This window comes from Somniosus microcephalus, chromosome 19 (assembly GCF_052327205.1).
Source record: "Somniosus microcephalus isolate GS21.2 chromosome 19, FLI_Smic_1.0, whole genome shotgun sequence".
In the NCBI taxonomy this organism is placed as follows: Eukaryota; Metazoa; Chordata; class Chondrichthyes; order Squaliformes; family Somniosidae; genus Somniosus; species Somniosus microcephalus.
Window position 1 is genome coordinate 13,212,992 of NC_141005.1, and position 72,089 is coordinate 13,285,080.

A 72,089-nucleotide genomic window follows, 5' to 3' on the forward strand; every position below is an offset into this window, starting at 1 on the left:
TGACTCAGGCGAAGAGTGCTACCCACTGAGCCACGGCTGACTAGATTATTACTCTAGATGTGATGGAATTAGTGAAGTGTTGCCCATCAACTAGTCATTGCTAAATACTGTTGGTATAATAGCCATCACCGTTTTATGTCCATACTTCTGAAATATCGATTTAAAAAATAACGATTGAAGTAATTTAGATCACAGATGTTGAAGGATACAGCAACTGGCCCACAGCAGTGAGCGATGGGACAACCTGCCTGTGGGATTAGTCGGACAAGCGCCATTGTGTTGTGTGAATGTTTATAATTGTGACGTAATTCCACGTTATTTCACTAAAGATTTAAAAAGCGAGAGCAAAATCGTGCTAGAAAACGCCTCGTGGCAACAGGAGACGCAAATAAATGCAAGAGGGTAAAATTGGGAGGTGGTCAGGGATTATTTTATCCTCTTGAAAATAGTGATATAATTAAAATGTTTTCTAAGCAACCGCACTTAAACAAAAGGCAATTTATAAGCTTTCTTCTCGAGCACAGCTAGGGCTGAGGTTGTTGATTAAAATCTTGCTGTAGTTTCAGTATTGAAGGTCGCGGCCACGCCTAAGGCAATGATATGTCGCTTGCGTTTAATTTATTGAGCTCTTACCTATTCTAATTACTTTTAGTTCATATCTTCGAGCGGTAAAGCGAGGTTCAAAGAGGCCAACAACAAAAAAAAACAGGGCAAGCGCAATTGGAAAACAATTATATTGGGGAGCGAATGCCAGCACTTGCCTTTTTAACAGGTCTGACAATGACTTTGCAAAGTGACAGCCAAATTTCACTATTGTAAATCTGCATTATAAACTTCCCAACACATCATTCTAAAAGCACTGTTACAAGTAAAATGTATTATCAAAAATCTTCTAAGTATGGATTGAATTATTTCAAAATTCTCAATTATCCAATGTTCTCTGAGACATTAATATGCATAAATTATTGTAAGAATCGCCGTATTTACTATCAGAGCTTTCTTTTATTTGGGTCGTTGGATCGGCGAAATACCTACAGCTTTCCAACCAGTGAATGTAATTCAAAGCAGAATTTTGTCTTTCGGTACAGTGAGATTAAATGGGTGGTTGGAACAGATATCATTTTTATCTGAATTACCAAAGATAAGCCCCCACGCCGTTTATAAAACTTTGCACAGTTCGATAATAATGGTACCCGGACTTCAAGGTGCAATTGATAAAATCTCACTTACTCTTGGTTGATTTTTTTAACACACACATCTCTCAGCCACACCTTGCTTTAGCGGTGATTGTTTTTGAACCCAGTGCTATCTACGTTCAATGTGTTTTTGTCCCTCTTACAGGCTGTGTTCGGACCGGCACAGCTGAGAAATGAAAAGGAGAACAAACACAGCTGGACTTCAGGAGCGGAAGAGTTTATGCCGCTCAATGTGACCATCTTCCTGATGGGAGAAAATTGATTCCAACTCCATCTCACGCACAGGGAGCCCGATCCCAATCCCGGCTTTCCGTCTGCCTTTCCCTTTACAGGAAGGAGCTGGCAGGAGGACAAGAATTTTCCCACTATTCATCAGAACAGGGGGAGGGGGAGGGGGGGATGGAGAAGGCAGGAGCGGTGCTAAAGTTGCCTCAGCGCCTCACGGTGCAAGAACCCGCAGGAGGAGCAGGTCACCTTACACTTACTGTAAAAACAATCTTCGTTAGACAATGAAATCAGCTTTAATTTAAGAGATTGCAACTCAATAGCTCAGTAATAGTTTCCCGTTTCCATCATGGTACAGTTTCTTTATTTTTTCTCTCTTTACCTCCGACGCTGTCTGTCTCTGCGAGTCTCCGTTTCTATGTATCTGTCACTGTTGCTCTCTCTGTCTCTCCTGCACTCTGTCACTGTCTCTATCTCTGTCTCTCCTGCACTCTGTCTCTGTTGCTCTCTCTGTCTCTCCTGCACTCTGTCACTGTCTCTATCTCTGTCCCTGGCTATCATTCCCTCTCCCGCTCTCTCTTTCGGTCTCTCGCTGGCTCCTTTTCTGTCTGTCTCTCTAATCTGTCTCTCCTGCTCTCCCTGTATCCACATAATCTCTCCGCCTCTGTCTCTTTTTCACTCTGTCTCTCTCTCTCTCTCTCCGTGTCTTTCTGTCTCTCTTGTATTGTCACGCTTTCTCCCTCTCTATGCCCGTTTTTCCTCTCTCTCTCTCTCTCTCTCTCTCTCTGTGGTCAGTCTTTGGGAAAGTTTTTTTTAGAATGTAGGGGAAGAAAATCCAGATACTGCTCCACGTTTGTGTGCAGACAATGATTAATGCGGACAGGAGGGAAGATACTGCACATTGTATAATATATTTCCATTTCTCCTCGCCTTCCTCCCACAGTCTACAGAGTCTGAACCCAAACGTGGCTCCACAGATCGCAACTACCCGACCTTGCGATCTACTCTTACCCCCTCAGTAATGTCCTGTATCATTGGCCCTTCACCAAGGCTGGGCGTATATTTAGTTTAAAGTGTTTGGATTGCAACCAGTTTCAGATGCCCCGGGTATATCCTCGATTTTAAACAGCGAAAGGTGCGGATTTGCCTCTCTCACAGTCAAAGTCATGTTTGCAAACAGGGATCCGGTGTACGGCCCCGGGTTCGGGGCGATTTTGAAGACGGAATCACTGAATCGGACAGCAAACAGAATCTTTAAAATATGAATTAATCAAGGTCACATCACTGGCGATATTAAGTCGAAAGACTGAAGTATTTTTCATATCGATATCTTCAATAAGGCGAAAGGTCATCGACCTGAAACGTTAACTCTGTTTCTCTCTCCACAGACGCTGCCTGACCTGTTGAGTATTCCCAGCATTTTCTGTTTATATTTCAGATTTCCAGCATCACAGTATTTTGTTTTTGTCTTCAATACAGGCCTCTGAAAGGTGCAGAACGGAGACAGCGTGGACAGCACTGGGAGTCCTGTCTATATAATCCCACACACCAATAAACAGGCGGGTCCTGGGCTTGGAATTCAGTGTGAATGCTTTTTTTAAAAAAAACATTTAAATAACTCTTTAAGTGTATGTGACAGTGTTCAATAATTAATATGAAAATATCTTCTATTCAGATGTATTATATAGAACTACATAGCATTTACAGCACAGACACAGGCCATTCGGCCCAACAGCTCTGTGCCAGCGTCAATGCTCCACGGGAACCTCCTCCCACCCTCTTTATCTCACCCCATCACCATATCCTTCTATTCCTTTCTCCCTCATGTACTTATCCAGCTTCCCCTTAAATGCATCTGTGCTATTCACCTTAACCTTGTGGTAGTGAGTTCCACATTCTAACCGCTCCACGGGTAAAGAACCCTCCCAGATCTCTGCGCTCCTCTAACTCTGGCCTCTTGAACATCCCCGATTTTAATCGCTCCACCATTGGCGGCCGTGCCTTCAGCCACCTGAGGCCCTGAGCTCTGGAATTCCCTCCCTAAAGCTCTCCGCCTCACTACCCCTCTCTCCTCCTTTAATACGCTCCTTAACACCTGCCTCTTGCCCTAGCATCTGCTTAACTGGCTCGGTGTCAAATTTAGTTTGATAATTGCTCCTGTGAAGCATCTTGGGACATTTTACTGCGTTAAAGGCGCTATATAAATGCAAGTTATTGTTGATGTTTCTCCTGAATTCCCTACTGGGTTTATTAGTGACGATCTTATATTTATGGCCCCGCATGTATTACATTATGTATAATGTTTCTGCTAAATTCCCCTCAAAAAATGCGTCCACCACCACCCCCCCCTGTAATTGACCTCTCTCCCAACTCAGTTCAAGATGAGAACGCGGTTCATTGGAAAGGCTTGAAACCGCACAATTCAATTCCATAAAGGCAAGTTGAAATGATTAATATGTCGCGCGTGATTTCCCCCAGCCCTTTGTCACATCTAGGAGCGGCGATGTGTTTGTTGTGTTTACAATCCTGGATCCTGGTGAAATGACTGGAAGCAAAAAAAGGTGGAGAGTTGTGGCGACCCTTCCCAATTTTGGAGTGTGTGTTTGCACTTTCGGATTAGGTGGTGGGCGAGTTCTGGAGAGACTCAAAGGGTTTTTTGTTCAATTTAGGAATGTCGAAGCATTGGAGCTGATCGGTGGACTTGCTTGAGTTGAAATCGCTGGTTTGGGCTCTTACACAATAAGCTGAAATCCAATTGCTCAGAAACACCCGGATCCGCAGAGCCACAGAAACACCAGCAGAGCCTGCACTCACCTCACACAAACCACAAAACATCCGCGCACAGCGGCTCAGAATTGCGTTTTAGGCAGACAGGGAGAATGTCTCAACCGGCCTCGGTCCTTCGTGAACACATCTGATTATTTATGTATGAATTTGAGGCTGTAGATGAGAAGGATGAAGAGTGACACTGGGCCCATTTAATAAAAGCTACAATCTCCAGTGTAGGACCCAACTGTTCTTCAAAAAATTTTTTTTGCCTGATGCCCCTACCCGGGGGGTCCACTCCACGAGTCAATCACTCTTCATGTGAAAATGAACTCTTTGGTTCGAGACCTCCTTTTTGCTATTTAGAGGCTGCCTTTCTTGAGAGCTTTGCTGCATCTACCCTCGCTAAAGAGATTTGCTATCTCTGCCATGCCTCTGTACAAGGTCCCCTCCCCTTTCTCAAACTGCAAACACACCATATCAGGGCGACAGTAAATACTTTATTACGGTTACAGGGGCGAGGCCAGCAGAACTGGGTCCACTCTTGACATTGAGTGCTCCAGTACTTGTGGTCACCGTACACATTCCTGGCACAACTGATCGTTAATTCAGATCAGTAAAACAGGATGTATCTGAACAGAGCTGAAGAAAAATCAGGAACTGGATAGAGTAGATGTATTTGTGCGTTTTATTTATCCACGTCACTTATATGTGTTGCACATATATACATTAATTATTTCGTATAACTATTTAACTTGTCTAGTGTTTAATGAAAGATTACAATAAACTAACTGTTGAAACGAGGCATTAAATATTCTACATAAAACACAACATCGCTCTAACTGCAGGCACAAAAAACTGATTAACAGCCTGAAATATATTTTACCAAATGCTGTGTTGAAATTCATTGAACATCAATTAGTAACCATGTGAGGGCGAAAGTAATTGCCACGAAGGCTGGTTTAATAAAATTGGAACTAAACCTGATCATGTGAGTTTTCAGTGCAGTTTCTTTCTCTCTTCCAATAGCCATACCAATCCTGCTGAACTCGTTCCCTCATAGTCCACGACTCTCCCCTATTTATAAAAAGGTTGATTTTGCAGGGTTAGCAATATTTGTCAACATCGCCCCCCCCTCCCCCCGCCCGTCTCGTTTGCCGAGAAAACCCTATCACAGTTCAAGGAGGAATTTGAGGATTGAGCTACGTTTATCTACCTGCCGACCTGCAATAACCCACTATAGGCGTTTACCTCGGCATAATTCGTATGCAAATCGCTGTTGAGAATGATTTGCCCAATTGCGGTTAGCAATTTCGTACAATCATTGCATTTTGTTTTCTATTTAGACCGGGAAAGCGGGATTATGAATGGTCATTTGTGTATTGATATGTTTCAAGTGATGTTTTTATATGGTAATCTGGCCTACATTATTTTGTACTGTTCAATGTAGACGAAATCGATCGTATTCTGATCATTAATTTTGTAAAGAAAATTGTTTTTACATTTCAAAGGCACGATGGATCGAATTAATATTTTGCAAACCGTTTATTCGGCAACTATATTCATTTTGCAGTAAGAGAATGTGATCATTTATATCTAATGGGATTAGGGGATGACGGATCTGTAAAGATTGCGGGGTCGGGGAAGATAAGTCCTAACTAAATAATTCATTAATCAGATTTGTGTTAAGTGATAGAATGTTTTTTTCCCCTTCTCTTTCAGGGTGGCTGGTGTGAGTTAATGCCCAGTCACCCAGTGTCAGAAGGGATCTCAGCTATTTCCCCCTCTTTACATTCAAAATAAAGCGAGACCAACTCAGCCGTCCCACAGTGTGACAATGGGGAGAGACTCCGGCTCAATCCTCTCCTGCCTTTGAGCAGCTTGGATTCTTGTTAAAGCAACAGTGTATGACTCTGCAGTTTCCAGTCTCCTGGCCCCAACTACCTCCTTTTCACTAGTACGATAGCAAAATACTGCAGATGCTGGAAATCCGAATTAACAACAGAAAATGCTGGAAAAACTCAGCAGGCCAGGCAACATCCGTGGAGAGAGAAACAGAGTCAACCTTTCGACCTTGAAACGTCGACTCTGTTTCTCTCTCCACGGATGTTGCCTGGCCTGCTGAGTTTTTCCAGCATTTTCTGTTGTTAATTCGCCTCTTTTTCACTATGGACGTACAATGTATTAGTGTATGACTTTACAGCGGACCTCCAAGAGGGACACCGAAGGAGACCATTCAACCCCTCGGGCCTCTTACGCCATTCAATTAGATTCTGTATCTTAACTTCGTTTACCCGCCTTGGTTCCTGTAATCCTTTTCAAAAACGGGTTACACATTTCTAAAAGGACCAGCAAGTAAAGGATAGGCTTCCAATGGTACCTCCGGACATTCTGTCACGGCCACCGGGTCCAATTCGCAGACCATGGTGGAGCTGGTGGGCCATGTACTGGATCTCATTCCCAAGTATAAGTACACCCCTTCCTGGGGAACCTTAAGCAACACAACTATTCACACTGACTATCGAGATGATATACCCACCATAACAACTACCTTCTGGCCGGGTGAGAAAATATTTATCATTGCAGGAAGCAATTGTTTATATAAATCACTTCTTATTTCCGTAAACGGCATTCCTCGAGTCGGTAGTGGGTATTAAATAAAGGAAGGAGTTAATTTATTATGGGGCATCGGTTACTGAGAAATCAGCGGGGGGCTTTGTGATAAACTACTTCATGTTAGTCCCCAGTGTGTAGGTATCACTTTAAATCCGCGTTGGGTGTGAGACTGGGTATGGGGGTCAGTGTTGCTCAATCTTAGCTTCCAATCTTGTGTGGGTGATTATAAAAAATGCCAGTGCGGTTTTTGGAGTGGAGGATTCGTGTTGCAATACTATCCGATGTGGTGAAGCTTTTTAAAAAAAGTTTTTTTTAACCCTCAGCCAAGATTTCACATCAGTTCCAATATGCAACCCCTGCCCCTCGCCAATAAATGGGGCGTATTGCTAGTGCTGGTACCAGTAGTGTGGAGCACACTGAGCTGACTGCCGTGTCTATCACCAGCCCTGTACAATCACCTTCGACCGCCAGCACTCAGTAACTAACTCGCCGAGCTAACAGACTCGCCCGGCCGCATGCATGCTCAGTGCACCTGGAATCGTGCAACGCGCTTTGAGACGATTCCGAGAGGGTGCTGTCTAAATCCAGGCCTGCTAATATTAATGATCATTTTAGAGTCATAACGGCACAGAAGGAGGCCATTCGGCCCATCGAGTCCATGCCGGCTCTCTGTAGAGCAATCCAGTCAGTCCCATTCCCCCGCTCTATCCCCGTAGCCCTGCAAGTTTATTTCCCTCAAGTGCATATCCAGTCTCCCCTTGAAAACATTGAGTGTCTCCGCTTCCACCACTTCAGTCGGCAGCGAGTTCCAGGTCCTCGCCCCTCGCTGCGTAAAAAAGTTTTTTTTAGTTTTACAGTTGGTTCCAGACCCCGGAAAACTCTGAGGCTGAACATTGATACAGACCCGCGTCCCGCTCAAATTTCACTTCATTCGTTTGGCGCAGCACCGCCGGTTGCATTTTAGTGATAGTTCTCGAATGAGATCGAAAATTGGAAAGTAAAGCTGCATTTTTTTTAATTTTGCCTTCAAAGACCCCGGGGTGTAACGAGACGGAATATGTCGCTAAGATTGAACATCGGCCGGACTCCTTGACCCGCAGTCCGCCACAAGCTGGGTTATTATTTCTTATTAAAGTCGAGAACGGCCGACTGTTAAGGAAACAATCACTCGGGGTTAGAATTGATTTGTTTTCCTGAAAAATCTTTTATACTGCGGTTCAAGAGTCTGAAGGCTGCTTTAACACAACGAATTCTAAAGAACATTAGGAACAGGAGGAGGCCAGTCGGCTGATCTGTACCTCAAGTCTATTTACGCGTTTTGCTCCATATCCCTTGATATCCTTTCCCAACAAAAAATCCACTGATCCCGGTCTTGAAAGCTCCAATTGACCCGCAGCTTTTGGGGGAGAAAGTTCCTGATTTCCACTATCCTTTGTGTGAAGAAGTGCTTCCTGACTTTGCTTCGTTTTAATTTTTAAGGATTGAAAAGCAGAACTGCACTAAACATAATATTTATTTCTGCGAGATTATAATAGCCTATGATTACATTTTCACTAAATTATTCCGTGTCATTAAGTACTAGTCTAAGGGATTTTTTTTAAATGATGGAGCAATTCCATTGAATTCATTTCAGTTCTGGTGCCGTGTTCACACTCGGCAATGATTATGTCTTTTCGCTTTTGCCCTGACTGACTTGCTATAAATTTGCAGCATTTTCTGTTTTTAATCCATTAGATCTAACGCCATTAACAGTTATAATTTCTAACAATTTCCCAGCTCACATTTAAGTAGCCAGACCCTGCACATATTGCATTACATGAAACATGGGGTTGGTAAAATAAATAGTTATACGGTTGTTTTATGTTTTATAATCACAATGGAAGTCAGATAGGATTTTTAGCTGAATTGTTTTAATGGGCTTGAAGTATCTGTGCCATTTTCAAGTATCTCTGGGTCAGAGGCAGAGCCCTGGTATGACTTGCTACAGATAGTACAATACTGTGTGTCTATATCTCGAGCAACCTTTTCCAATGGGTTCAATTTACTGATTCCAGCGTTAATCCTGGGAATCTTTTTGGGCTATGTTTCTAAGGTCGGCTCTCCTGGACGTTATCTCCTAACCCCGGCGTTCAAAGCGGATGTCTCCTGTGGAAAGATAACGGCGCCTAACATTGTGCAGACTGTGAGTGGAACGAATAGAGAGGTGTGTGTGTGTGTGTGTGTGTTGGGGGGGGGGGGGGCGGTGGATGGAGGGGGAGCGGCACTTCAAGCGAGTTTATTTAGTTTCACGGATCCTGATGTCCCCATTTTTTTTGTATTAAAAGGTAGGTACAAATAGACTCAAACCAGAAAGAGGTATTTGCTCTCTGACAGGGTGGGTTTCTAAAACACTCATTTTATTAACGTGATTATGAACTTATTATTAAAGACGTCTCCGCTTCCATTCTATTTCTTAAAGCCTGGGATGGTGGCGACAAGGACCAAAGGTCGGTCCATGTGTACGCTTCCCAATTATTTTTCACACACTCTTGCCATCGAGATGCTAACCGAGCTCATCCACATCGCGCTTTGACTCCATCCAATATTCGTGACTGTCAAACGGTTGTCAGCTGCCGCGTTCGCACATTTACAGGGAGTTTACACTCGGCAAACGGGGCCGATCCATCACAGTGTCTTGAGTAGGTCTCAGTACAGGGGGGTAGCTGAAAAATTGTTGTAAACACACATTTTGGGATTTTCCCCCTTAAATGATAATAATTATGCTATTCACTAGAAGAGAAAACGGGACATTTAGTCTTTCTTTAAATTTACCAGTTTATATAGAAAATTACAACACACTGGTTCATTTAAAAAAGATACGAAAGCCATTTTACAACAAAGTTTTCACATTAAAACAATATCGACTACTAAAAAGTAACGGTTTACCATCTAAATATACAGTATCTACAGGTTAAATATCTACACTTATCTACACTATCCCTGTTCACGGGTGCCATCCTTTAGGTTACTGTTACTCCTCCACACAGTCCCTGCGTGTTTTTCTTAATATAATCATTTGCACCATCCATACTGTAAGGAACAATAAATACCAACTTCATTCCGCGATAAGATCAGCGTGACCAAACTTTGGCACTATAATTTGAATAGATAATATCCGTGTGTGTGTGTGTGTGTGTGTGTGTGTGTGTACACGGTTTAACATGTCACCAAACAACAACGACATGGCATATCGATAAATACCGACTATTTTTTTTGTCTTTCTTCCTGTTTCAGATCACATGCAGAAATTAAGGCATTCTTTGGTGGACATCGGAACAGACAAGAAATACAAGCGAATTAATATTCAGACATAAAAATAACGCAATGGAGCCTCGGTTAGGGCTGATTGTCTGTTCGCAACGTGTCTGTATTTTAAGAGTAACACAGTATGTGAAATACAGCCTCACATCCATTTTCCAAATATAATATTTAGTTGTAATCTGCACACAAAACTAGAGAAATATATATATTTTAAATTAGAATATTACAAATGCTTGGATCAGTAGATAGCTTTCAACTTGCATATCTTACAATAATTCATGGAGGGTTCTGAAATGATTTGTTATTTTTCGTTTTTAATGTAATACTTAATGCACCGGGAATGTGATGTGCTATTCTCACTTTATCTGTCTACATGCCCACCGGTATGAACACACAATCAAACGGCTGCATTGCCTGAATGATGCAGCCATTGCTAATACAATCGAAGCACACACTCGTTATAAAACACAAACGTGTTAAGCCTTTAACTATAGGTGGCCAATGGGATAAGTCCGTGCCATTGCGAAACTGTCGCCAGCGTCCTCGTAATAAACAACATATGGCTTTCTCTCAAAGCTGAAAGTGCAACTCGAATAACCTTTGCCGTACAAATAAAATAAAATTAAACTCCAGTTGCCGTTATTATCCAGTTATCAGTGCAGTCATGCTCTGAAGCCACTTTGCTCACTTGCCATGCTTTCCATCCAGCCACGTGGGACCACGCCGCCCTTGGGACCAATGGGAGGCGAGATGTCCCGCCCGCGTCGCTCCCCAATTGGTTGACCCGTAGCCGTCAATCTGCCGCCACGCAGCCGCCCATTGGCCGAATGCCGCGCCAGTCAATCAAGCAAAACAGAACAACCAATCACAACTCTAGGATTAAGAACAAACGCGCCTTGGACCCCCGCCCACTCACAAGCCAATCAGGACTCAAGCCCGCCTTCTCGCTGCACTGCGATTGGTCAGTGGGCTGTCAATCAACCTGCCGGACGGTGTCACTGACCCATCAAAGTGAAATGTCCACCAACATGGACCTCCCTTGAACTGCAAACCATGAGAACAGTTCAATTAAAGCAATGAGACAGATAATTCCCCCTTTTTTTGTGCATCTTCTTTAGTTTGCAGCATTAGTAGTTTTTTAAAAAGTACATAGCAGTATATCCTTGACGTTATCTGTGCCCATAGTCATAATTAGTGGGCGCTGCACTGGCAGGGTACATGTTTGCAGTTGGGTTCATGTGGTGGTAGCCATGGCTCGCTATGCCGGGCAGCGGGTAAGGGCTGGGCCGGGCTTTGGCACCGATGTAAGCATCGTGGTAGGAGCGGTACTTGTAGGTGTGGTGGAGGCTGTCCGGCGTCTGCGTGTGGGGGTCCAGTCGCAGTTCGTGAGGAGGGCTGGGCCGGGTGAGCGGGTGCAGTCCGCCGGGGAGAGCCGGGCTCAGCACCCGGGACATGAGCTGCTGCTGGTGTGGGTGTTCCCCGTGCATGGCTGTCCGGTTAGGATCCCGGTCATAGTCACCTCTGGCGTCTCCATCTGCAAATAAAACGTGCCAAGGTTTAGAGATGCACACACTGAATTTCGACTCACAGGACAACAACTTATCAAATCCTAGGAGCAGGAGTAGGCCATTCTGCCCCTTGAGCCTGTTCCACCATTCAATGAGATCAAGGCTGATCTGCGACCTAACTCCACATACATTGAAACATAGAAGATAGGAGCAGGAGTAGGCCATTCGGCCCCTCGAGCCTGCTCCGCCATTCAATGAGATCATGGCTGATCATACCCGCCACTGGCCCATATTCTTTAATATCTTTGTTTAACAAAAATCTATCAATCTCAGATTTAAAATTAACAATTGATCTAGCATTTGCAGACGAGAGTTCCAAAAGTCTACCACCCTTTGTGTGTAGAAGTGTTTCCTAATTTCATTCCTGAAAGGTCTGGCTCTAATTTTTAGACTATGCCCCCTAGTCCTAGACTCACCAACCAGCAGAAATAGTTTCTCTCTATCTACCCTATCTGTTCCCCTTAATATCCTGAAAAACTTCGATCAAATCACCCCTTAACCTTCTAAATTCCAGGGAATGCCACCCTAGTTTGTGTATATCATGAATTATCAAATTATGAAGGGGTTTGATAGGGTAGACTTGGAAAAGAAGTTTCCATTTGTGGGGAGTCCAAAACTAGGGGCTATAAATAATAGTCACTAATAAATCCAATAAGGAATTCAGGAGAAACATCTTTACCGAGAGAGTGGTCAGCATGTGGAACTCGCTACCACAGGGAGTGGTTGAAGCGAATGGCATTGATGCATTTAAAGGCGAAGCTAGTTAAACACATGAAGGAGAAAGGAACAGAAGGATATGTGGATAGGGTGTGATGAAGTGAGGTGGGAGGAGGCTCGTGTGGGTCATAAACACCTGCATAGCCCGATTGGGCCGAATGGCCTGACTCTGTGCTGTAAATTCTATGTAACCCGCTCCTGTCCTGAACAGTTGGGCAAAAGATTGGGAATGCTTTCCACACTGTCCCTCGCTTAATATATTGTGATGTAGGCTTAAATGCAAAGCAAAGTTAACACAGAATAGACTTAGCTATAATGCACGAACCCTGCATCGCTGGGTCAATGCTGAGACAGCCGACCGTCTGAAAGTTTGCTTCAATAAATCATGCACGTTTAAAAAAAAATCTAAAAACAACCATTACTTCTGTACGGCCAGTGTAAAAAGAAATGTAAATGCTTTTTAAATGTGAAGATAATTAATGATGGGACGGGGCTTTCAATGTGGCTCATTGTTGCGGTTGCTCGGTGGATTGACAAGGTTCCGATCCAGCAGAGCGAACTCAGCCTCTAACCCTTCCTGAGGTGAATAATACAAGGAGCCTATCTATGGGAGCGGGGTGAAAGCAGGGTATGTGTTGCATTGGCGCCGTATCTGTCCGGCACGCGCCCTGTTGTTGGTCAATACAAGTAGAGGCTGGGACCGCAAAAACCTTTCTCCCTGTGGTTTTTACTGCAACGAAAAGGCGCAAACAAAGGATCCGAAGAATTTTGCGATAGAATAATTTAGTTAAACTCGTCTTAACTCGAGGACTCCTTACAATCTCTCGGGGGGAGTGGAAGGTTGAGATATGCCGCTATGTAATCCTTTAGGTACAAAGGGTATCAATTATTTGACCATTGCATCATTTCTTTTTTGAATGCTGTGCTCTGGCAAAAAGTTTATTTCCTTTTTAATGTATGATTAGATATAACATTGCTTTGAAGTGGATGTAGGGTGTAAAAGAAAAAAGCTGTTATTGGAGTAACATCATTCACATGGGCGCCATCAAAAGATCGTGGAGAATCCGGAATTTGCTTTCGCTGCTCTGGTCAATTAGTAAAGAAGATAAAGAAATTATTATATATATAAATGAAAACACTTGCATTTCTATAGCGCCTTTCACGATCTCAGGTCATCCCAAAGCGCTGTACAGCCAATGAAGTACTTTTTGAAGGCTAGTCACTGCTGTAATGTAGGAAATGCGGCAGCCAATTTGCGCACAGCAAGCTCCCACAAACAGCAACGTGATGACCGATCAGATAATCTGTTTTTTCAGCGATGTTGGTTGAGGGATAAATATAGGACCAGGACACCCAGGGAGAACTCCCCTGCTCTTCTTCGAAATAGTGCCAGGGGATCTTTTACAACCACCTGGCAGAGCAGCTGGTTTAACGTCTCATCCAAAAGACAGCCCCTCCGACAGTGCAGCACTCCCTCAGCACTGCACTGGAGTGTCAGCCTAGATTTTTATGCTCAAGTCTCTGGAGTGAGACTTGAACCCACAACCTTCAGACTCAGAGGCGAGAGAGTGCGACCACTCTTGTTGAGTAGCGTATTCACTAAAGTGTGTGAGCAATTTAATTTGGGCAATCAGAAGTGGCCGTAGAACGGTCCACAGTGGATGTCGACACTTTCGGGTTTTTAGTTTGGCATGTATAATACAGATCTACACATTGTACTTAGAAGCAGGGTTGTTAAAAGTTATTCCATTATTCCTGTAGCCTTGAATTGAAAATTACTCTTTAATTTTTAGAACCCACTTCACCTTGCATTCTTTAGTCCAGATGCATTCTCTAAATTCACACTGAACAAGCCAATTGGAGGGGCTAGGAGTCCTTCAAAAATCAGGAGGGAAACGTTATATTTAATTCACATTAAACATGAAAGATCCCAGAAGAACAGAGAGAGTTTCCCAGTGTCCTGGCCCCTTAACCAACAACACAAAAACCTATTTAAGGGGTCATTTGTCTCACTTGCTGTTTGTGGGAGCTTGCTGTGCACAAACTGGTGGCCAGATTTGTCTACATTACTGCACTTGGAAAAAGTAATTCATTTGGCTGCATGAAGAGCTCGGGGATGTCCTCAGGACGTGCACGACACGATATATTCTTATATTTTAAATATATGCATTTAAAGAGTGCCCGAAGTTAGTTTGCCTGAAGGAAACTGCCGTGCTTGGCGGTGTTGCCTGGTGTATTTGAGACACAGATCGAGGGCCGCGACACTCTACCTTTCTCGCTGCCGTTCTGTTGCGGTGATGACACCGGGTTTCGATTTCTGGCGAAAGCGCTGATTAACTGTAAAGAGCCCGGTCTGTGATTCCTCGGCCTAAAATATGGTACAAAACTGTTCATTCGAGAACATTTATATCAATCCCAGGTACTGTGTGTTCTTTTTTTAATAAAATAAAAACATGATGACAATGCGTGCAAAAAATATTTTCTTTAACTTGTCAAATCTCAAACAAACGTTACAAATCTAGTCTAGTTATCAAATGAAGTTCGCCCGTCCCTTCCACTCAAGAAACAGGCTTACCAGTCTTCGGGATCACAGTCTCTAAATCCTTTTGCGAATGGATTGCTTGCGATTTTTAATTGTGTTATCTGAGGGGAATTAAAAATAAATACTTATTTTCAATTAGGTTTTGATGTGAAACTGAATGTTGTATACAATTCTGAAGAAAAGTTTGACGTCTGTAATTTTTTTTTGGATAAGTAAGCACCTCTCTCACGCTGCCTCTTAAATATCTTTTACTCCAAATACTAAAATGTCTTTAGTGGCATTCGAGGGCCGCGAACTCGGGTCTAAATAAAAGTGCACATGCACCCAGAGTGATTTTGCCTTTTTAAAAAATCTGCTAGATTGAGTTCCAAATAAAAGGTAAAATCTCAGGCCAGCCTTTTAAAAACAACACTATAAATAACTGGGTACTTTACAATATTCATTTATATACCGAGACCGCACGCTTAGCCTTTGTAAATCAGGCTGATAGATGTGAGTTTGTCACAGCTTATAAAACCTAGGTTGCTAACAATCGGTCACTTTTAATGGCCCCAATAGCCATTTTCTCCTTTGTTTAAATGCGCAGAGGAATCACATTACAGCGGCAGATACAGTTGCCTTAAACCTCTTGCATATATAGCAAACTATTAAATACTATCGCTCTCCGGCATAGTGTTGTCGCGCACAGAAATGATCAGGCGCGAAATTTTATGTTGTTGTTAATTCATGGCTAAAATATGCCCCTGTAAATGTCCGGAATGGTTGTAAAACAAACTTTAATCCGTTATTGACAGTTGCAGACGGAAAGGTCAACTGATGGAAACCAGGAGGCATGGCAGTCAGACTTGGGACAGCTGTTCACAGACATCAGGACCATGCCAACAGTGTTACACATCGGTATTTCATTAAAAAAACCAAACTGAAACAGATTTACAGACACAGCCAGTATTGAGAGATCTCTTCATATTCTAATTCTTTTACAGACTAATATTTCAGGGGTTTGGCAAAAAATCATATTGCCATTGAAAGTGGCATCTAGCCCAGTTGGTGTGTGTATGTAACTGAGCCGCACCACCTTTGATTGACACTTCTTGCTGTGATACTTTCCGTGGAAATAAAAAATCGCCGGGGCCTTGAATGTACACAGATAATTGGGTCCCAGTGGGTTTCAGGAAGTTTTCTATAGTCATAATTGCAGGTCGGCAGTCCTTGGGGTTGGCTGAATGTGCAACATTATGGATTTGGAGCCTGAGCTCCCTCAGCTATCAGGTTCCGCGCAGAGGTTTGGGGAATGAGTTGAGCAGATGCACTGGGATGAGGGTACACCTCTCCCCTGATACTCTCCGAAACAGACTTCAACTCAAAAACGGCAACCGGGAGCTGCCAGTTCAAATCTGCTTCATGCTCCAAGCTCTCTCTAATCAGGGTTCATGCATGCCAAGGAGAGATGTACAACAGATGACAAGATGATTTAGCGCGAACATCCAAAGGCATGGCACTGGTGACACACATACATACTTCAATTTTATATGCACATAGCGAGACGGAGCATATGAATCCCTTTTCTTTTTGTTTTAATGTTTTTTTTATAGCTGTTTCGACACGCCTTACGTTATTTCAATAAATGTAATTTTCCCCTCTGTGAATTTAACTCCTAAAGGGCACCACAGCAGATCTGTGCCTTTAAGTACTGCATCACAAAGCGATTACAAGTCCCTACTTCAGTCGATTCACTGCAGACGGCGCATGGCCTTTGTTTGGTTAAGATTACCGATTTATTTACAGCTATTAAGTCAGTGCCATGCATTACAACATCGCTTATTTAAACATTTATTTACAATTGAATGACCAATATTGCATCCCCTATTGCGCCTGATTCCCAGTATTTGTAAACCGTTCCCCTTATTACAAAGGTTAATAAATGTACTCAGTTTATCAAAAAAACAACAGTAATTATGATGAAGAGACCAACCCTTTCATCAATTTTCAAATAATTCCCCTACATTGTGCCCAAGCCTTGCCTGTAACTGCAGTAAATTAATGATAGTTTCAGGCTTAAAAAAAAATCTTTCCAGATCGCCATCGATCATTAACAACTTTGATGAATGAAGTATTGCAAATCCCCGTCAGTGCGAGGGCCCAGGATGATCCTGCAATGAATAATAATCTCCAGATACACCTACCCGGTGGTTCTGATACGCCGTGACCGCGGTAAATCTCGTCTCCTCAAAGAGAAACGTTTTAAAATTCTCCTCGGCGTACTTCTCACTGTCTTTTCTTGGGTCAACATATACGACGTGAAACCGCGGCTGGTATCTGTGCATCGAGTTTAGGATAATCTGCGTGAAGAAGAAAAAAAATAAAAGGAGATTATTTGAAAATTCATGGGTCTCAGAGCCTGACCTCACCCCACCACCAAAAAAATAAATAATTTGAACGCGGCGTAAATCTTCAGCCTACTTACATGGCCGTTATCGTCCAATAAATTATTGGTTAGTTTTAGCTTGTCGAAAGAGACAATTTGTTTCATCCATTGAGCACCCTTGGCTGGTGAGTCGGGATGATAATGTACTCTGCCGGGGGTGGCTGGATCTGCTTTCCCGGCCACCAGCCAGGAGGAGCTGTGGAAAGCATACCTGCAAAAGTAAATAAATCCAGTCAGTCAATAAATAAATAAACACGGGCAATTAATTAATTGAGTGGCCAAAAAAAATGAAAGGGACGCAATGAATAAATTGAATTAATTCATAAGGTGAACCAGGTTTCAATGTGTAAGCCAGTCAGAATTGCCACTGCTCTTGGTTTTTAAAAAAAATGAAAAGCACTTGTCCTGCAAAAAGCGGATTAAAATGCAAAAAAATGAAGCGTGGCTTCATACTCTCCACTTCATGTTTATGGTGCCATTGTTGAGCACAATTAAACGGTTAAACTGGACAAATTAAGGCGGTTTGGGAAGTGGAACCAACTTATTAGAATCAGAACCGTAGAGGAGACTCCCTTGGTGCATACAAATGATTTCCTATAAAAGGCGTGCCTAATCTAAATCACTTAAATAAATAAACATCTGAAATGTTCACTGTGCAGTCTCCTTTAGGCGCGTTCTTGAAATCAATCTTAAGAAACTTCAACACAACTCGGAGGCGGAACTCCCCAACCGCCCCCCTCGCCCCAACATACCTCTGACCAGCGACTAAAAACCGACAAAAGTCTTTTAATCACCCAGCACCCTATTCTGTTTCCACTAAACAAATCTTGGGATGAAATACCCATAAACTCGCGGGTTGCCGGACAGTGTAAGAAACTTCTAACCTGTTTCTAACAGACAGAATTATTTTTATGTTGTCACCGGCCAACTTTTACAAGAAAATGTGCCGAATCAGAGTGTTCTTTGAGAAAGCCAGCCTTCATTCAAATATTTTAATGTTTAAATCGTCAATTTGTAAATCTATTGAACACCTTAGAAGATGATGTAGATTTAATTTTTTGAGAAGCTTGTAACAGAGCCTAGGAGACTGGCACCCTCTCTTAAAAAAATGTAGCGACTTAGGAAAATAAGGGGTGCACTCAAAGCATAACTTGTAAAAATCCACAGCAACATTCCTGGTGGACACCGATGAACGGAGACTGGTATATGGAAGCTGGGGGGTGTCAGTGAAAGCGCCGTGAAAGTTAGCCTCCAACCCGCGTGTGGCCAAAGGACACTTGCCTTCCCTTCCATTATTTTGCATCTTAAAACACGGCCACAATAAGCAGTTGTCGCAACTGATCATTGAGACTTTTCAGCAGCTTTATAGAAGGTCGGTGGTGGACATAACGGAAGCTTTATTTTAACAGCGAAGAGATGGGGAGGGTTGCTAATTATTTTTACTTTGAACCCTTTTTCAGTGCAGAACTTTACAAGGATAAAATAACAATTGCCCTTTTGCACTATACATGTTCCATGTAGCGCCTTGAACTTATCCGCTCTGATCTTCAACTTGATACCAATTCAAGCACATTTCACGCGTCTATGTTGCCTATTTTATTTCGGATGAAAACTCAGCACCTTACATACAAGCCGCAACTAAAAGGACGCCATCCACAGCACACAGTGTTTAATCCACATAAATCCTCCGCTAATGTAGATCAGAACTAATCTGTGTCAATATTTACTGCAGTAGTTCTGACTGAATAACCACTCAACATTGTAACACATGAATTCAGGTTAGTACATGATGCGCCAAGGAATGTGAGCGAGGACGCGCTGTGTGATTAGATTTAGCAACAAAAAAATAAGGAGGGCAATTAATAAAGCAAAATTCTGCGTTATCCGGTCATTATCACATTGCTGTTTGTGGGAACTTGCTGCGTGAAAATTGGCTGCCGTGTTTCCTACATTACAACAGTGACCGCACTTCAAAAAAAAAGTATTTAATTGGCTGTAAAGCACTTTGAGGCGTCCTGAAGCCATGAAAGGCGCTATATAAATGCAAGTCATTCTTTCTTTAAATGGTGCATTTTAATAATGACTGCGATTATTATATAACTGCAGCTCTATGCTTCGGTTTAGGAACAATCTGAGATAAATACCATAAATCGAGAAGTTCATTTGCAATTTCATGACGAGACACAGTCTCCAAAACTTAAAGCTGTCTTTTGCAATAGCCCGTTGGTCATGTCCAGGTTAATGCTGATTTAGCTTCACTTGGACTGGTTAAAACCGAGGGGACAACAATTTAATTCACCCTTTAACTGTAAACCCCGCCCCCCCCCCCAGCTACATGTACAGAGTGGGGGAGTCCTGGGGTGGGTGGGGCAGTGTGACCTTGAAGATGAAAGAGTGTTTAAATAGGGCGATTGTTTTATATATATTAATAATACAAAAGCGGCATTAAAAGCAATTCTGGCAATGTTCTGAAGCGACGTGCATTCTGCGATGTCAGTGGGTATTTTTTTAAATCTCTCGGGTTGTTGTTGCCCTGAGGCACCGTCAGTCTAGAACTGCTCCGCCGCCCATGCTGACTGCAGTTGGGGCTTTTGTTTCTCGCTTTAAAAAAATGTTGACAAAGTTTGATTTTACTTGCCGGTATCTTTTGTCGTCGACAGGTACAAAATCCATGAGCAGCATGTAGTCAGCCATGGGATCCATGCCGAAAATCTTCACTTGAAAAGTCGGGAACATTCTCCTGTGAGTGGGGGAGGAAAAAGGAGTGAGGCGATTAAACCGCGCCGTCAATAGTTGGAGAGCATCCTTTAAAGAGAGACAGCACAGGCGGGCTGGTCCCCAGCTCTCCGACATTCAGCGGGGTCACAGAGGGGAACTTCAGCCCCTTCCCTCTCTTCCTATTCCTGATATCCCTCTCTCTGTAAAGGACCTGGGCAAGTTTTGATATAAGCTATAGTGCAAGTTGTTGTTCAAAATACTCAATTCCTACCTGGGGGAAATCCAACTACACATTTCATAAATAGCTGCTTCTATTCATTGCCTGGATTTCTGCCCCTATCCGGGCGAATCACAATCACCTTTAGAACCGTGTAAAGGGTTGTGCTTTGCTTAACCCTCGCCTCTCCCAAAATATGGGATCCAGCGGGATCGATGCAAACCCACCTATCTGGTTAGCTACCTCAGGGGCCTGCAGCCTGGCCCCTCTTCTGAAAATTAGGGCAATGCAAGGGATTGCCATAATAATCCCACTATTGTTGCTATTTTTCTCCCAAAAAAATGACGACGAAAAATTGTGGAAATCAGCTCCATTCAAATAGTCAGCAAGTTCAAATATAATTTTGCGCAGAAATGAGTTTCACTTTAGTCGGATCCCAGTGTAAAGAGTTAACCACCAAGTTTGGCTGTGGTCATCTGATAAACTATTATTTTTAAAGTGAAATCAAAGAATCATTTTGTAATAAATACAGAAGATAAGACGAGAGGCTCCATAAAAAGGATCCCAGCAGGTGAATAATTGAAATTAGGAGATTGCAAACTAGGTTACTGCAACTTAATATTGAATGAATTATGTATGCGCCTGTCTAGATACAAGAGTTCAGGCAGCTACCTTCCCCGGCGCAAATTCAGTTAGGAATAATTTAAGGATTTTCTATTCTGGTCTGTACTTTAGATACAAAGAAAATACATCTACACAGGCTGAATGTCATAGGCTATTCTGTGGTCATGTGAGGCTATTTTACAGGAGTTTTCATAAGACGTTGCCTTGCATCTAATCCTAACCCTAAAGTAGGCCTTTGCAGAATAGAACTGCTCCGCTTAATCGGGCAGAATTGCTGTGTGAGTGTGTGAATATATATGTGTGTGTGTGTGTGTGTGTGTGTGTGAGTGTGTGAATATATGTCTGTGTGTGAATATATATGTGTGTGTGTGTGTGAGTGTGTGAATATATGTCTGTGTGTGAATATATATGTGTGTGTGAGTGTGTGAATTTATGTGTGTGTGTGAATATATATGTGTGAATATGTGTGTGTGAATATATGTGTGTGTGTGTGAGCGTGTGAATATATATGTGTGTGTGTGTGAGTGTGTGAATATATGTGTGTGTGTGTGAGCGTGTGAATATATATGTGTGTGTGTGTGGGCGTGTGAATATATGTGTGTGTGTGTGAGCGTGTGAATATATGTGTGTGAGTGAATATATATGTGTGTGACAGAGTGTGTGAATACGTGTGTGTGTGAGAATAAATATGTGTGTGACAGTGTGATTGTGTGTGTGTGTGTGTGTGATTGAGTGTGTGAGTGTGTGTGTGAATACATGTGTGTGTGTGAGTGAGTGTGTGTATGTGTGAGTGTGTATGTGTGCAGGGGCGCAAGTGTTAATAAAGTTGTTTTCTTTCATTTCCCACACCGATTAAAAAACACGAATTTATAATAAACCAATTTTAAATCTGACAATAACAACAGAAAATGCTGGAAAAACTCAGCAGGCCAGGCAACATCCGTGGAGAGAGAAACAGAGTCAACGTTTCAGGTCAAAACCTTTTGTCAAGACTTAAATCTGACAATGTTCATTTCCCTCATAAGAAGATATTTATCTGCTCAACAACATTTTATGAAATGAATGAAACGAGGGGCGATTTCAAACCACAGTCAGACTCCGGAGAGTGAAATCTTGAGATAAGGGTGTGCAGATCTACAGTTTACTCTGCCGGGTTTTCGATTTCTTTTCCCAGTTAATTGAAGAAAGCGAAATGGACTTTTTGTCAAAAAGGTTAGTGTCAAAATGAAAGGGGAGGGGCAGCGCCAAGCAGAGTGGGATTAGATGAGCTGGTTGGTGTGCGCACTCCATGGCCGAATGGCCTGTTTCTTGAGGGTAACATTCTACGATTCTGAGTGGAGGAATGTTGCCCTTGGTCCTTACTTTCCGGCACAGGCTACACAGAAGGACTTGTTTCCAGGTTTCCATTCCTGTTGAAGGTTATATTCTCCTGCAGCATTCACTTGTTTCTGGAGAAGGAGCATTCTTTTGTTTTTCCTAAACATTTTTTTTGGGGGGGGGGGCACACAGGGCGTCTGAGCGGACAATAATACACCGAGTTCTCCTGAAGTTTGTAGGAGTTGAGCCGATTAAAGCCGTTCCCTGCGATCTGGTGCATTACATTTTAATTTAATTTAGTTGTGATTTGGGCCAGCCGCATTAATTTGACTCAATTTGGAAACGACAAGACGCTCTGTCAGGGCGTTTACTGCATTCCAGGGACAAGAGTTTGATTTAACCCCAGTTTGATTTCTCCACTGGAGTTTAGAAAAACCCTGAGTTATCTACAGCCCAACACTCCGCATTAGTCTCACACGCTGCGCAACATTTACTTCCCAGGATAAAACTCCTCGCCCCGCTTGAATATCTATTCAAAAATTTCTCTAGGACAAGATATTCCGCCGCATTCATTGCTACAGATTTATTGAAGAACGGAATATTTTCTGTTCATCAGAAGCAGCCTTTAAAAAGAAAACTACTCACACACACACACACATTCACACACACTCTCTCTCTCTCACACACACACACATTCACACACTCTCTCTCTCTCACACACACACACATTCACACACTCTCTCTCTCTCTCTCTCACACACACACATTCACACACTCTCTCTCTCTCTCTCTCTCACACACACACATTCACACACTCTCTCACACACACGGTACACAATAGTGCATCGCCTAAGCGCCGCGTTACCTGTCCAGGTGGCAACACTACCTGAATGAGACCTATGTTGACTGAACAACCTAGAAGGACAAATGTAGTCCAACTGTCGCGGCTTTGTAAACGAGGAAAACATTCAGAGATTGGCAGGGTTCTACCTTTGCAAGCTCTAACTTTATCAGTCTGGAAAGTGGCCATTTAAAAAAAAATTAATATATAGCATTTTTTTCTTTAATAAACCTATCGGCACAGAGCGGAGCGTGGGCCAAGATTCAGTCAGATGTAGACAATACTGTTTTTTTTACAATTGGTTTCTTCATGTTTCATATTTTTCTGCAATCTGACTTGTCAAATGAAAATTGCAGTTCAGCCATTGAGTAAATGTGCTCCAAGAAAGGTGACTTGTCACCATGTAATAGTCTTCATGGACTAGCTGGAAAGCCTTATAACTTGCAGTTCCTTTTAAATAACTTGAGCATAATTGTACTGACGTGTTTTAATATGATGTGATAATATGTATGTATGTGTGTGTACATATATATATATATGTGTGTGTATATATATAAAAATGTGTTATATATATAGAAATAATGTATGTATACATACACATACAAAAGACAAATACATATATATTTGCATAACTTTATGTCTAATTCTATTCAATATTTATAACGACTTTGCGTAAGGCAAATGCATAACGTGTCCTAGTCACACTTACAAATTAATTTGACATTACCATCTAAACTCGCCTGAAGCAAAGAAATAAATCAGTAACACGCTATTGAGCAGGTTAGTTACCTTTACAAAATTGGGAGACTTGGCAACAAGAAAAGAAATTTCCCATTCGGTTCTGTTTTCCCAGCACTGTGCCGGCAGAAAAGGGGTTCTGTTTTTGAAGTGTGTGTGTGTGTGTGTGTCGGGAACCGCAGATACACACAGCCAGGTGGAATTTTAACAACCATTGTCAATCCCATCCGCGTCCAGTGGCCGAATCATTTCAAAACAAACCCACACTCCTCCATTTCTTCAAATGTCTTTTTTGCATTCTATTTGGGGGGGAGGGGAGAAGAAAGCCAGTCGGCAGCGCACAAAATAAAACACCCGCAATAATTACAAGATGCTGCGATTCTAGTCCAAAAAAACTACAAGCATATTTGGCACTTGTTAAACGGATTAGATTGATTTAATGCCAGGTTATAATATAGGCGAGCCCAGGAAAAACCATCAAGGAGCCAGAATCGTTTGAGTCCGTGCCATCATACTGATTGCTGTTGTAGCAAAGAGCTCAAAGTACAATGGGAGACAAAGTAATGTAACACCCACATTTACTAAAACCTAACACGGAGTAAATTAGAGCAACTGAGAACCGACTTTTTAAAAAAATCCTAATTTAAAACTTTAGGCTGCTGTGGAGTTGAGGTAAGATAGACACGGGGCACCCATTAATCCAATATTAATGTTGCTCGCCCCCCACCTCCCTGGAACCGCCATTTTCTGCCGCACAAGAGGAGTCCAACTATTAAACAAAAACATTGCCCACTGCAGCTGAAGGAGCCGAGAGGAAAGGTGATGTTCTCCCTGTTTCAGATCATGCCCAAGTGTGCACTTTAAAAAAAAAAAAGCTGAACATTTCTTGGTAATTAATACGTTAGATTCACGTTTCATAAACATTCACTAGACTGGAGTTTAAAAAATCACAAGCGGTTTAAGTGAGATCTTAAACTAATTCGATTTGCTGGATTGAAACCTACGATTAATTAGGGATTTAAAAAAAAGTAAAACTGCATTACCAGAGCAACCCACACCCCCAATGCAAACTGTAACAGCTGGAATTTAAATTACTATTTGTTAAGTCTGTCCAGAACTTCATTACGGTTTAAAAAAAAAATTAAAATGTAAATATGAAACTCTCGGTACCTCTGTCTATATGTGGCGAATATCTACAGATCCCGAAAGAATCAACAACTCCAGGGGTAACTAACTTGCCAAGTCTTGAAGACGAGAGACCCACAGAATGTAAACAGCCATCAACCAGGTTCTAGTTTGTTAAGAATGTATAAACATTTTGCAGAACCTCAGACATATTTCACAGGTCTTTGAATGCGAATACTCGGGCAGATTGTAGCCCGTGTTCTGCTCCCTGCACACGCCGAGCCACTGCACACAGGACATTCTGCAGCTTTACAGCTGCCGAGGAGTGCGGGGGTGAGGTTGGAATTGGGTAAATCACGGGCCGTCTGTTTGCCCGATTTATCTGGAAATAGTGAGCAAACAGAGTCTACACAAAGCGCTCCGGCAATAGAAGCTGGGGGTCAGAGACAGAGCAGAGCTCCGTTTTCTATCTGTTTTCACCATCTCCCAGGTAGAAGTTACCGCTCATGCGACATCCTCTCTTTAAGAGAAAGAAGTGAAAGAACAAAAAAAAAACACTCCATACCTGCACATCTGATTAAATGAAAGAAGCCTGACACCTAACTAACCTCCCGGGCTCGAGTTCACCGCGGGGTAATGCGGTTTCTTAAATATCCTGACATCTACAGCTCTCCCTCTCTCAGCGACCCGGGCAGCCCCTCTCGGCACCGTCCTGATGTTTCTGCACAATATTAATATTCTGCATTATTAATAGGCTATCTGAGTTGTTGACGATCATTGAAGAGTGCCAATCTTGTATTTTGGTTCGGTCCCGTTTAAACACACGTTCCTGTGTTCATTCACGGTTTCGGAGAGCGTAAAAAAAAAGCGGCATTTAATTTAAAATTTCTGAAATAAATCTAACCTTGGTTTTTAGTGGGCATGCAAGCACCGTAAACCCAATAGGGAATAGCAACTGCGAGGATTATCCCTGGATTTAAACGGTGGGAGTCCATGCAAGATTTTTTTTTAAGTTTAAAATAATGCGTTGGAGCGAGGTTAACTTTTAACTGGACTTTGGGTTTGGTATTAAAAGGTGCCCATACGAAAAGTCTGCACTTTTTTGGCATATTAATAACCCTGCAAAAACCCAGAATGACAATTGTAGACGCCTGTGTTAGCGAGCTCCAACCCAAAAAGTTTTCCCAAAGAAAAGATAGATGGTAACAAAAAGTTGGCAAAGTTAATTTATGGTTGGACAAAAAAACCCCATCCCTATTGAAAAACTGAGAACGCCACACACACACACACACACACACACACAATGTAAAATATGGCGGATCTGTATATAAAACGGTTCTGCAATCCTTACCTTCCCGCTTTGGTGACTATCATCTCGGTCCCGAGTTGGTTAAACTCGTCCCACAGCGCTTTCATCTCCAGCTGCACCGTGATGTTGGCCACTTTCGGGTTCTTCTTCACCGGCGCTTTGTTGGACGCGCTGACCGCTGCGCAGTTGGAAGGGCCGGTGTCGGCCTCCGAGCTCGGTGCCGAGCCGCTACTGCCGAAGCTGCTGTAGGTGTGCTGGGCGGCCGGGCAAGGCTCGTAGTGCGCCTCGTGGCTGTAGGGACCCGGCTCCCCGGGAGAAGGCGAGAGGTGGTAGCCGCCGGATGAGTTCAAACTACTAATGCTGCTGGCAGTGAAAGCTGCAACATCACAGAAATGAGAGAGTTGCGTTAACCAGGGGCTGGAGATCGCCGAGATCATTTCCCAATTTTATTCCTGGCTTTCTTTAAAAAAAAATTAAATCTTTTTTTTCCCCCCGTTGCTATTTCTTGCTCTCTCTCTCCCTCCCTCGTCCTTCCTTTCTTTCTGTGTCCTTCTGTGCCTCTCCTCGGCTCTTCAGTGCGAGAGACGAACCCAATGTCACCGTACTCTGCGCCGCGCTACTGCACTCTGGCAACACTCTTCTTGAGAGTTCTTATCTTTCGCGGAGGGCCTCCCCTCTCCATGAAACCGGTTCCTTTTTTTTCTCTCTATTTAGATAAGGACCTACAGGTAATGTGGATTTCGTCGCATTGGGACGAAGTCCTGATGGTCTGATTGACAGAGCAGTGCGCCGGTTTTTTTTTAATGGTCTTTCTGACACCCATTACTTAAAGTGGGGGCTGGGAGAGAGAGAGGGGAGGGGGAGGTCGCTTACACACACAAAAAAAACCATTTAAACAATGGCGATCCACGTTTACATTGGAAGCCCATTCAGACACTAACAAACACGGATCCAGCATCAATAAATAAATGACATCAGGCTGATTTATCAGATGAAACCCCAAACTCCACACATTTAAAACCAGCCGCGGGTTTGGGGGCGCATTTATCATTTTTTTGGTGGGGAAGGGGCGGGGGGGGGGGGGGACGTTTCCGATACATTTCCCACTGAACATTAAAACAAAAATGACACACACCAGATCCTACTTTCATATATCGCCTAATCGGTGAATCGATAGCGATTCGCAGCGCTGAGGTTTGGAGCCCCTAGTGTACGCGGCGAACACGTATTTAAATTGCCTGACCTGTGTGTGAGTGGGATTCATCCTTAATCTACCTATCTGCATTTATATAGCTTGGAAAAAGAAAAAGAAAAAGAAAAAGAAAAAAGCACTTCGGCCGCCACCTACCTTCCATGTCTCTTGTCACGGTGCTAAAATGCATCCTACTGCAGGTTAGACTGGGATCGAAGTGCTTGCCGAGGGCAGGACTCTGCAGAATCGCTTCGTTTCCTGGTTGCGGGCCCGCTGAAATCAGAGAGGCAATACTGAAAGCATTCGCCTTGCGAGAGAGAGCACTGCTTTCGTCCATAGGAGAGGAATCTAAAAGCGCTCGAATTTCCCCCTTCCTTCCTTCTTTCCTCCCCTTACAACACTGCAACCAAACAGAAGAGATCCGAGTTTAACTTTGTGTTTAAGCCACGGATCTCTCAGATTTAAAAAAAAAGTTACATGGAATGGGGCCTCCGGGTGTTCAATGTCCTACTGTTTTTTTTCATTTTCCCAGGCGAGTTTTTTTTTGGGTGCAAATAGGCGCCGTTATTACCTCGAGTATGTTGGTCGATTCATTCATTTAAAAGCTGTGTTCATTTTTTTTGCGGGGGTGGGAAAAAAAGTGTGTGTTTGAGTAGCTCCATTCCGCATGTTTCTCCGCCCGAAGACGCCGCTAAGAGTTGCCGAGCTCCCCCATTCACAGCAGCTTGGGTGATGTCACTCGAAACTTGCAAACCTACCTAAATAAAGCAGCTACTGCAAGGAAAATGTCAAAACTGACGGCTCCCTCCCCGCCCTCTCCTCTCCTCTCCCCCCCCAACCCCTCCACCCACTGCTAGAAATGTGCTTTCCATCTGATGTTTTATTTGAGCAGGTTCCTGTCAATCATAGGGCAAAAAAATTTGAATCGAGCCAGAAGACAGAGAGAGAGAGAGAGCGAGAGAGCAAAAAGAATATACGTCATTGCGGATGTCCGGCTAGCTCCAGTCTGCCGATGCGCACACTAAACTTGAACAATTTGCAATGTTTTAACAGTGTAGAGGGTGGGTTGCTTCGCCTCTCTAATAAAAACGCCAAAACAAATGAATACATTCAGGGTAGCACCTATTAAAAATGCTATTTATGTGCAGCCGGGCGCCGTTCCTGCACACTTGAGATCAGTTTTAGGATAGGCGATTGTACAATAGCAGACTAACTAATACATATACTTATAATAATAATGTGATACTAATACATTTAGGATATGAAACGTGTCAAGGCAATGGTTTAGCTACCCATGTATTTAAAAAAAAAAAATCAACGTTAACAAAAAGGAGTATCTTAACTCCAACATTTCAGTGCCGGAATGTGAGGCAGTTTTTTGCACAGCTCTCACCAAGATCTGCGGTTTCCTGATAGGGTATAAGTTCAATCCCTAGCAATAACAAGGACGGTGTGTGCATGCAGCACTGGGGGAGAGTACACGTCAGGACTCGATCCGAGCAGTTTCACTTCACCTGCCTGCTCACATGCATCTCTCTCTCTCTCTCCCTCTCCCATTACAGTCAATGCCTACACTAGGTCCCAATTCTGATCAATGCTTCCTTCGGGCGATTTTAGCCCTCCCGGTTAAGATCACGATTGCTTTGCAGTCTTTCTATTACTTACAGTAAAGAGAGGTGGGGGGTTTGAGGGGAGACATTCCCTTCACAGTGCATCATAACTGTGTATGTCTATCACCGTCAACAATCAACCCGATATTAACAGCGGTATTAATATTCGAGATAATCATCAAATTTAATTAAAATAGCGGAGCTGCCAGATTTCGCTGCCTGATGCGCCCAGTGTTATGTTGCTTTTTCTCACTATTTGTACTGTTTACACTTCCGCAGTAGGTGAATTTCAAACCGATATACTTGTGTTATTATCAAATTAACACGGTCTAAAAATAAGTGTCAATCACCGAGTTGGTTTTTTTTTGTTATGCAAGTCAGTTGTTTGACTCCGTTTCAATCTGTAAATGTAAAACTAAAATCTTTCAGCCCTGCCCAGAGAAAAGCGACCTCCACGGCGGCACCTCGACTTCCTTTTCTGATGGAAAGATATTTAAAGATATTTTAATCATTTATTTTTCAGAGAAGCTAGGCTGGCAGAATTGAGGGAGGCGCAGAACTGGCTCCCAGACTAATAGATGCTATCTTGTCGCCTGCCTATGCGGTGGAAATGAACACGGTTGACTAAACGGGAAAAAAATGTTAATATCTGAACAAGAGCAACTTATATTTACATAGCGTCTTTAACATAATAAAATCAGTCCACTGCTAATCCCAGTGCCATGCTCTCTTCTCATAGCCCACCCGCAAGCTTTAATATCTGACCATATGTTTTACATTCACGATGAAATAACTCATTTAGTTTTGTGCTAATACGATAGAAGGGTTTCGACCCGAACCGTTGACTCTATTTCTCTCTCCACGGATGTTGCCTGGCCTGCTGAGTTTTTCCAGCATTTTCTGTTGTTATTTAGTTTTGTGCTAACATTGTTTAAGGACTCGAGGCGCTTTCAGCTTGCATTATATGGACAGCCGGACCAATGCAGCACGTTTAACCCCGCAGTCAGAATTCTCCATCTTTTTTTCCTGTTATTTAAGACACCAACAAATTCCACTGTTTTGTTTTTTAAATTTAGAAACGGTCCGGCGTGTTTATTTACAGATACATTGTAGTAGCTTACTTTCAACAAAAAAAAGACACCAGTCTTAATGAGTTAAAGTGTACACTGTAGTTTAAAACAACTCCAACTGTTGGCCCGCGTTGATAAAGGAGACTGTACCCGGCGGCTACTCCTGGAGCGGGACAGTCACTGCCAAGCAGTTGCAATCATTTAAAACTACGAGGTTTCCATGGCCGAATATCCAGGTGTGAGCCGTTTCCCCCTATCCCCGGGTCCTGGGCTTCGAAGCAGAGATTGATTGGTTTCCATAATGTAGACATATTTTAAGATCACTTTGTGAAAAAAGGTCCCATTTGCTTTAATCACCGGTTGGTAGATTGTCATCGTGGCCGCTACTCCCCACAATCCCTCCATCGAGATTTATTCGGATATTAAGAAAAGGGCGTTAAATCTGCGCGAGGCCTGACTGAAGTATTTACTCCTTAAAGTAGCTGAAAGCAAAACTCTACAGATAAGAAAGACAAGGTGATTCATGTTCTGTCTGTGTGTAATGTACGAGCCAAAGTCGACGCTTTGAATCATTGCCACGTCGGAAGTGTCTTTTTTTCTGACTCTCTGCAGGCGTTAAAAGATAAAATGCATTGACCGGGTAACGAGGAACTGTTTAACCAGTCTTTTTTTTGCGGGATGCCCCAGGGAGCTAGACGCAACTGGGCCAGGGCAGAGCTGGGGCGGGATAGTCAATGTGACTGTCCCGGTATGGCAACTATTGCCCAGCGAGGTTAAGGACTTGAACCAGAAACTCATGAACTTGTCATTATTTAACATTTAAAGAAACCGAGCAATTTTTGAGTAGTTCTAGCAAGTTTATCTCTCTCTTTGGGTCTGAGTCTATCCTTTCGTTTAAACCAACACTGTAACTACACTACATTCAACCCCTCAATGTATAGATTAGTTGGTTGAAAACAACATGGGAAAGCTCCAATCAAAAAAAAAATCTTTAAACACAATTTTGTTGGAAAAGCAATACCTTTAAATAAGTAAAATATACTCTAAAGGCTGCTGACTGTTTCACTCTCAATCAAGGTCGATCAGTTTAGACATTGCCAGAAATGATTAATGAAACCCTTTCTTAATTTAGAAGCAGTGAGATTATTGTTCGGAATAAAACAATACTTACATTGCAATTGGTGATAAACAAACATGTCTTTCGGTACAGTTTCTGTACCAACCTCTCTTGAAATTCCCCAAGGTTTGTGCTCAGGGATGTTCTTTAAATGTTGTTTTTTTTTTGCTGTCCTTTTTATTGGCCGGGCGGGTATCTCTGGTTCCACTCAATGACGCATCAATTTTACCTTAACCACAAGGTTTTAATTGAATCATTAACGATCAGTTTAATGGCATGTGCATTCTATCTTAATCTTACACATTTCCAGCAGATCCAATGGGCGTGCAGGTTAAGCAATCGCCGTTTCCTCGGGCCTCCGCAATATAACCAAACACAAGCAACGCACTAAAAAGCATCTGAAAAATATCCATTTCGTACACTTAATATGTATTTCAAGACAAAGCTACATTATTAAATACAGCTGGCATTCTATATGCCCATTGTAAATGGCCCAGCATTGCTGAGCGCGTGTTCTTCCTTTGGAACCTACATGCAATCTGTCTAAATTTGTCCAAATGTAAACCCTGCGCTGTCTACAAACGCACGCACCGAATAGGAACTCCCATTGTTGACACGGGACCTTTATAAATGAATTCTTCAAACTGAAAACCGAGCTTGATTAATGGACCAGTGCTTTTTTTTTTACTGTCATGTGGAAACTGGGAGCCCTCAAAACCGCTCAAATAAACAGGGGCTTTAACGTGAAAAGGTGACTTTGTAACGTTCATTTATCATAAAGGGGAATTGCACAGAATCGGAGGAGGGTGGCTGCAGCATCGGCGGTGGGATCCTTCCTATTACCTGTTCAGACTCTGTTATTATAAGCATAATGCAGTTTGCGCGGGGTCCCTAATAGGATTAGACAAGAGTTAAAGCCTCACCTTCTCTCCCTTTAGACAGAAACCGAGTTAAAGGTCCTCTTGCTATCAGAAACACACGGGATCGGTCTGGTTAAGCTTATATTTGACCCTTAAACAATGCCTGTCAAATCTGACAGCCCATATCAGGATCTGGACTCTACTTTATTTAGCTGAAGGCCGTGCAGATATTTTAAAAGTTTACATTCAAACTCACGGGCAAGTCTGAGCACAACAGGTCGGAATCGCCAATCCTGCTTGTTTCTCCCAAGTGCGCGCAGACAGACGGCTCTCTCGGCCTCACACACCCCGTAACGGACATCAGATGCCAATGAAATTGAGCCATGCTGGAAACTAACCGGCGATAATCGAACTCCGGATTAACCCGTGGCTGCATCGACTGTGTGTGTGTATGTGTGTGTGTGTTTTTTCCAAACAGGGAGCCTGCCAAACAGAGCTAACTTGTTTAATGACTGCGGTGTTTAACTCGTGTGCAGCATTGAGCAGGTCCATTTGAAACGTCCCGATCATTTCTCCTTGCAACCCCCAAGTGATCGCTTGCCACTTTCAGCTTGACTTTATGTCCCGCACAACGTTTAGCGTCAAACGGCCCGCCATCGCCCTAGTAACCGGTTAACATATTATTGTAACGATATTCAAAAGGTCCACACTGCTTTATCATTTGGACACCAGCTGGGGAAATATCGGAACGTTTACGAGACTGCGACACTTACTTGGGAGGGGGTTAAACACTTGCAGGTTTCCGTTCTCTTTCTGTAAAGTTTGTGATCAAGCCCTTTTTGTTTTCAATGAGCAGACGACAGATGCTCAATTTCACTCTCTTACTGACACCGCACTCTGCTTTCATGCGATTTCGGGACGTTTCTTCATTGTTTTCTCAAATGCACCGCAAACTTCCATCTACGGGTAAGATCGTCTGCTCTTGCAGCTGAATGTTCAGATCCAGACTGCGGACGCCCCCCCCCCCACCCCCTCCTTTACACACCCTCACACTTCACTTAGGGCTGTATTCTGATCCAATATAGAGATGGAGAATGGAATTGTCATCGGAAGAAATTTAGCATTTCTTTCGCTCTCTCTGGTGATTTATTCACTCGAGTCATCTCTCCCAGTTAAGTGAAAGCATTAAGTAGCGACCCAGAAGGGTGGTTGTAACTTACAGAGTTCTGTCATGATTAGCAAGAATCATACATTCTTGACTCCCTTAACACTGGAGAACAACATGTCAAATATTTACACATTCGTTCAGTTATGTCCGCCCTCTCTCTTTCGTTCTCTGTCTCTCTGTCTCTGTCTCTCTCTCTCTGTCTTTCCAGATTTTGTAAGCAACTTGCTGCTCGCCTTCCTTTGACACTGGGTTATCCGCACCAGGTGTTCGCGTTTACCTTGGATCCAATCGCCCTAACAATTTATGCCTTAAATGTTATTTTTTTCCACCCTCCCAAGGGCCATCTGTTTTTCTCTCTTTTATGAAACCCGAATGTACAGATAGTCGACTGACAGGATGAAATATGAATCGACGCGACAAGTACTGAAAGCGTCAAATTCCGCACTGTTACTTATTTAAAACAAGCCGCAAAAGGCGAGACCGCCTACAGATGTTTTAAAGACGGAAGTGTACAGCGAGGAGAGAGAGAGAGAGAGTTAGGAAAAGTAAAATAAATGACATGGAACTGCGCTTGCTCCTACAGGCCGCCGGGAACGTGGCAATGAGTGTCCCAACATATATAGTTAGTAACAGTCCGTTTACTCTTTATTATCAGTCACATTTGCAGTCGCGTATTTAGCAAAATGGAGAATTCGACATCCAACTTGGGCTTTAAAAAAAAATTGGACTGGCGGATTTTAAAAGAGAGGACAAGAGGCCAAGGGAACGAACAAAAAAAAGTTGAAATAGTATTAATACGCATTTTTAAACCGTTTTCTCAAATTGCCAGTCAATACCCGCTACATACGCCCTGGGTGATCTTTGCATCAAGGAAGAAAAATGGCTCTGCAAGTTTGGTAAGAGTGTTTCCCATGTCTATCTGTGTCCTGACTCTTCTACACACCAAATGTTCCCTTTACAGCCAGGCAGAGAATTGCAACTGATTTTGCTGATCATTACACGAACATTTGTGCAATTGCATTTTTTAAACTAGAGGGGACTATAAAGGATTGTAAAGTGCCGTTCTTCACCAGGATATGTCATGAACTGCTCATTATAGAAGCTTGATGAGCTACATATATATATATCGATTTTATGCCATTGATTTTTCTACCTAACGTCCTTAATATCGCTGACTACTTCTCACAACTCTCCACTTGATAGTCCATGAAACGTTTACATTGCGAATCCTGGGGCTTGGGATTGTGTGCTTGGGGCATATTTAAATGTACACTTGGTCTTATCAACAACAACAACTTGCATTTATATAGCGCCTTTAACGTAGTAAAACGTCCCAAGGCGCTAAATGCATGTAATTTATCCTGACACTAAATGCATTATGGCAGATGTAAGGTGGTCAAAGGCGACCTGATAACAATCTAACACATGTAGAGCGGAGCGATAGACAGCGCTGACAGGTAGTGCAGCTGATGTGTTTACCTATTAAAGAAAGGTGCAATTTCCCTTCCCTTAAAAGAGAGGGGGGGGGGGAATCAAGATTTAAAAATAACTTTCCAGGCACAGGAATCATCCGACTAGATCATTTACCTCACTTTATGAACTGCAGTGTGAAATCGGAAGAGTTCCGATTCCAGGTGTCTGGCGGGCATGGCATCGGTGTTAAGGGATATTTAACATAGATGGGAAACAGTAAAACAAATTATTTTAAAAACTGCTCTTTTAATGAAGTCTTTCCATTAACACAATAGCAAAATACTGCGGATACTGGAAATCTGAAATAACAACAGAAAAGGCTGGAAACACTCAGCAGGTCAGGCAGCATCGGTGGAGAGAGAAACAGCGTTTCAAGCTTCTATAATGAGCTCTTCATGAAACACCCTGTTGAAGAAACGTTAGCTCTGTTTCTCTCTCCACGGATGCTGCCTGACCTGCTGAGTGTTTCCAGCCTTTTCTGTTGTTATTTCTTTCCATGTACAGGCGTGTAGAGAAACAGCGAGGTGGGGGTGTTAGAATGCAAAAGAGAATCAGGATCGCGTGATGTGCCTTTATTAAAAGAAAGACCTGCATTTATAGAGCGCCTTTCACGACCATCGGACGTCTCAACGCACTTTACAGCCAATGAAGTACTTTTATTGAAGTGGAGTCAATGTGGGAAACGTGGCAGACAATTTGCGCACAGCAAGCTCCCACAAACAGCAATGTGATAATGACCGGATAATCTGCTTTTAGTGATGTTGATTGAGGGATAAATATTGGCCAAGGACACCGGGGAGAACTCCCGCTGCTCTTCTTCGAAATAGTGCCCTGGGATCGTTTACGTCCACCTGAGAGAGCAGACAGGGCCTCGGTTTAACGTCTCACCCAAAAAACGGCACCTCCGACAGTGCAGCACAGCAAACTTTCAAGAAGTCTCCTTGGGAGGAGATTGTAAGAAAATCAGAGCTTTGAATATTAAACCACACCAAGTATTTGACAGGCGAACGCTTCTCCACTCTAGTCCGTCCAGACTTGCTCATTATTTCTGGTTATATATAAACGCAGCATCAATACATTTTAGATGTGGCTGTACGTTGCATATAAACTAAGTTAAAACGGGTATAGTGTAGGTAACACTGAGAAAAATAAATGGCGAGCGTACCGGTGCGTCTTACTGTCAGTTCGGGGGTGGGGGGTCAGTCGTTCATTGTTCTTGTTTGATTCGTTCTTGAAGAGCTGCCGATTTCTTCGTTTCCACACCGCATAACCGCGCTGGAATTTCCTTTACATTTCAAGTCACTGAAACATAGTAAATAAATCCCCGCCAGCTTTGCTAAAATCACTTCTAAACAACAGAAAACGCTGCAAACACTCAGAGCGGGTCAGGCAGCATCCGCGGAGAGACGTTTCAGGTCGATGACCCTTCGTCAGAACTACCATTATATATCTATTTCGCTGACCATCGCGTCAACGAAAAGCGGTAACGATGCCGATTGCGCGGTTGTCTATTTTTATTTCTGCTGAAGTAGCTTCCCACACAATATCAGAGCCGCTGACTGCATTGTGCACAATCCGTGCAAATAACACAATCAAATAGCGTCGATTCGAACATTGCCCACTCACAGTCAACAAGTGGTGGATGGGCACGAAATCAATATTGTGGGGTTTCAAGGCGCAATAATGAATTTGGGGCCGACTACGATTAATTACATTTTTAAAAATGTTTACCATTATATCTATTCAAAATAACACCTCCATGGTTGGTTTGTTTCGAAATCTCTCGGTGTGTGTTTCGTCGTTGGCTCCGCAGTTAGACAAAACAAGATGCCTCACATGCGTTCATTTACTATCACTAACAACAACAAAAAGCCCGCCCACATCTTCTGTGTGTCAGATGCTAAATATCTGCCATGCTTCTTTGGAAATTGTCGAATCCCCTCTCCCACAATTTGCAAATTTCCAAGCCCGTTTCAAACACAAGGTTCAGCTTATACCAACCCGGAAAGAAGACCCGAAAACCATTCCACACGAACAAGGCGCCTACAACCCAGGGAGCTGAAATATTATCACCAAACATGGAAACTTTCATAACGGATACATTACGATATTATTTGTAATCATAGAATCCTACAGCGCAGAAGGAGGCCATTTGGCCCGTCGGGTGTGTGCCTGCCTCGCAATAACGCTATTAAAGTTAGAATCATACCGATGTTTTGCTTCAGTTGAAAGCTCACTGGAATTTAATTTTGTTGTAAAGACTGATAGTAGGGCAAGCGCTCCACTTTTTTTTGATCATAAAGACAGGGGCGTTCATAACAATTATCACAGAGACTTCCTGTAACCAGCACAATAATTCATTGTCTAGGATTTATTTTTGTTATAAACGTAGCGCCGCCACCCGTCTTTGTTTTCGGTCCCATTGTGTGTCTGTTGAAGATGGCTGGGTTAACAAATACCCTTTTCTGTGGCGTGTAGCCCTTGCCATTGAGTCGCACTTCCTAATTAAGCAGGTGTGTAGATACACGCGATTTGCTACAGTTAATGTGCCTTTCATTAAGTGTTTGTTGTGCCTTAACATTTTAATAGTCTAATCAACAGCACCACTCCAAACTTTTCTTTACCATTCACGTGTCCACTATCAAGAGTGATTCATGAGCTTTTGAGTTTCCTGAAGAGACTGATAGTTAAAGCAGATAACGAGCATCAGCAATCACCCGAAAGGCGACCTGACCTAAAATAAACTCAATTTAACTCCACAAGTTTGGCATAAAGAAGACAAACACGAGTGGTGGGAGGGGGCGGTGAATTAGTCCGGTCAAATGAATTCGCCTAATTGGCAATCTGATTAAGTACCGATCTGTTGATGCGATATTTCGATCAGGGTGGAAGAGAAGGTGAGACAGAATCAAAGTTAATGTGAGTGCATTGCCCAGCGTGCAATTGTGGCTTTTAAAAGCCAACTAGTCGCTAAATCAACAGAAGGTAGACAATTGGGAAAAAAAGCTTTGCTGCGGTAAATCTTTCCTCGCCCGAATTTACCAGGCAGATCGTTCCATCTCACGTACCAGGTTAGGATGTTAATCCTTCGCGCCTGCTTTCAGAGTACAAAAGAACGGTGGAATCTTTTTAAGAGAACTTCTGGGGGGAAATGGAAGGGATCCTTTATGGCCATTCAGAGTGTCTTTCAGCATCAAGTCACCTGGAAATATAAATGACCACTAGAAAAGGTTATTGGTGGTCCTTGAGAGTTTAAGATTTCCAGAAGCTTCCATAAGCAAACTTGAAACAAACGAATGGTAGATTTTTCTGTATGTGCAGTATTCTATCTGTCAGTGAGTGTGTATTTATATATCCAGCAAATATCAACTGAGAACTGTTAACGATCTCTACGTCTCCACATTGGAATAATTTATGTTACATTGCCTCGTTCTTTACTGTATTCTTTACTTTAATGTGATTATTTAAGAGTATTTTTATATTTGCAGTTAATATTTCACACGCTGCGTTGTGTTAGGCGCCGTTGCTCCGTTCCACATCATACCTGCCAAAAATAACGAAATAGGGGAATCCAATGCTTTAACCTTCTGATTGTATTTGTAATTAAGGGCCATTTTCTTTGTAATGCCTGCACACATCAACATGCAATCGCAAGCAAGAATACACTGGCACCATATAAATAATTATTCTCTAAGGAATCCATCGATGATAACTAAATTTAAAAAATCAATGTTTAACCTCTGAAGTCGATAGTTATGCATAATTAACTGTAAGTATGTGTGTGTGAGAGAGATTTTGTGTTTTACTAGATTATTCCAGAACCGCAATGCGAAACTGGTTGCTGACTCTGTGTTATCCTGCATAAATTAATGGTTAACTAGGTACTAAATCTTAAATAAACAAGGTGCGATTATAAAAAATATCAAGTTGTCCTAACTATTAACAGTATATAGTGTTGGAAAAATAACTTTCGAATTTCTTTCAAAATGCTTCATTGTATCCAATTAATACACGCGGACTTAACTCTATACAAAATTTAATGCAGCATCTATTAATATGACTGCTGAAAACAGAATTGTATTTGCTAACGTGCTACTTGTAAATTAATATTTGTTTTGGAAGAAGCCATGTATTTTCGCAGCTTTCTGGCTCCCAATTTGTAAGCCCAGTTTTCAGTGCCACCTCTCATTATTCCACATTTACTAGAGCAAACAGCTACTTTAAAGCCTCATTTCTTTATTCTTGTCCTAAAACTAAAGACAAATTATTAACGGCGCAAAACGTGGCTTCAACAGGAACATTGCAGAATCTCCACTAAGAAAAGCATTTTCCAGATATACGAAGATATTTTAAAAAATGTTTGATAATGCGGTTTGATAAATACATCGAGCCTCCCTTAATTTGTAACTTTGGGAATTTGCAGCCCAGTAAAATGACGCATAATGTGAAAGAGAAGGTTTTCCCATTGATGAATCGACACACACATTAACAGAACACATTAACAACAGGAACGGTGCAGGCACACCAACAAAAACACCAACTCGATTGTAAAACATGATTGCAACAATTGCAATTTATAAGGAAAAGCCAATCAAAGTCAAAGTGAAATTCAATTCAAATGAAGGAAAGATGCACATTTTTAATACTAATTGTCCCTCTCTCCACGTTATATATACTTATAATAAATAGCCACCAATGTATGTACAGGTATTTGAGGTGAAAGGAGAATGTGCAACTTTCGGAGAGGGAAATTCAATAAAAGGTGCGAATGTTCTAATTATTTGGACGATTTACGACGTTTTTGTCTTTGGAATCAACCTTTATTTTTCGCCTCAAGTAAAATCCGCCATTTCAAATCTCGCTCGATTATTCCGATATGTTTTACCCTGCAGAGATGTCCTTTATCCAGCTAGAAATTGAGAGGGCTCCCTCCGTGACCAGTAATTACTTCGGCTGTTGCTAACTTTATTAGGTTACGAGTCCACGGTTTTAAATACCTTCTATTTTAAATGCATTTTTAATGGCGGGGATGATCTGTATATTGTGTATCGGCTGCCGTGCTAATTTAATCTTCATTAACATTGTTACATTTTACGCGTTTGCACATTTCTTATTTTCGCTGTTTGTCTTGCAGAGTTAGCAGCGTAAACGTCATCTTAACTCAAAGAACACAAAACTGCACAGCAACCATTGAAAGATGTGCGACAAACGATTATTTCTGGCTACCTGCCTCAGACCGCTGTGCCGATGTGTTTCAGGCATTTGGGAGGTCGATCTACCTAATCCGCCCCTTCATTATAGACAAAATATAACCAAACGTTTTCTCTAAAGCAAATTTAAATTTGCTAGACCCAACTTTGCCAACTATTAAGACAATACAAATTCCAGTCCTAGATTATGTGGCTTTCAATTACAGAAGTTTTGTTTAATACCCTATTGATCCTTACGGCCATACACTTGATTTCATCTTAATTCAAAGCATTAATAAGCCAGCTACAGTCATCCATTTTATAGATGAAATGACACTGCGGTTTACCAACTTAGTCTGAAATTCCTCTCGCCCCCCATTTTAGCGCAGGTATTAAGTCCGGGGAGAGCATTTCACGCGAACACTTCAAGGGTTCGCAGGCGGCATAATTACAGCGTATTTCCGTCCCTTTCACAGCTCCTCGTTAACTAGGTGTAAAAATGTAACCAAAAAGGCATAATAGAGATCAAACGCTGAAGTATAAGTCGATTTAAATCGAATTTTGTGGTTTAACAGACGCCCCGCTTAACGAAACGACACAGACTCGATACTGGAATCGTATCCAAATAAAACCAGCAACAGTCAGATTAATTAAAACTGATCGGAAGCTACAGTAAATAGTTTATAACTATCCTATTCAAATCTAACTCAAACCCCCAGGATGTATTGGAATATTCGCGGAGCATTTAATTAGAATTAGACCGTTAGTATTTTTTTGTTTATTAACACATTGAGTCAGCAATCTTTTAATCGTGGTATTACCTAGCACTTCGAGCTGTTTTGTTTTAAAGCTGGATAACAGGAATGACTACTCACCTTTAAAATACTCGTATTATTATTAATAATAATTGAAACCTTTAAAAATAATAGAGCAGTGCTCAGTGTTATCACACTGTTCTCAATGGTAAACAGGAGTCTCGTCCTTTCCTATCACCCGGGCAGTAACTGTTCCTTAAGTCTAGACTTTCATTGCCGTTTATTTGGGGAAGTGTTTTGTATCATTTAAATGTTCTGCCCTGAACACTGGTAGAATTCAATCTGACTCTCAGCCAGACAGTCTGGGAACCACCAGAGTGGAGGAGCCCAGGAAAGCTGATCTGTTCCCGGCTGGGATTTGGAGACTGGGATACACTGACACTTTAAAAAATATATATCCAGGGCACAGCGCAACCGTTTCTGCGTGTGCTAAATTTATAACCAGTAAATGAAAAAAATGTTAGAACGCATATCTATTTCGAGCTATGCTCCTCGGCATCAATGTGAGAAGTTATTGGACATTACGCAGGGCGGGAGGGCTGGAGAGCGTTAGAGATATATGTCATATCCAATAATGTAATAGACGGTTCCCTTTCCCTGCACCTCAGGCTGTATTCAGGATTTGATTATCAGAATATCCCATAATTTCTTGTATTCTCCGGATGTTTATATTATAACTCACATTTTGTTGAAGACTCAACTCAAACTCACAGAGAACTGCTGGATACTGAAAGGAGCCAACGGCGTTGGGGCCGTGTGTATTGTGCTCGAAAAATCAACAGTAGGCGATTACAGCAAATACTTTCAAACCACATTTTTTAATTAGGCATTAGAGGCTCCTCCGGCTATGTCTGCTCACTGTTTAAGCACACACCTTTTTATAGAGGGCACGCAGTTCCTATCTTTTCCAAGAATTCTGCCAATAACTCACAAAGAATCGCCTTGTTGTAGGGACCTGTGAGCACTGTACTAGATTGAGTCTAACGCCCTGAAATGTCTACTGAAAATGTATTAAGTGCGAGTTTGATATGCTTCATGGAGCAGCAGATAACGCGGGCATTGATTTAACCATTGATGTGCTCATTTTTATTGATAGATACCATTTATATAGGAATTAACGGAGTAAAACATCCCAAGGTGGTTCACATGAGCATAATCAGACAAAATTGACACCGACCCAAAGAAGGAGACGTTAGGACAGGTGACCAAAAGTTTATTCAAAGAGGTAGGTTTTAAGGCGGATCTTAAATGAGGAAAGAACCGAGCATTGAGGGAGAGCTGAGGGCCTGGACGGCTGAAGAGGCAGCAGCCAGCGGAGGGCTGAAAGAAATGGGGGATGCACAAGAGGTCAGAATTGGAACAAGCAGAGATCTCGGAGGGTTGTATGGCTGGAAGAGGTCACAGAGATAAGGATCGGCCAGGCTATGGAGGGATTTGAACAGGAGGATGAGAAGTTTAAAATCGATGCGTTGTGTAGTCTGGAGTAGGGGTGTGTTGATCCCCACTGCTCCTTTTTTTTTATCCTTTTGACTTGAGTGCCGAATTAGGTCAATAGACAACCTCCATTTTCACTGCGGCCAGCAAAGGTCCAAAGTGGAACGAGCATCTCATAGACCCGTTAATATTGGACGGCCAATGTGTTAACTGGTGAACTCAGCTGACTGGACCAGTAGACATTTCCGACAAGCCCCCTTACACTCCAACTCCTACCAACTACTTCACTTGGATTTTCACGGATGGTTGGTCGCATTTGACTTGGAGTCTTCAGTTTATTAAAAGAAAATTACGGTGATCATCACTTCCTGGTGGAATGTATTTAAAATGTGGTGATATAAACATCCGATTAACACAAAGGCCTCATTATCAGCGATGGATTTCCCCCTGTTTTCAGTGTTAGTTGGGAGCAGGTTGGCGAGAAACACCAAAGGATGGGAAGTTCTTGCCTGTAAGCCACACATCTCCCTGGTGCGTCCCTTACAACCAATACACGGCCCTTCAGCTCAATAAAAGGAGCATTGCTTTAATTGGGAGCGAATTTTCTAATTGACCCACATTTGGATTATTCGAGAAACTTGGATCTTCTCCCCTCTGAGTCAGAAGGTTGTAGGTTCAAGTCCCGCTCCAGAGATTTGAGCCTATATTCTAGGCTGACACTCCAGTGCAGTACTGATGGAGTGCTGCACTGTCCGAGGTGCCGTCTTTAGGATAAAATGCTAAACCGAGGTCCCGTCTGCCCTCTTAGGTGAACACAAGAGATCCAATTGCATTATTTCGAAGCAGAGCTGGGGGTGTTCTCTCCGGTGTCATGGCCAATATTTATCCCTCAACTAACATCACTAAATAAAACAGAGTATCTAGTTATTAGGGCATTGCTGTGCGTGGGAGCTTGTTATGCACAGATTGGCTGCTGCGTTTCCTACATGACAACAGTGACTACACTTCAAAAATACTTTGGGACTCCTGAGGTCGCGAAAGGCGCTATATAAATGCAAGTCTTTCTGTCTTTGTTTGGTTCTTTCTTTCAAAAAACAAATGCTTGGACTCTACTTTTCAATGGCCCAGAATGATTAATCAGTGTTTTCAGAAGAATTTGATCCCTGTCCCAACTCACATCTCCTACAAAGTACTGATATTAACCGTCATGTTCTACATCAGCAAAGACACCCCAGCAACACTTACTAGTTTATCCACAATCCAAGATTTTGGAACCTGTTATTGTGGATCACTCATGGTGATAATACTCCCAAAGTATAAAAAAAATACAACTAGTTATACCATAAGCTTTATTGTAAATGAAAGATTAAGCAAATCAAAGTGAAATTCCTCAAATAGGTTTTGATTTGAGGAATGAACTCGTGTTCCTTCAGTACCAGAGCATGCTTCTTGCGCAGTGCAGGGATAGACTGAGCAGCTGATTAAAATATTTTTATTGTCATCACTTCCCCGGGTCTCTAATCATCAGCATTTCACAATTGCTGGACCCGGATACTGATCGCTAACCTCTAGCAGACTGATCGTTCCACGCTTGCTGTATCTTTCATCGCCCAGCTTGTTGATACAGTAGCGAAAACCGGCGATAAGGAATAATAATAAACATCAATCAATTCACAACCTCCACCTTTATCATTTGATATGTATAAATTTTGAGACCTTTCGATTTCCTAACCGTGCCCCACCGCCTTGAGGGCGTGTTATCTGTGTGCATTACACGTGCAACATTGGAGAAAACCCGACAGACCAGGCTCCTCAAAGTCATGTTAAAGACACTGCACAGCTCTATTTATCATTGGAAAGGAATACAGAGCCGTGCATTCATATAGCGCCTTATCAGGCCCCCAAACACCTGTTCACATCAATTGAGAATCGATGGTTAGTGATTGCAACTCAAACTGGCTGTTGAGGAAGGATTGTTACAACAACAGAAAATCATTCAGAAAAATCATTCAAATTTTGGAAAGAAATAACGGGCATGAAACACATCAATGAGCTTGTTACCCATTACTGAGTGCAATGCGTGTATTCCTTAGAGTTGAGAGGCGAAATAACAACAGAAGACGCTGGAAAAACTCAGCAGGCCAGGCAACATCCGTGGAGGAAAAGGGTTTTGTCCCGAAACATTGACTCTATTTCTCTCTCCACGGATGTTGCCTGGCCTGCTGAGTTTTTCCAGCATTTTCTGTTGTTATTTCGGATTTCCAGCATCCGCAGTATTTTGCTATCTTAAAGGTTGAGAGGAGATTTGATAGAGGTGTTCAAAATCATAAGGGGTCTAGGCAGAATGGATAGAGAGAAACTGTTCCCATTGGCGGAAGGGTCGAGAACCAGAGGACACGGATTTAAGGTGATTGGCAAAAGAACCAAAGGCGACATGAGGAAAAACTTTTTTTTTAACGCAGCGAGTGGTTAGGATCTGGAATGCACTGCCTGAAAGGATGGTGGAGGCAGACTCAATCGTGGCTTTCAAAAGGGAATTGGATAAGCACCTGAAGGAAAAAAAGTGCAGGGCTGCAGGGAAAGGGCGGGGGAGTGGGACTAGCTGAAGTGCTGTTGGAGAGAGCTCGACGGGCCGAATGGCCTCCCTCTCTGCTGTAACCATTCTGATTCTATGTCTATATAGGGGCAATCAGACCCAGGAAAACGTTCCACTTTGATGATATTTATGTGCAAAAATATAGTGGGTCCATATACATTACAATATCGTGCTTATACCTTACTTTCTAATACATTGTTTTAATTACAATAGATTATATCCGTCCTCCCTGTATTCAACTTTGATTTGTAGGTTTGCAAATTTCCTCAATTTTTTTGGCGGGAGCAGTGACTTGTGTAACTTGACCATCGCTTCCGGTCTCACTGATACACGTTGCGTCACCAGTTTAGTTTCAAGGATTGTTAAACTTGTTTTATTAATAAACAAAGGGATGCTTCCGGATGTTTGGGTTATAAAATAATTGGGGGGTGGGGAAGTCACTGGTTTGTAAATATATGGAATAAACTTACCACCAATTGCGGTGATTTTTTTGACTGGTTCAAAGAGAAGCTGCACAGGTTGCTGATCTAGAAGGGAGGAGAAGCGCACAGGGAAGCGGAGGAATTGTCTTGTTAAGATCCACACGCTCGTATGTTTCAGAATACACACTAAACCCCAGGAGAGAGTTTAAAAAACCCCGAGCTCTACCCTACCCCGGAAAAAAGTTTCCCTCGGCTTGATTTTAAACGACTCGCTTCACCTCTGGTAGGAAAACCAAACCTCAGATGCATATTTTTAGTCACATTTTAGAAACGAAATACCCGGAAGCATCCCTCGTGGTTAATAATAGAACAAGGTTAACAGTCCTTGACACCCACACTGGTGAGACCGGGCGGTGTGCATCAGCCTTTGGACAGGCAGCGGGGATCAGATTACCCCGATACTTTCTCTGGGTGATTTTACTAACTATATGGGGACCGGATAGGGTCGGCAATTCCACCAATCCCACCCAGGCAGCAGATTGCAACGGCTGCAACCCGTACACGCCACTTGTTTTGACAGAATTCAGGCGGACAATTCGTATTAAAGAAAAGCACTTTTTATATTAGTTGCAGAGTGTTCCAACTTACGCTTCTAACAGCCTTAACCATCCGGCACCTTGTCCTTATTAGTTATTTCACCTTCAAGTAAAATTAAGGAACTTGGTACCGATATATATATATTGTCTTTCTCCTCGTTCACGCAATATGGAAACGAACTGGTGTCAAATTGCCTCCAATCCAAGGGAACTGTTTGATTTATAAACTGTTGTTTTATATTGAATCAGTTTTGTTGATAATGCGAGGCAATGTTTTATTCTTGTCAAGGAACAGAATAGAAAAGCAGACCCAGTTAGTGAGGAAAACTTGCTCGTTTATTACAACGCGAGTTGGCAAATTCTGGTCTCTGAGGTAATCAGAATGGTTCCAATCTGCTGATATGAATAGCCCATAATATACCCCAATACAACTGGAACTTAAAAAAATTCATTCACAGGATGTGGGCGTCGCTGGTAAGGCCGGCATTTATTACCCATCCCGAATTGCCCATGAGAAGGTGGTGGTGAGCCACCATTTCAGGGGGTAGTTAAGAGTCAAGCACATTGCTGTGGGGTCTGGAGTCACTTATAGGCCAGGCCGGGTAAGGGCAGCAGATTGCCTTCCCTAAAGGACATTAGTGAACCAGGTGGGGGTTTTATGACAATCATGGTCACCATTACTGGTACTAGCTTTTTAAAATTCCAGATGTATTTAATTAATATTCCCCAACTATCTGTGGTGGGAGTTGAACTCATGGCGCTGGATCATTAGTCCAGTAACATAACCACTATGCTACCGTACCCCTCAACTAGGACCAAGTCTGATATTTTTTGGATATTCAAGGCAGAAAATCGATAGATTTTTGGATAGGAAGGGCACCAAGAGATATGGGGATAGTGTGGGAAGGTGGAGTTGAGGTAGAAGATCAGCCAAGATCTTATTGAATGGCGGAGCAGGCTCGAATGGCCTACTCCTGCTCCTAATTCTTATGTAGCTTCATTGCTTTGAGTTGTTCTCACAGTTTCACTCAACATATCTTGAATGCCATTCGTTTTGTAAAAATCCAAAGAGACCCACCAGCTCTTGTTTTCCTCGTGCTATTTTCTGCATCGGTTTCCCTAATAAAGTGAATATAAATATAACGGGCCCAGTGCAACACAGCACTCAAAACGATCCTCGCACCCAACTTTGAACTGTTGGATGGCGAAAGGTTGAAATTTGAGGATCTGTTTTTAACAATATTTCTATGACCCAAGTTGCTGAATTTATTTTTTGGGGGCGGGGTGATTTAAGAGACAAAGGAGAAAGAACTCGCATTTACTCAGTTTTTATCACATTGCTCAGAAATGTCCCAAAGGCTTTACTTATTTTGAAGTGTTATGTATGGGAAAGCGCAATCGGCACACACAGCTCGTTGGCCTGTTTTGATGCTATTATTTGGTGGGTGGATATTAACAATATAGTGTCAGCTGTGACTCAGTGGGTAGCACTTTCATCTTCTGAGTCAAGAGGTTTGTGGATTCAAGCCCCACTCCAGTGACTTGAGCACAAAAATCTAGGCTGATACTCCAGTGCGGTGCTGAGGGAGTGCTGCACTGTTGGTGGAGCGGTCTTTCGGATGAAACATTAAAATGCCCTCTCAGGTGGATGCATAAGATCCCATAGAAGGCAGGAATAGGCCATTCGGCCCCTCAAGCCTGCTCCACCATTCAATGAGATCATGGCTGATCATCCAAATTCAGTACCCTGTCCCTGCCTTCTCCCCATATCCCTTTAGCCTTAAGAAATATATCCAACTCCTTCTTGAATATATTTAATGAATTGGCCTCTACTGCCTTCTGTGGTAGAGAATTCCACAGGTTCACCACTCTCTGGGTGAAGAAATTCCTCCTTATCTCTGTCCTAAATGGCTTACCCCTTATCCTTAGACTGTAACCCCTGGTTCTGGACTCCCCGACCATCGCGAACACCCTTCCTGTGTCTAGTCCTGTTAGAATTTTATAAGTTTCAATGAGATCCCCTCTCACTCTTCTAAACTCCAGCGAGTACAAGCCCAATCGACCCATGGCACTATTTCGATAGAAGAATGGGGTGTTCTCTCCAGTGTCCTGGCCAATGTTTATCACTCAACCAGCATTGCTGTTTGTGGGAGCTTGCTGTGCACTGATTGCCTGCCGCGTTTCCTACATTACAACGGTGACTAGTCTTCAAAACGTACTTCATTGACTGTAAAGTGTTTTGGGACGTCCTGAGGTCGTGGAAGGCGCTATATAAATGCAAGTGGTTCTCTTTTACATAGATCAGTGGCACTACTGGACAATTCTCACGGCAAATTATTTGGGGACATTTATTCTGCACTTTCCTACATTGTTCTCTATACCCAAGTTCATGCCTGAAAGCTCATTTCGAGACAAAGGCAGTGACATTATAAATGCAGGTATATACTGAATTTCAGCTTGAACGGGATGGGCACTCTGGTAAGTACCCGCTGGGTAGGGATGGGGAGTCGGTGCCCTGCAGTTGAATAGGGGACGAGGAGTTTCCAAACACACACACACACACACACGGTTTGTGAATGTCTGATTGTGCTGTGCTAACCTTCATCGAAATGAAGATATCTATTTAAATAAGAAACAGAATTACTCCGAAGCCAATTTACCAAGAAATTCAAGATGGATCCGAATAGGGTTTGACATCGAAACTTGGGAAACAATTGCAATCTAGAAAATGTCAAACAGTCACCAGAAAATCACTTGGAAAAGGCTGGAGCCCAGCTTGAAACAAACAGCAGGAAAAGCTACACTCGCCTTTTCGAATCTTTAGTGAGGTGGGGATAAACATTTCGATCGAATTTAACATTTTGCTGGTCATTAAAGATCGATTGCGGATGGAAAAATCTTATTGAGAAATGCCCTTTGCTGGGCCACCTTCAGAATTCAATCCAAATAATAATTGTTTCTACAGTCAGAGACCTTACAACAAGAAGACCCCCCGTGACCCATCCCACTGCCCCCTACCCAGTGCCCCCACCCAGTGCCCCCCACATAGTGACCCCACCCACTGCCCCCCACCCAGTGTTCCACGCACCCAACATCCTGCACCCAGTGTTCCACCCACCCAGTGCCTCACACCCAGTGCCCCCACCCAGTGCCCCCACCCAGTGCCCCACACCCACTGCCCCCTCCCCAGTGTTCCACCCACCCAGTGCCCCACACCCAGTGCCCCACCCAGTGCCCCACACCCAATGCCCCCACCCAGTGTTCCACCCAGTGCCCCACCCAGTGCCCCACACCCAGTGCCCCCACCCAGTGCCCCCACCCAGTGCCCCACACGCAGTGCCCCACCCAGTGCCCCCCACCCAGTGCCCCCACCCAGTGTCCCCCACCCAGTGCCCCACACCCAGTGTCCCCACCCAGTGCCCCCACCCAGTACCCCCCAGTGCCCCCACCCAGTGACCCCACCCAGTGTCCCACACCCAGTGTCCCCCACCCAGTGCCCCCAAACAGTGCCCCCACCCAGTGCCCCCACCCAGTGCCCCACACCCAGTGCCCCACACCCAGTGCCCCCACCCAGTGCCCCCACCCAGTGTCCCACACCCAGTGCCCCCACCCAGTGCCCCCACCCAGTGTTCCACCCACCCAGTGCCCCCACCCAGTGCCCCACACCCAGTGCCTCCACCCAGTGCCCCCCTCCCAGTACCCCCCCAGTGCCCCCACCCAGTGACCCCACCCAGTGTCCCACACCCAGTGTCCTCTCCACCCTGTGACCCCCACACCCTCTGACCCCACACCCTCTGACCCCACACCCCGACGGGTGATGTCCGCTCACAAAATCATTGTGGAAAAAACATTTCAGATAAAAATATTTCCCCCCCCCAGGAAGTAACAAAGATTCAGTGGACAAAGGGTCAAGTGGCGAAGAGTGAAGCGAATGGCGCATCAATTACTTTAAGCATAAAAATCCCAATCTGTTAAATAGACTGAGATAGGCGCAGGTTTGGAATGTAGAAACATAAAAGAAAGACTTGCATTTATATCGCACCTTTCACGACCTCAGGACGTCCCAAAGCGCTTAACGATATACTATACTGTTATGTATATATATTTTTTTTACTATATACTGTACTGTAATGTATATATTTTTTACTATATACTGTACTGTAATGTATATATTTTTTACTATATACTGTACTGTAATGTATATATTTTTTACTATATACTGTACTGTAATGTATATATTTTTTACTATATACTGTACTGTAATGTATATATTTTTGAAATCTCTTTAACATGATTCTCGTCCATGAAAGCAAATCATTTCTACAAATCAGTTTTTTGATTGTTTTCCATGCAGCATTCCAGGAAAATACCGAACACATCAAATATGTTAACGTTAACGACCAAGACGGCGCTCAAAGAATCATACAGAAACATCAGATTTCACATCAGTTGTAAACAGAAAGGAGATTTAGCAAAAGAAAGGCCTGTTCGGGTTTCACTCCGTCCATAATATAGACCCTCTCCAAAAAGAAAAGACCCAAATATACAGTGGTGAGAAGCGGGACGGTGAAATCCTCCCACGCCAATAATAAGGGACTCCGGGTTGAGTTGAGCCTGTTTGGGTCTGGATTTCTATGGGAGGCGGGGAGTCTCTCAGCAACATATTAATGTCCCCATTTTATTTATAGACTGTTACCAAAGTCACCAATGACTCTTGTCATCACCCAGAGAGCCCTGTCTGTGCCTCGCACAATAATTCGAGGATATCCTCTCCCAGTCAGTTCCCATCCTGATGTTTACCGAATACTTTCACAATGAACCGATAATAACAACATTAAAACCAGAGAAGTAACAGGGATGCAATGATATCAAAATCAAATTACGAGTTTTATGGAAACTAGCTGATGGATATTTTGTTTGCAGTCCAGGAACAGGTTGCAATATTTCAATAAATATGCTAAAGATAAATATACTAAAAGCTAATCGTCAGCACCGAGTCTGATTTAAGTTTCTGTCTTCTGGGGTGAAATATCCAAGGGATATCTTTTAGTTTGATTGTAATTTCTCTGCTAGGATGTTCTCTGCCGGGACCCGTTTCACCAGCGAACTCTGGTAGAGAGGAGCTTCAGAATAAGCAGTACTGAGCGGCCGGAGGCTGCAGACACCAGCCCCAAAGAGCAGTCTAAATGCCGGGCCAGCAAACGCTGGGCGCTGGGCGCCGTCTCCTCCTGGTTAACCCAACAACATCCCAACAACTCCACTTAAATCAGATGGAGTGATCACGCAGGCGGGGGTCAAAGGGTGGGGAACATCTAACTCTCTTTTTATGGCTCTTAAGAGCTAAATGTGCATTTTCCCGAAGAGTTAGATTAAAATGAGGGGGAACAATCCCGTTTATTGCGGTGCTAAATAGATTGGATAACATGGAATGAATTGAAATTAACTGTTTGACTTTAGTAATTATATCAGTTTCAAATCTTGCACTTTTTATTTAGAAGTAATTTTACACATTTATCAATTTCAACTCTTGCACTTTTTACCAAGGGTGTTATTTTACACAGTTATCAATTTCAGCTGTTGCATTTTATAATAAGGCGGTTATTTCACGTTTACCCTCGAATTACGATGTTTAGAGAAGGAGTGTGAATGTTGATTGTGGTAATCCGCCTCTTTGACAAGTAATGTCTACAGTGCACCTCGCTCGTAATGAATAAATATATCAAGTACAGCCAGGCAGCCTTGGTCGCAAACACTGGGAACCCTGTGGAAATATTGAGAGTCCAGCTTCCTAACCCTCCAAGCTGCGCTTTCTCTTTTTAAGATGCTGCAGGACTCGCTGTTGCCTGGCACGTTCTGGCTGTATGTGAATTGGGAATGCGTTAAGACAAGTGGCTATTGAAGCCGAATGCTCAGGGCATTGAAGAGGAATTAGAAGAAAAAAAGAGGAATTAGATAAGCACTTTGAAGGGGCAAGATCTTGATGGGCAGGGAAACCAGGTTAGAACGCGTGGCTCCGGCGTGGAGCTATCACAGTCACAGTAGAGTGAATAGTGTCTTTCACTCCTGTAATTCCAGCCATTTCGGATTTGCATCATTGGTGATTTAAAAAAAAAACTCTTGTTATTTTACCTGGATAACTTGAGCGGCATGAACGGGAATTGTGAGATGTATTAAGGGGGAATGGGCGACTTTTCAATCGGTAAAAAAAAAAGAAATTAAAGCAGTTTAGGAACTTCTAACAGGAAGCCACATTCTCGTGAAATGTAACATGGAAAGATAATCATGGCACTTTCAGTATATAAAGGTAAAAATAAAAAAACGCCTTTTGCTTGTGGGCAGAGGTAATTGTGCAGCTCACTATTCCGTCTCGCTGGCGGTTTAAGCGCGGGTTGCCTTAATAAATGGACCTCAAAGTTCACAGTCCATGTGACGTCCTGGCTCATGCTGTGTTGAAATTGTCACCTTATATATGTAGAAAGTTAAAAAAACCTCGACAGCGCACGAAATGCCTTGTGAGGTTTTAAAGCTGTTCTCACTTATCCGCTCTGCCGCACACCAGAATCCCGTGTGACGCAGTGTCAAATCTAAGGCAATGCCTGTTATTTTTGTAGCCACTTTTACCAGACTCCAATTTTGGTCGCTCCTCAGTAACCATTCATTGTCTGCAACGCATTTCTCCCGTCCGAACGGTTTTATTTAACAGAATTACAAATATCAATGTAGGTAGATGTAAAAAAAGGCTTTCGTTCGATTTTTAGCATTATTTCCATTTATTGCATAGAATATAGTACAATAATCACTGATAGTGTTATGTGCCGTTTTTTTTTAAAGGATCTATTGCTCATTCACATCCCAACGGTGCTGGATTCACCCCCCCCCCCCGCCTATGTCACGTCACCAAATCCTAAACTGAACGAAAGTTTAATTATTTTTTTTACCATTCTAAAGAAAACCGATAATCACATTTGCTCTCAGAGCCCCGCTGTGCCTCTAACATCCGCACAAGCCAGTGTGGTTCTGCTAACCTGCCAGGGAATGGCCAGCCAGTCTCCTTGCTGCCTGACCGGCCGTGTATTCCCAGCTTTTTCTCTTTTTATTCCAGATTTCCAGCATCCGCAGTATTTTGTTTTAAGACCCGTCTCAAATTGTCCCTTGAGACCCCCCGGGTACAGATGTTTCTAAAAAAGTTTCATACCAGTCTTTCTACCGCCTTCTCCCCCCACCCTCCCCCGCCCCCCAATCAAACCCGGGTTACCAGCACCAACATTTCGGCTAGACCTTTGCTGATAAATGGGGTTCCTGTCCCCAGCTAACGCGAGGGAAAGACGGCTCCCAGCCCCCTGCTATCTGATCCCCCCGCTGTCTCCCTCGGGGAAAGAGCGAAAGTCGCTGCTTTTCCAACCAAGTGTTCAATTAAATAAATTCAATGCGATGCTCAATGGCTATTTTGTGACGATCCTCCCCTCCGTTTATTTCAAGGCTGCAAAAAATGTTATTCACTACCCCCCCCCCCTCCCCCCCCCAACCACCTCCCTTCTAAAGGCAGTGAACAGTCAGGGTGTACAGTACAGCAGAGCGGCATCCTGGAGTAGACAGACCTTGTCAACTCAGAACAGCTGAGTGATAGCTTCCTTTGCCCCGATGGAAGGGGCAGTGTAGTGTCGCCCAGTATAAAAGGGTAGGGCACTCTGGGCCAACTGAATTCTTGTTTAGCACATTTCAGCAACTGGGGTACTTAAACAGTTTAGTGTGATAAGCAAGAGCCGTATAAATCATCGCATCGACAGCACACCTAAAATCAATGCTAGATATTGTTTGGAGTTGGAGTGAGATAACGAGGCAAGGAATAGTTAGCTTCACATGCTCAGACAAAACTGTTTCCAGTGGCAGGAGGGCCAGTAACCAGAGGACACAGGTTTAAGATAATTGGCAATAAGAACCAGCGATTTTTGTTTTAACGCAGCGAGTTGTTGTGATCTGGATTGCACTGCCTGAAAGGGCGGTGGAAGCAGATTCAATGGTGACTTTCAAAAGGGAATTGGAGAAATATTTGAAAAGGAAATATTTGCAGGGTTGTGGGGGAAAGAGCAGGGGTGGGGGGGGGAGTGGGTCTAATTGGAGAGCTCGTTCAAAGAGCCGGCACAGGCGCGATGGGCCGAATGACCTCCTTCGGTGCTGTGAGAGGCTATCACTCGGACTTTGAGGCATCTTAAATAAGATTTAGAGGCCCAACCTTTACTGTATCGCAGACTTTTGCGGCGATGCTGCTTGTAACTGACAGTCGGTGTGAGTATATGAGCAATTATAGGGCGTAGAACTGCGACCTTTATAAAAATTGTCTATTATCCGGAGAAATGCACAATTGGCTGCCAACTATCAAGGTCCACAGTTTTATATAATTTAAAAACTGTCTTTTTTTAAATGCTGGAACTCTATTCACACATATATAACTTGCATAATTAGCGAGTTAATAAACAGAACAACATGCCTACCCATTCCTGCCCGCCTGTGGAATATTGAAATATTATTCTGCATGTTGCAAATTATCATTTCTTCAAGTTCACTAACTTTCTATCAGTGGTGATGTCATAGAGTCATAGAGTTATACAGCACAGAAAGAGGTCCATCGGCCCATCGTGTCCGCGCCGGCCATCAAGCCCTGTCTACTCTAATGCCATTTTCCAGCACTTGGTCCGTAGCTGTCATTCGGACATCGCTTGACACAGTTGCCATATTATGTCAGGGCATCTGGCGGCGGTGCCACTGTTCCCTCACCACTTGCTGCCCCAGAGGCTTCGCTTTGCTGGAAGTTGCACCATGCAGTAGTCCAATTGAATATAGTGGCCAATGCCAATTATTAATAGTTTTCACGAAAAATAGGCAGAATCTCAGAATCCAATCTCTAAAACATCCCAGAATATCCCATGTAATGGAAATGCAATCTGACTCATTGAGTCACCATAAACCAGTGGGATAATTCGAAACACACAGAGCCGTGAGCCCCGAATGACTGATAACAATCCAAGGATTGCACCTAATAAACAGGGACTCCGTCCCTTTATTCAGCCTCGTGACCCATTTCGCACAAATATGTTGGGTTTGGGAATTGGAGAGAATCGTTTTCTATCTCCATAGTTGGGGTATCATCAGTTATGAAACTCTTGTGTTATCCCCGGCCCATATTTATCCCTCAATCAACATCACTAAAAAACAGATGATCTGGTCATTATCACATCGCTGTTTGTGGGAGCTTGCTGTGCGCGAATTGGCTGCCGCGTTTCCTACGTTACACTTCAAAAAGTACTTCATTGACTGTAAAGCGCTTTGGGACGTCCTGAGGTCGTGAGAGGCGCTGGAGAAATGCAAATCTTTCTTTCTTACTCATTCTGTACATGCAGTGAATAGCATAGATATAACAACTAGCTGGGTCAGACTTGCACGTTGTAAAAAAAATTAATACCTCACTGAAATAAATCATTATTTAAAACCTCTTCCTGAAAATGATCACAATTCCATTTTCGTGGTTCGCTACGAAGGAAAACATTACAATTGGGAAGTTTGAACAATTCTCAAATAGTGCAGCCGGCACAAATGAGCTCAATAATCATTAGTCGCGGATCAAGTTTAAATTTGGAGCTCTGACACTGTTTACACTTATAATTCATGAGTCACTTCCTGCTCCCAAATTTAATTTGCGCTCGTAATATAAATTGCCATGGAATTATTTTAAATTTCTCCTTGCTGACTCATTCTCGGGCACAGCCTGTGAACTGAAATGAATTAACAGTGAACCAAACTAAATAAAGTTAAGTGCTGGCGGGACAGCAGCTGCTGGGAAGGGTGTTAAGTGCATGAGCAAAGGTGCATTCGTGAAGACATTTCCTTCCCGACCTTTTGACACCTGCCGCTTGAGTGTAGCTGAAATCATTCAGTCATTTCTCATTGAGCAAGTTCAATTTCTAGTTTAGGGACGGCAATAAACCCGCCACCCCAGAGAGTCTGACTTTATATTATTCATTAAATATAGGAAAATAAACCACGGAGTTGGACATTAAATCCAACACACGAACGCAGTTAAATCAATCACTATTACTGCCTAGACTCAACTATAACATTCACATGCACGTCACAATCCTACAAACCTAATCAGCCTTGGGATAAATAATTAAAAATAATATTTAACTTTCAACATTAACCTACACTCAGGAGATTTTTTAAAAAGCGCAGTTGATCCTCGGTGATATAAACAATGATTAGGCCGTCACCCTCATATTAGTTCCTCTGAGAATGATTACAGATTTAATAAAAATATCAAATTACTTTAAAAGAAAGAATAATTAACACACAAAAAAACCTCCATCATTTGTGGATTAGCGAACTCGCCTCCCTGGTGGCGATATTTAACGCCTCTCCTGCAGCACCATCTCTACATGGCCACGGCGTTTACTGTACAATGAATGATGATGCTAAATTTGTACCAACTACTTGTTGAGATCAGTGCACCGGTCCGACCGCTATTTTCGGTCCCATTCTCAGGAATAATCGCTTACTTTGTTCGGCGGATCACAAGTACTATGCCGGGGAGTATCAAACCTCTCTCTCAGTTTTGAAGCCACATTGCAAATGTCTAACCCACCCCCCCCCCCACAAAAAATAATAATTCGAGGGAGTCAGAAACATACGCCCCTGAACTTGTTAAAAAGTTCTCAGAATTTCCTGAATCGCTTGAAATTCACAACCACGGTTTTGCATATTTTAAGAATTAAAATAGATGGTCAGACTTTTCTTAAATTGCCACGAGGAACTAGGAGCCGGGTTGGAAAACCGAAGCTTCTCTCTGTGTGGTGATGGATTTAAAGGATTTTTTTCTCTCCAGGTTTCGGAACCTTTAGTGTTTAGATGTGTAAAACGGATGTTCTGTGTAGAACTGGAGAAGAATCCTTAGCAGGGTAATTGGAGAAAGGCAGAGCGACACAACTAACACGAGATTCTTCAAACAAACCAACCCACCATTACTTTGTGGAGCTCTTTTTGTTCTGGACTGCTGACACCGTCCTCAACACAATGGACAAGTTGTTCTTTATTAATTCGTTAGTGCAATAATGCGCAGTTCCACTAGCATGCAGATACTCCACATCCCAACAGTAGACTGGCGTTGCTACAATCTGTTATAAATATTTCCCGGAAGAGAATTGTGCAAATGTAATGCACGGCTTTGAGGATAATGATCACTAAATCTTTAAAACAAAATATTTGTTAGAACTTTCAGAGGGGTAACATCACCTGGCAAGACTTCCAGTTATGACATCCTGTAACCTTGTCAGCGGCTCTTAAGGAGTTGTTGATTTCTTTCCAGAATTGTGACACCGAGATCTGACGCAGCCGAGGATGCAAGAGTTTGGTGTGAATGGAATCGGTTGTGCTTCTCTAGTTTGATTTATTCTTTGTTTATACAAGGTACAGATCCACTTGAGACATACCGTTAAAAATTCGGCGAGATATCAAAAGGGGAATTATCCTGACTCAGGCAACGTCTAACTCACAGCTGGCCCCTGCGATGAGATCATAAGACATAGCCAAGAGGAGAAAGAGATTTTTTAAAAAGTGCATTAAAATTTAAAAAAAATATTTTTGGTTTGATTTGCATTCCCTCGCCTTTTATAAATCCTCGTGCCACGCACCATGCCAGAGTCTCATTCCTAGCCCTCCACCAGTGCCAGTTTGCCCTCAAACCCATGTGGTGTGGAAGAGTTGCCCAGAACGATTCATCCGCACACGTTGTCCCGGTCCCCAACACCTGTAACTGCTTTTATACTGGTGCCAGAGCCCTGCTGGTTCCACTGCCTCCCAATGCACCGGGTCCACGGACAGATAACAGAATCCACAACGTTCACTCGCCAGATTTGCGAAGCCCAACAAAGGCTTTCCCGGGCTATGGCCTCAGGCAATCCCCGGCAAGTTTACCCTGGGTTTGTCACCCCAAGACCAGTGCATTGGAAGCTAGTGGCATTGGTGTGGCTCCTAATCCCAATATCAATGCAACTTTACAGCGGTTGAGATTGGGGGAGACCTGGGACAATGTGACGGCTCCCCGGCATTTACGTTACTTATGATCAGCCATGATCTCATTGAATGGCGGAGCAGGCTCGAGGGGCCGAATGGCCGACTCCTGCTCCTATCTTCTATGTTTCTATGGTCAGCCCCTTTATCATGGCAGCAGAATTGGAGAGCCATTTTTTTGTGCCTCGATGATTCTGCTGCTAGGTCGAGGGAGCTGGGTAATAGTGGTGTAAAAGCAGGGAGGCAGCTCAATCGATGTCATTCTATGGCGACCTGATCTAAACAAGCGTCAGTGTAAAAGGAGTTTACGAGCAACAGCGTGGCTTCACTCCTGATGGCCGAGATCGGGAACTCACTGCCTGGAACAAGTACTCATTTGCCAATACCCACCGCACCGAGCGTTGGGAGACAAGTCACAGCTAAATATCTGAACAACTTGTAGTCTAAAGTTAAAAAAAAGCACAATTGAGGCAAAACCTCCAAAAAAGGAAAATTACCATTGATTATCGCTAATAATTATTACTAATGATATGGTAATTACGTCACATAGATTCTTATCGCAGATTATTCTGCGGGGATTTAATTGCCTCGCTACTGGTTGCTGCATTTGCATTACATTCCCATCTACACAATTGTAGCCGGTGATAACTGCAATTTAAACCAACAGATTTGGCAGCACGGTGGCATAGTGGTTAGCACTGTTGCCTCACAGCGCCAGGGACCTGGGTTCGAATCCGGCCTCGGGTGACTGTCTGTGTGGCGTTTGCACATTCTCCCCGTGTTTGCGTGGGTTTCCTCCGGGTGCTCCAATTTCCTCCCACAGTCCAAAGATGTGCGGGTTAGGTTGATTGGCTATGATAAATTGACCCTTAGTGTTAGGGGGATTAAATACGTGGGGATAGGGTGGGATTGGTGTAGGGGTTACGGGGATCGGGTGGGATATGTGTCGGTGCAGGCTTGATGGGCCGAAATGGCCTCTATCTGCATTGTGGGGTTTCTGTGATGTCCCAGAAGACACTTTTATAACAGGGGTGTTATCACCAAAGTGTGACAGGGAAGTAAATATGATACTTACAGGAAGTGGACAATATTTTAAAATATATTACAGATAGTTAACTTCAATAAAATAGCCCAGATAGGAATTAAGCATTTCATTGGTGAACTAAACAGGACACAGAAGGAACTAAACTCCCTTAGAGTAACATGCAGCAGAAAGACACTGTGTGAAATAGTTAGCATTTGATTATTAATAATTATTAGCAATCACCAAGTGTACTAGGGTATACAGGGGACAAAATGCTTGCTGGCCTTTTTCTTTCCAGTGTAATTAAGTTTTGAATTGAAAGTGCATTTACACGTCACAAAATCTGCAGTCTAATGAATATCTTAAATAAGCTCGGGGACCATTCAGCTCTTCCATCAGTTTATGAGTTGTATTCATTTGCTAATTGAAAGCGGAAGTGACTTGAAAATAAGTTTTTTTCCACACCAGATTTTTGGAATATTTTCCTCACCCGTAAACGGTGGACCATATCTGGGACTGCACTCCTCATTCAACCATCAAAGGTTTCAATGGGTTCTGATAGGTATCCCTCTATAGGTCTTAAATGTCACTTTCTTATTGCACTTCATCAAGCACGAACGACGATTGTTCCAAAAATGCACGTGTTTTGTTGAACTGAGCATGGCGTTGTATTAGTTATTGCATCGCTGAGCAGAAAATACTTTGGGATCGGTTCTGTCCCCTATGTTGGTAGGAACCCTTTTATTTTTTTCTCTCCAGTCCCTCTAGGTTTCAGTGCACCATGACCTGTGACAAAGCAAGCAGGCAGTTTGCTACCAGTGCCTTTGAACAGTGAGCTGCTCGGAGACACAACAATGGCCTGGTGACTGCTGTCTCTCAGAACCTAAATGGAAGAAGCCTGGCCTCTGCTTGGCACCTCTCCATAGCAGTATGGCAGTGATTATAAACATAAACACAGTTATACAAGGCCTTGGTGAGACCACACCTGGAGTACTGTGTGCAGTTTTGGTCTCCTTACCTAAGAAAGGATATACTTGCCATAGAGGGAGTGCAGCGAAGGTTCACCAGACTGATTCCTGGGATGGCAGAACTGTCGTATGAGGAGAGATTGGGTTGACTAGGCCTGTATTCACTAGAGTTTAGAAGAATGAGAGTGGATCTCATTGAAACGTATAAAATTCTGACAGGGCTAGACAGACTGGATGCAGGGAGGGTGTTTCCCCTGGCTGGGGGGTCTAGAACGAGGGGTCACAGTCTCAGGATACGGGGTAGGACATTTAGGACTGAGATGGGGAGAAATTTCTTCACCCAGAGGGTGATGAACCTGTGGAATTCTCTACCACCAAAGGCTGTGGAGGCCAAGTCACTGAATATACTTAAGAAGGAGATAGTTGGATTTCTAGACACAAAAGGCATCAAGGGGTATGGGGAGAGAGCAGGAATATGGTATTGAGATAGAGGATCAGCCATGATCATATTGAATGGCTCGAAGGGCCAAATGGCCCACTCCTGCTCCTATTTTTCTATGTTTCTATGTAAGGAAGCAAACCTGTATTGCATTAGTCCATGGCACCCTGGCATCTGGGCCAATTTTACGCTAATGTAGACCTGAGGAGCATCTCTCATTCTAAGATCATTTTATTTTGCTCGAAAATGTAACCTACCTAGCTTCCCATAAAAGCTCTGTAGGTAAAGGCCCTGTCTGATGTGCTCCTGAGTCATACAGAGAAAAAGGAGCCAAGGTTTGAACCCGTGTATGTTGCGTTAACTGAACTCTTCCAGTGCAGCAATGGGGTTACTAAAATTGGACTCATTCTCCCTGCGACACTCTTCCTATTCCTGATTGCAATCCAATGCCTGTCTTCCCTGCAGTGCACTTGTGTGAATGTTTGGTGAAGAGTAGATCAGGTTAATCTGTGATTACCCTTTATAGGAGTTAGCCTACCAATATTTGGGTGGTAGAGGCAAAAACCCTCATCACATTTAGAAGAGTAAGAGGTGACTTGATTGAAACACATAAGATCCTGAGGGGTCTGGACAGGGTGGATGTGGAGAGGAGGTTTCCTCTTGTGGGAGAATCTAGAACTAGGGGTTACTGTTTAAAAATAAGGGGTCGCCCATTTAAGACATAGATGAGGAGAATTTTTTTTCTTTGAGTCTTTGGAACTCTCTTCCTCAGAAGGCGGTGGAAGCAGAATCTTTGAATATTTTTAAGGCAGAGGTAGATAGATTCTTGGTAAGCAAGGGGGTGAAAGGTTATCGGGGGTAGGCGGGAATGTGGAGTAATCAGATCAGCCATGATCTTATTGAATGGCGGAGCAGGCTCGAGGGGCCGTGTAGCCTACTCCTGCTCCTAATTCGTATGTTCGTATTTAAAAAGTACTTGAATATGCACTTGAAGTGCAGTAACCTACAGGGTTAAGGAGCAAGAGCTGGAAAGTGGGATTAGGCTGGATAGCTCTTTTTCGGTCGGCACAGACACGACGGGCCGAATGGCCCCCCTTCTCTGCCGTAAATGATCCTATGCTTTCTATGACCTCAAGGAGATGCTGCCTTAGTCCAGCCCACCCCGGCCACATTGTAACTGTACAACCTGCTGTCTACACACGCTCAGGAAACGGGACCTGATCGATAAAACAGAACCGCCTCCTGCAAGCAGAAAGCTCAACACTTCGCCTTGTATCAAAGAACAGCTTAATTAAACCCGCAGGGCTGAATCGAGGTAATAGATTTTCAGATTGCCATTTTCAGCCATCTGTAACTGTAAATGCTGAAATTAAACACAAGTACTTGAGGGGGGGGGGGGAGGGGGAGGCGAGGGGGTGAACTTTGAATGACAGTTTAAAATACTTTATTTTTAATGGGATATTACAGATCTTCTTGTTGGACACAGATTTCTTCCCTTTGGTTTTGCTGGTTTCCCAGATGACACGGACCCGTGAGTACAGAATCAGGCAACACAGGAAAATAATCCACCCCCAGCCCGGGCAAGGACCCCACCGAACAGAGACAAGACCCACCGACACATTCTAGCCGAGAAAGTTCAGCGTCTCTAAAGTTACCGTATTTACAGTTGCATAGAGCGATATTTTGAACTGAATTGCGACCAGCCATTCGTTTATATTCCTGCAAATGGATTTACACTGGACTAATGACTTTCTTTAATATTAGAGCCTTTCACGACCTCAGGCCGTCCCAAAGCGTTTTACAGCCAATGAAGTACCTTTGAAGTGGAGTCACTATATTGTAATGTAGGAAACGCAGCAGCCAATTTGCGCACAGCAAGCTCCCACAAACAGCAATGAGATGAACTGACCAGATAATCCCCTGCTCTTCTTCAAAATAGTGCCAGGGGATCAGTTATACTCACCTGAGAGGGTACACAAGATGGTACCTCTGACAGTGTGGCACTCCCTCGGTACTAGCAGTGAAGCACCAACCTAGGTTATGTGCCTATGGAAAAGAAAGACTTGCATTTATATAGCGCCTTTCATGACCACCGGACGTCTCAAAGCACTTTACAGCCAATGAAGTACTTTTTGAAGTGTAGCCACCGTTGTACTGTGGGAAACGCGGCAGCCAATTTGCGCACAGCAAGGTCCCACAAACAGCAATGTGATGATGACCAGATAATCTGTTTTTGATGTGTTGATTGAGGGATAGATATTGGCCAGGAGACCGGGGATAACTCCCCTGCTCTTCTTCAAAATAGTGCCCTGGGATCTTTTACGTCCACCGGAGAGAGCAGATGGGGCCTTGGTTTAATGTCTCATCCGAAAGATGGCACCTCCGACAGTGCAGCACTCCCTCGGCACTGCACTGGGGCTGTCAGTCTAGCTTTATGTGCTCAAGTCCCAGGAGGGGACTGTGAACCCACAACCTCCTTGACTCAGAGGCGAGTGTGCTGCCCACTGAGCCACAGCTGACACCGTCACTCTCGCTGAAATGCTTTCTCTGATAGTTGCTACAAAACTGACTACAAATATGGAGCTTAGCTTCAAATGATGATCCAATAACACAGAAGAGTTTTATACAACTGCTGTGAGTGCTAAAATTTTGATTAACACAATGATGCAAAGTCATGGATCCTTGGAGCAGCCAGGAGATGAGGTTGAACCACAGTGTCTCTTAAAGAAGCGTTGGTCTCTCTACAGATCAATAATACATTGGCTCCAGGTTGCTGCACCATGGATCCAGTACCGCACAGTTCCCAGTTTCACTTGTATCATCCAAGGGAGGTGGCACTCATAGTTAAGCAACCCCCCTCCCCTCGCCCCGTCACAGGGAGAGGGAAAGCTTCGAGAATGGTCACCTCAGACCCGTTACTCACCTCCCAGTGCCTCATTTCATGGAGGGGTAGGTCATCTATTTGTTCAGGGCATTTTGTGGGGAAGATGTTGAAGGTAAAAGAGGGAGAGTGGGGGACACAATTTTCTACCCAAAAACGGAATGAAAACAATGAGACCTTGTTGTTAGTCAAACGTTATTTATCTCCAATTTAGAAGTAACTTAATTGTAAGGGTGAGGCACCCCATTGACAGATAAGAACTCCCTGTGGCTTGATTACAACACACCAGAGATATGAACATCTTACTCTCATCTTTTTACTTTTTATGTAAATCTTTTGATTTACACATTTCAGTTTCAAATTTTAGGTGACTTTATAAGAAAGACTTGTATTTATAGAGCACCTTTCATGACCTCAGGACATCCCTAAATGCTTTACAGCCAATGAAATACTTTTTGAAGTGTAGTCACTGTTGTAATGTAGCAAACTCCCACAAACAGCAATATGATAATGACCAGATAATCTGTCTTTTTTTAGTGATGTTGATTGAGGGATAATTATTAGCCAGGACACCGGGGATAACTTCCCTGCTCTTCTTCGAACTAATGCCATGTGATCTTTTACATCCACCTTAGAGAGCAGATGGGGCCTTGGTTTAACATCTTATCTGGAGTGTCAGCCTAGCTTTTGGTGCTCAAGTCTCTGTACGAACCCACAACCTTCTGACTCAGAGGCGAGTGTGCTGCCCACTGAGCCACGGCTGACACGTATGTAGAAGAGCATGTTATATTTTAATCTGCATCACACATATGAAGCCACAAATGCATTTCTTTCATGTTGAGTTTAATTAGCATTTGTAATGAGAAGGGAAAAGGACATATCACAGTTTATTCTGCTGACAGGTTTTTGGAGTCCCATCGGTTCCTCAAGGGTTTACACTTAGAAAGACTTACATAGAAACACGAGTAGGCCATTCAGCCCCTCAAGCCTGTTCCGCATTCAATTAGATCATGGCTGAGCTGTATCTTAACTGTAACTACCCACCTTGGTTCTGTAACCCTTAATAGCTTTGCCCAACAAAAATCTATCAATCTTAGTTTTGACATTTCCAATTGGGCCAGCCTCAACAGCTTGAAAGCAAGGGATAGCTAACAGCTGAGATTAAAGCAAACAGCCTCAATTTGTACATCTTGCAAGCTGCTGAAAGCAGAGGGCATAGGATGACACAAACGCTTAAAAGTGTTTAGCTTTACTTAGAGGAATCTGTTACATGTTTGAAGACCATTCCTCAATGATGTGCGAGCAGATGATACTGTCAGCGTTGGGAAGGCAGGCATTGCCAGGAAGCTTTATCTGGGCTACTTGGATTAGCACATTGTGTAGGAGGTGTTCCCATATTAATTATCCCTTCAAAAACCAGGTGCTCCTGCCGCTTTCAAAAGGAGCCAATTTTCTGTTGTTGCCAAAATTGTTGCTAATGTCTTCATGTCTAATATTTCGCAATGGAATTAAATAAATTGGCAGACCCTTAGAGCGACCTTTCACAGTGTGCTCACGCCCCACCTTTAGCACTGTCATCCTGGTTCGCAGACAGGCTGAAGGCTGTGTGTAAAGACATTGGTGGCACATTGAAACTGATCTCCAGACTCCACCGTTGAAACTTTATTTTTGTTTCTCCTCCAAAGTTTGGACTCATTCATGAATTACCCAAGGAAGGTTGTCCTAGAAGAAAAATAACTTTTGTTGAAATGCTTCTTTAAATTTAATGTCAAACCAGAGTTTTGCATCCCATAGTTACACGCAAGAAGCTAAGCTAAGTGATGTTTGATTGCTTTTAAAAAAGCTAAGTAAAATAAGCAAGAAAAAAAGAAAGAACTTGCATTTATATAGCGCCTTTCATGACCTCAGGACGTCCCAAGGCGTTTTACAACCAATAGAATTTTAGTCACTGTTGTAACGTAGGAAACACAGTTGTGCACAGCAAGCTCCCACAAACAGCAATGTGATAATGACCAGATAATCTGTTTTAGTGATATTGGCTGAGGAATAAATATTGGCCCCAGGACACCTGGGTGAACTCCCCAGCTCTTCTTCGAAATAGTGCCGTGGGATCTTTTATGTCCACCTGAGAGGGCAGATAGGGCCTCGGTTTAACATTTCACCCGAAGGGCAGCACTCCCTCAGTACTGCACTGGAGTGTCAGCCTAAAGTTAGTGCTCAAGTCTCTGGAGGACATAGCGGTGTATTTTTCTCTGCGTCTGTAAAGTCAAAGAAACATTCTTTTTCTAAACAGTTAACGGTGAAAGTTCGGTTGGAGAATTTTCTTAAATTTTTCAGAGGGAAATATTCCTAGTTAAAGACGGCAGTGGAATTTCTGCTGTTCTGTGCTAAAGCTGACAATTATTTCTGTTGGAATGGAATTTTCAGCCACTGTTGACGTAAAGTTTAAACTTAATTTGGTTTGATTAATAAATGTAAACAAGTTGGATCAAAAAAGAGTGTGTCTGATTTAGGTTTGAAAACTGAGGTTGTGATGAATGTTGCAACAAAGACAATCGCCCTTTAATAAAATATCCCGGGGTAGAGTTTTCCACTTTGGGCACGATCGGGGAATTGCGCCCAAATTGCGCTGGTTATGCTGCTGTTCAATTCATAAATAGAATTCATTTGCATAATTACACACGTAAAATCTTCGATGAACTAGCGCAATCTTGCAGCATAATAGAACGCAATTTCTTCTTTTTATTAAAAGTATTGGTTAGGGTGGTGACCTGGTGCAGTTTTATTAATCCAGCTGGAAATGGGTTTATCAGGAAAAAACAAGCATTTTTAATCAGGGTGTCCAGTCCTTCACCTGTGAGCAGCCCGATTTAAAATCACTGAAAATGACTTTAAAAAGCTACACTGAACCATTTAATAGTTTCATTGGTGTACGCTAGTCAGTTTCTTAATACATTAAGTCATTTTTGATATGAAAATCTTTTAAAACGTGTCTGCTAGTTAGTGCCTGTGCGCCTCAGAAAACCAGCGCGATTTGAAGAGCTTCGCGAACCAGCCAATCAGCGCAATCTGGGAATGTTGACCTGGGGGCGTGGCCAGTTTGTGGGCGGGGCCTGAATTCAGGCAGATTTCTCTCCACGGATGTTGCCTGACCTGCTAAGTTTTTCCAGCATTCTCTGTTGTTAAATTGAATCTTGAAGCAGCGTAAAAAGATTGTGGAAAACACGAACGTAAGTGTTTTGGCCATAACTCACTTACGTTTAAATTTCCCCCGATTTTTTTGTGATGCTTTGGTCACTTGCGCTGGAATCTGGACGCAAAACTATCGGAAACAAGTGGAAACTCGACCCCCCCTCCCTCCCCCCTTTAGCAGGAAAAGGCTAAATGTTGTACCCAAGTTTAAAAATAAACCAAAAATAAGATTACAATGTTGAACTTATCTACTAAACAAAGAACATTTATGATCCTATATATACCAGGTTGAAATATTGTCCATCTAAGAAATTACATCATTCCGTGTCGGCAGATACTTTGCAGTAAGTGTGTTTTTATAAAGCTTCAAGGGCCATTGATAGTTGACAGAGTTAATGCACGCAAACTCTTTAACTATCGTTAGCACAAGTGATAGTTGTGGTAAGTAATCGGTTGCCACTCAGTCCTGCTCAGGAAACAAGCATTTTCACAGCCTCTAGGGTTGCGTTTTGCAAAATAGTTTTTTGGGTGGCAAATTGTAAGAAGGAAAGTTGAGTGAGTTTTGATTATTTAAAATTATAACTCAAGTAAAATAAGTAGGAAGCACATAAAAAATTGTATGCATTGACATGGCGCCTTTCGTGATCTCAGGATGTCCCAAAGCGCTTTACAACCAATGAAGTACTTTTTGAAGTGTAGTCACTGTTGTAGTGTCGGAAACGCAATAGCCAATTTGCAAACAGCAATGAGATCAATGACCAGATCATCTGTTTTTAGTGATGTTGGTTGATCGATAAATATTGGCCAGGATTGCTCCCCTGTACTTATCCAAAATGTGCCATGGCATCTATTACATCCACCTGAAAGGGCAGACAGGACTCGGCTTAATGTCTCATCTGAAAGACGGCACTTGCCTTCAAGTCTCTAGAGTGGGTGCTTCGATCCCACAATCTTCTAGTCTTGGAGATGAGAGTGCTACCCACTGAGGCACGGCTGACCTGTGGGTGTACAAGCGTGTACAACAAATGTATACATCTGTGGGATCTGTTGCAGGGTGTCACACTGCCGTAAAATTGGTCACTCATTTTGTAATTTATCCATATTTTTAATTCCTGTCCTGTATGACTCCTTGATCCACAGCTCAACTTTTTAAAAGCTCATCAACAAATCTCAGCAGGAAAGCTTCAGGTTTTTTTTTCTGGGATAAGAAATAGCTATTCCCATTTTCCGGAGTTATTTTACAACATCTGCCTTCCACATTTTTAAAAAATACGTAAATAAAGAAAATTCTTGGATGGTTTGTTTGCCGGCTTTATTTCCCAACAATTAAAGTGACTGTCTAGAGGAACACATCAGGGCACCAGAAAAAAATAACTTAATAAGCAGTTTGCAAATAAGATTCCAGCTGATGACCCATTTTTTTAAAGACTGGAGTGAGTAGTTATGATGAATGTCTGATTCAGAGGCATTTCATAATTTTGCCGCGAGTGCTTATCACTCACTGTATCGTTCCGCAAGTAAAAACAACTTCCTTGAATGTGCAGCCACTTCGGGCAATGCAGAATGTCTGGGTAGGGATGGCATTTGAGGTATCTCAGTGCGATCTCTTTGAAAAATGTTTTCCCAACAAAAGGAATTTACATATAATTTATGACAGATTGAAACCATACGATGTGAGCAGATGATCCTGACACGACATATTTGTTGTTTAGTCCTCCAACATAAATGAACTGCCGAAATAACAACAGAAAATGCTGGAAAAACTCAGCAGGGCCAGGTAACATCCGTGGAGAGAAAATAGAGTCAACGTTTCGGGTCAAACCCTTTGTCAAGACAGATAAATGAACTGCCAGTCAGACTGCATTGTTTTTGCACCCAGTAGAAATCTCTTGACTTTGTGAAGTATATGTTCACGCACAGTTTGTACGTGTGAATGAGAACCTGCGTTTAACCCTTTCACCGGCCCGTTCGCTTGGCGACGCAGTTTTTCCAACGCGGCACTAATTAGGGCATGTTGCAAAATCTTGCGTTGATGCAAAGTGGCCACTGTAACACAGGACGAGCAACGTAACTGCATTAAGACAGTGTCAATTCCGCACTTTTGCGCTGGACACGGCTGAGACCTCCCGGAGAGGTGGACCTGGTTCAGCTTTGTGACACTCGCTGTGTAATTACCAAGTGTCTATTGGCACCACACTGTGTCAGCCAACGAGTTGGAGGTGGGGGACGGGACTTTCGGCAGGACTCACTGCAAACAGTCTATTTCACAGCAGAAGCAGATGCTGGAAATCTGAAATACAAACAGAAAATGCTGGAAACACTCAGCAGGCCAGGCAGCATCTGCGGAGAGAGAAACAGAGTCAACGTTTCAGGTCCATGACCCTTCGTCAGAACTGGAAAAGGTTAGAGACGTAACAGATTTTAGAAGGCAGGAGTGATCCTTCGTCACTTAATCACTTCCACCCTATCACAGACCTTCCCTTTTGTTCTTTCCTCCCTCCCCCTGCCCCCGCACTTGCTTAAAATCTGTTAAAATCTATTTGTCCTTGCAATTTAAAAAGAGTCTCTCCGAATTACAGCAAACGGAACTCATGGCCGAAACTACAGCAAAGTCTCCCTGTAAATGCAAAGTTATTTCTACAGCAGTGAGTGGAGGATACTGCAATTACCCAATCATCTCCATATCGACTGGGAATAGTGGTGGGAATAGGCAGCCCGTGCAATTAATGCCTTTACATTTCTTACAGTGAGCATTTTACTGGCAGTATAAGCCTCATTGGCTGTGAGCTGGCATTGGTCAGTTCACTTTAGCCTGCCAATCCTTTAAGTACTGATTGGGTTTTTTTTGTTTGTTTTTATTTTGGCACTCTATCAAACACATGTGCACCTTCTGTTACTTATCATCTGGCAGCAAGATTTTCTGTGAATATTGAATGCTGCATATTATAAAGTAGAATAAGAGAAGCGTGCAGAACCCATATCATCACATTTATGAAAAAGAAAGACTAGCATTTATGTAGATTCTTTCATAAGAACATAAGAACATAAGAAATAGGAGCAGGAGTAGGCCATACGGCCCCTCGGGCCTGCTCCGCCATTCAATAGAATCATGGCTGATCTGAATCTAGACTCACGTCCACTTCCCTGCCCTCTCCCCGTAACCCCTAATTCCCTTATCTGCTAGGAAAATGTCTATCTCCATTTTAAATTTATTTAATGTTGCAGCTTCCACAGCTCTCTGGGGTAGCAAATTCCATAGATTTACTACCCTCTGAGTGAAGAAGTTTCTCCTCATCTCAGTTTTGAAAGGGCAGCCCCTTATCCTAAGATTATGCCCCCTAGTTCTAGTCTCACCCATCAGTGGAAACATCCTCCCCGCATCCACCCGATCAAGCCCCCTCACAATCTTATATGTTTCGATAAGATCGCCTCTCATTCTTCTGAACTCCAATGAGTAAAGTCCCAACCTACTCAACCTTTCCTCATACGTCAACCCCCTCATCTCCGGAATCAACCGAGTGAACCTTCTCTGAACCGCCTCGAGAGCAAGTATATCTTTTCTTAAATATGGAAACCAAAACTGCACGCAGTATTCCAGGTGTGGCCTCACCAACACCCTGTATAACTGCAGCAAGACTTCCCTGTTTTTATACTCCATCCCCCTTGCAATAAAAGCCAAGATTCCATTGGCCTTCCTGATCACCTGCTGCACCTGCATACTAACTTTTTGTGTTTCATGCACCAGGACCCCCAGATCCCTTTGTACTGTAGCACTTTGCAGTTTCTCTCCATTTAGATAATAACTTGCTCTTTGATTTTTTCTGCCAAAGTGCATAACCTCACACTTTCCAACGTTATATTGCATCTGCCAAATCTCTGCCCACTCACTTAGCCTGTCTATGTCCTTTTGCAGGTTTTTTATGTCCTCCTCACTGCTTTCCCTCCCATCTTTGTATCGTCGGCAAACTTGGATATGTTGCACTCGGTCCCTTCCTCCAAATCATTAATATAGATTGTAAAGAGTTGGGGTCCCAGCACTGACCCCTGCGGATCACCACTAGTTACTGATTGCCAGCCCGAGAATGAACCATTTATCCCAACTCTTTGTTTTCTGTTAGATAGCCAATCTTCCACCCATGCCAGTATATTACCCCCAATCCCGTGATTTTTTTATCTTGATCAGTAATCTTTTGTGTGGAACCTTGTCAAATGCCTTTTGGAAGTCCAAATACACTACATCCACTGGTTCCCCTTTATCCACCCTGTATGTTACATCCTCAAAGAATTCGAGCAAATTTGTCAAACATGACTTCCCCTTCGTAAAACCATACTGACTCTGTCCTATTAAATTATGTTTATCCAAATGCTCTGTTACTGTTTCCTTAATAATGGACTCCAACATTTTGCCAACCACAGATGTTAGGCTAACTGGTCTATAGTTTCCAGCTTTTTGTCTACTTCCCTTCTTAAATAAGGGTGTCACATTAGCAGTTTTCCAATCTGCCGGGACCTTTCCTGAGTCCAGGGAGTTCTGGAAAATGATCACCAATGCATCCACAATCCCTACCGCAACTTTTCTCAAGACCCTAGGATGTAGGCCATCAGGTCCGGGGGATTTATCCGCCTTAAGTCCCATTATTTTACTGATTACCATCTCCTTAGTGATTTTAATCGTGTTTAGCTCCTCCCCCCCATTTCCCCGTTTGTCCAGTGTTGGGATATTTTTAGTGTCCTCTACTGTAAAGACTGATACAAAATATTTGTTCAGCATCTTTGCCATCTCCATGTTCCCCACCACTAGTTTCCCGGTCCCATCCTCTAAGGGACCAACGTTCACTTTAGCCACCCTTTTTCTTTTTATATAGCTGTAGAAACTCTTGCTATCTGTTTTTATATTTTTTGCTAGTTTACTTTCATAATCTATCTTCCCTTTCTTAATTAATCTTTTAGTTATTGTTTGCTGGCTTTTAAATGCTTCCCAATCTTCTATCCTCCCACTAGGTTTGGCTACTTTATATGCCCTTGTTTTCAGTCGAATACTATCCTTTATTACTTTACTAAGCCGCGGATGGCTGTCTTTTCTTTTACTCCCCCTTTTCTTCAGTGGAATATATTTATCTTGAAAGATGTGAAATATCTCCTTGAATGTAGACCACTGCTCTTGTACCGTCTTACACTTTAATCTGTTTTCCCAGTCCACTTTAGTCAATTCTACTCTCATACCTTCATAGTCTCCTTTATTTAAGCTTAGTACGCTGGTTTGAGATCCAACTCTCTCACCCTCAAACTGAATTTGGAATTCAACCATATTATGGTCACTCATTCCAAGGGGATCCTTTACTAGGACATTTTTTTATTAATCCTGTCTCATTACACAGGACCAGATCTAAGATTGCCTGCCCCCTGGTTGGTTCAGTTACATACTGCTCAAAGAACCCGTCCCTAATACACTCTATGACCACCAAACATCTCAAAGCACTTTACAGCCAATAAAGTACTTTTTGAAGTGGAGCCACTGTTGTAATGTGGGAAACACGGCAGCCAATTTGCACACAGCAAGCTCCCACAAACAGCAATATGATAATGAGCAGATAATCTGTTTTTGTTATGTTGGTTGAGGAATAAATGATTGGTGAGGACACCAGTGATAACTCCGCTGCTCTTCTTCAAAATAGTGCCATGGGATCTTTTATGTCCACCTGAGAGAGCAGACAGGGCCTTAATTTAACATCTCATCTG

General features: G+C 43.0%; 1 protein-coding gene across 1 annotated transcript; it reads right to left on the reverse strand.

Annotated features, from left to right (window-relative positions):
* Window positions 1-10,012: 10,012 nt before the first annotated feature.
* On the reverse strand, window positions 10,013-28,245 carry tbx1 (T-box transcription factor 1). The gene is made up of 8 exons (XM_086011998.1): window positions 27,593-28,245; window positions 26,287-26,620; window positions 19,994-20,095; window positions 17,395-17,566; window positions 17,114-17,269; window positions 14,964-15,031; window positions 14,659-14,774; window positions 10,013-11,637 (listed from the first exon to the last, which is right to left on the reverse strand). The coding sequence occupies exons 1-8, from the start codon at window positions 27,771-27,773 to the stop codon at window positions 11,273-11,275; spliced, it is 1,494 nt and encodes a 497-aa protein (XP_085868124.1). The 5' UTR covers window positions 27,774-28,245; the 3' UTR covers window positions 10,013-11,272.
* Window positions 28,246-72,089: the final 43,844 nt, after the last annotated feature.

Excerpts from the sequence above, each read along its gene's own strand:
- tbx1 (XM_086011998.1), bottom strand. The coding sequence starts at position 27,773 with ATGGACGAAAGCAGTGCTCTCTCTCGCAAGGCGAATGCTTTCAGTATT. Across the intron at positions 17,567-19,993 it reads GTCGACGACAAAAGATACCG|GTATGCTTTCCACAGCTCCT; the intron begins GCAAGTAAAATC and ends TTACTTTTGCAG. Across the intron at positions 11,638-14,658 it reads ACAGAACGGCAGCGAGAAAG|ATGGAGACGCCAGAGGTGAC; the intron begins GTAGAGTGTCGC and ends TTTTATTTGCAG.